The sequence below is a fragment of the Conger conger genome, chromosome 2, assembly GCF_963514075.1.
Source record: "Conger conger chromosome 2, fConCon1.1, whole genome shotgun sequence".
In the NCBI taxonomy this organism is placed as follows: Eukaryota; Metazoa; Chordata; class Actinopteri; order Anguilliformes; family Congridae; genus Conger; species Conger conger.
This window is the reverse complement of record NC_083761.1, coordinates 84443006-84515094: the sequence shown is the minus strand read 5'-3', so window position 1 is coordinate 84515094 and position 72089 is coordinate 84443006. Positions and strand designations below refer to the sequence as shown.

General features: G+C 42.6%; 1 long non-coding RNA gene and 2 gene segments (V, D, J or C); 1 reads left to right on the top strand and 2 right to left on the bottom strand.

Annotated features, from left to right (window-relative positions):
- Window positions 1–795: 795 nt before the first annotated feature.
- On the bottom strand, window positions 796–10053 carry LOC133113913 (Ig gamma chain C region-like). The segment is given in 7 exon segments: window positions 796–1342; window positions 2409–2708; window positions 3266–3583; window positions 5459–5512; window positions 6772–6825; window positions 9427–9506; window positions 10013–10053. Coding segments are annotated over 7 exon segments (1215 nt in total).
- Window positions 10054–59028: 48975 nt separating this feature from the next.
- On the top strand, window positions 59029–62500 carry LOC133113931 (uncharacterized). Its single transcript, XR_009705516.1, has 3 exons — window positions 59029–61012; window positions 61551–61640; window positions 61950–62500. It is a non-coding gene; the product is annotated as an uncharacterized LOC133113931 (long non-coding RNA).
- Window positions 62501–62653: 153 nt separating this feature from the next.
- LOC133121412 (immunoglobulin heavy constant gamma 1-like) lies at window positions 62654–70440 on the bottom strand. The segment is given in 5 exon segments: window positions 62654–63015; window positions 63538–63686; window positions 67874–68152; window positions 69186–69447; window positions 70369–70440. Coding segments are annotated over 5 exon segments (771 nt in total).
- Window positions 70441–72089: the final 1649 nt, after the last annotated feature.

Genomic DNA, 72089 nt, shown 5'->3' with positions numbered 1-72089 from the left:
ACATGAACGGGGACACAGCGGTTTGTTGAGCGAACAGCACGGTAAAAGCATGTCCCGGCTACCTTTCCAGCCCCTTTTCTCTGTGTTATAGGCGGAATGGCAGAGAACCCCAAGGACACAACTGACTGTGGATGAACTGACTCACGGAGGAGGGGAGCTGTGTGGCAGGTATAATGTTCTTTAATATATTTAATATTATATTCTTTAATATGTATTATAATTTCATATCTTTCCCATCTAAAATGTGCCTCTCACTCATAACCATTTGTCTCTAATTAGTTTAAACTCCTTTTGTTAAGCTGACCTAAATGTTATTTTTCCTAAAGCAACAATTTGTTGTTTTTCTTTCTCATTCTGTGCATCATTTTTATGATAGCTTTTCTTATATAAATAAATGGTAGCATTTCATAATGTGCAACATAGAACATGCAAGGCTTTATCTAAAGTACCAATTCACCATCCTGTGAATTGCAGTATGGTAGACAAGGCTGGGCTTACAACTGCTAATGCTGAGAACCAGCTCCTAGCCTTTTCCTCTCTGTGGGCTAAAACAGGTGGCATGAGCCTCACCTCTCACCACATCACCTCATGAATCAGACCCAAGTGTTAAACAAATCATAATAATGTTTAAGAGTGCTGCATGTCTTTCACGTTTTACCCTGCAATGTAAAAGCTAGATTCTAGCAGTATCTTCACGGAGTGAGCCCTTGTCTCGGCTCTGAGGGCTATGGCGGGATGTTTGCATTACCTTGACCGCCCACCCCAGATTAGAACATGTAAACCACACAGACTGCACAGACATGCCTCTTTTTTATTCATTTATTTTTATTGTCATTTTGTTTCTGCATTTTTAAAAACTTTAAAGATAGAGAGGCACACTCAGACAGACAGACAGACACTGCAGTCAGACTGAACCAGGCACAAAGGAAGGACAGGTACAGGAACGGGAGCGTGCGTTGTCAAGCCGGGCTGTTGCCAGAACGACACATATCAAAGCTAACGGTGGAGGCCTTCTGGGAGATGCTGTCAATGGTCCTGACTACTGCTCTGTTTTCGTTGTTGGACACAGACTCATGGTGTACCGCACAGCCGTACACGGTGCCCTTCTCCCAGTCCTCAATGCTGACAGACAGCTGGCTGTACGCAGAGTATAGACTATCCATTTCAACCGCCTTGCTGGTCTGGAACTTTGGTCTATCCATGGACACGTCGTCGGCAAACCAAGAGAATAGCACCTCCTTGGGGTAGAATCCTTTAGCGTAGCAGACCAGGGTCACTTTTCTGGTGCTAGCCCTTTCGGTTGGGATCATTATAAACACGGTGGGGCGCTGCATCTCACGTCCTGAAAATATGCGATGCTGGTTATGACTTTGGTTAAACTCAGTGCTTACAGCACTGCTGTGAAGGGCGCACAAGATCAAAGCCTGAGGCAAAGAATCAACAACACCTGTCTCCGTACAAGGGAAAGTTTCACATGTCTGATTATTGTGAGCAAGGCCCTTAACCCCACTTTGCTCCAGGGGGGAATTTGTCTCCTGCTTAGTCTAATCAACTATAAGTCGCTTTGGATAAAAGCGTCAGCTAAATAACAAATTATTATTATTATTATTATTATTATTATTATTATTGTTGTTGTTGTTGTTATTGTTAACTGCAAGTGTGTTTGCATTGCACTGAATTCAGTTACGGTGCAATTAATTACTGTGTATATTCCCCTGTGTTTTGTGAAATCATAAACCTATATTTTACTTTGGGGCATCAAAGAAACCCTTTCACCGTCACCATTTCCTACATAAATGTGTATTATTCTTTTGCGTTGTGTCGTATAAAGATATAATCCATTATCAGATTAATCTACAAGGCCCAAGTCCTTATCTTTATTAGCACTTGAAACTGATTCTTAGCAATTAAAACTGTGCTGCCCTCTAACGGTCTTTCAGTGCACTTGTCCCCGGTTATGGGTATGCACTTTGCACTTTGTTGTACGTCACTGGATAAGAGCGTCTGCCAGATGCCTTTAACGTAATGTAATGAAGAGTAGGTTTTTTGTAATGTTTCAACTCTGTTTTCTAGAACCCTAGAACTAAACGTGCCAGTAGTGAATCCTGCATCGGCATTAGAATGTTCAGTTCAGAACATCCTAATCACATATTTCTGACCTTATTCCTTACAGGCTTAAAATACTTGATGAAACTACAATACTACAATGAGCTACAATGTGGGGTACCATCACTGATTTGTGGACAGAATCAAAAGACTAGGGTATCGAAACAATGGGGGGGGGGGGTCATGTTATGAAAGCCAGAAACACAACAGACAAATAAACTAGATAAAACGTGATCATAATATATATATATATGTTTTTTTTTCTTCTTTTGATCAAGTTGGAGCCCGGAGGAGGAACTTACCGATATCTCGACTGTAGGGCGTGGAAATTGGAGGTCCGGAACAATCGTGCATCACTATGCATGTGTACTTTGTTCCATTGGCCCAGTCGTCTTTCTTGGCCAGGAGCGTTACGATTCGGGAATTTCCCACAACTTTGCTGTCGGACACGAGGACCGTGCCATCTCCATTTCGCCACTCAACATCGCTGACGACTCCCAATTCCCCGGTGATTTGGCATTTCAGCTCCACCCGGCCATGCAGGAACAGCTCCGTGGTGGATGGTTCGGGGATTGTCACCTGAACGGGAATTCCTCCACAATCTGTGGAGCAGGTATACAAAATGTGAGAAGGCAATTTGTCACCACCTGTCTTGAGTTTGGCAAAACTACTGATCTGCACACAGAGAGAGCAGTGGGAATGTGAGAATGACATGCAGTACCATAAGGAATGAAAGCAGTTGCCAAAAGGCCAAGGGCCATTGTGCAGCCATGTGAAGCCATCATAGCCGCTACACGCTTATCCAGAGTGACGTGTGTACTTTGGGGTTAATTTTATGTAAAAGGAACACTGCAAATAGAGGAAAAACCCAGTGCAATAGACAGACAGATAGATAGACAGACAGGCGGATAGTCAGGTAGACAGACAGATGGATAGATTGATAGATAGACAGAGATAGACAGACAGACAGATGGATATTCAGACATACAGATTGATAGACAAACAGAGACATAGATAGTAAGAGAGACAGACGATTAGTCAGATTGAAAGATAGACGGATTGATAGACAGAGGCACAGTCAGGTAGACAGGCAGGTAGATAGATTGATAGATAGACAGAGATAGACAGACAGATATGTAGATAGACACTTTAAACGTACCGCTAGAGGGATTTTTGTAAATGGCCGTCCTTACGAAGTCTCCGCCTGGGTGTTTAATTGCACAGGAGACGTTGTCTCCAGATTTCCACTGATTTTCAGAAAGATGCAGAAAGCTGGAGACGCTGTAGTTTCCGCTAATTTCCACCACGGGCAGGGTTGTGATGTCACCAGTCAACACCTTGCCATTCTTGCTCCATGTAAAAGTGAGTTCCTTGGGAAAAAATTCGCTGGCAAAGCAGGCAAAGGAAGCGGTCTTGTTGTGCTTTAGCTGGTCCTCAGTCGGGATCATTAGATAAAGAGCGGCGGACTTGATTACGACTGAAAAACAAACACAAGCACGTGTATAGATGTGTGCAGACACCGCCGAAACACGGACACAAGCACAAGCATATAAATGTGGAAGCAAAAAAACCGTAACGCTTGTACGGAAAGGAAACTCGATACGTCTCAGTTATGATGGCACGTGTGGTTTGGCTGCATTGCCCGACGTGGGACCCATTGGTAGATTCACACTCAAAAATGCTCAGTGCGAAATCAACACAGCGTGCATGCGCGCTTTAAAATGTTATGTCAAATTCTGTCCAAATGGGACTCAACGAAATGTGGTTTGGGCAGAACGGATCCTTAACATTTTAGTGCATAAAAACCGGACCGGTGGGGCCCTACAGTTGAGTCAGTGAAGATAATCACACCATTTCGTAAGTTACCTAAGTACTTTTGTGTCCTTTTTTTCGACCTAGATATGACACATTTTCTTTCCTTCTGAAGCACAGTAGCGCACTACTTGTGCTGAACAAGGGGTGGGGGGGAAACAGTATCCACACATCCAGGCCCGTATCTTTAACTTTCAATAACTCACTTAAAGCGGTTTAAATGCTAAATCCAAAAATACAGTAAGAATTCCTCACATCTGTTATTGAGAGTTAGAAGCAGACAGAGTACAGCTGTGAGTAATGTAACGGACTGCTGAGTGCAGCTACAGAGAAGGCAAGCAACGAACGGGCTTCGGTGTGTATATATGTGCAATGGACAGGAGCATATTTCAGTGTGCTCATCGATTTATCTTTTTTTGCATTCATTTTCTGAGCGACTTTAATAGTCCTTTTCTTTGGTGGGCACCTGCAGTAGTAGTCCGACCACAAGGTTAACATACGGGCACGATGTTGTGAAAGTTAAACCGTAATCAAATCCATGTTGCCGAAACTTCAGAATCCATTATAAGGCCATGGCCAGTACAATGACTGGGTTGGGTTCCGCTAACACTTCACATTGAGTTCACATGAGTTTCTTTTGAGCAGCACTAATATATTATTATTATTATTATTAGTAGTAGTAGTAGTAGTAGTAGTATGTTTTACCCCCAACCCAATCTGTACAATTAACATATGATACATATTTTTGTTGAATTCTTGTCTGGATTACATCACCATGGAAGCAGACAACAGCGTACATTTCTGTGGGAAGGGCACACTTTATCCCTGTATGATACTTATTTATATATAAGGCATACCCACAGAACCATACTTGCATGCGCGCGCGCACACACACACACACACACACACACACACACACACACACACACACACATTTTACGCAGCTTATTAAAGTATTGGAATCCATATGTTCTGACCTTATTGACTATCCATCCATCCATTATCTTAACCCGCTTATCCTGAACAGGGTCGCAGGAGCCTATCCCAGCATACATTAGGTGAAAGACAGGAATACACCCAGGACAGGTCGCCAGTCCATCGCAGGGCACACACACCATTCACTCATACCATTCACTCATACCATTCACTCATACCTATGGGCAATTTAGACTCTCCAATCAGCCTAACCTGCATGTCTTTGGACTGTGGGAGGAAACCGGAGTACCCGGAGGAAACCCACGCAGACACGGGGAGAACATGCAAACTCCGCACAGAGAGGCCCCGGCCGACGGGGATTCGAACCCAGGACCTCCTTGCTGTGAGGCGGCAGTGCTACCCACTGCACCATCCGTGCCGCCTGTACCACCAATTTGTCCACTAAAACGTTATTTTACCTACAAGATTTTTGCTTCGGAGAAAATACAACAATTTCAGTGAAAATAAGCAATAAACAATTTCAGTTCTCAAGCAACAGTGAAATCCAACAACACCGGAAATAAAGGAAATAAAGAAAACAAATGTCTGAGAAAAGGTCACCTACGTTTAGGCGGCTCGAGTTTTGCTGTCACAACGGCAGTTGGAGCTTCTTTAACACCTGAAGGAGAAGGAAAAGAAGAAGAAGAAGAAGAAGAAGAAGAAATTTAAGCGCATAAAAAGCAAACCGCCTATTGGGCATTTACATTACAGACCGATATTGTTTATTTTTTCATCGATTTATCTTTTTTTGCATTCATTTTCTGAGCGACTTTAATAGTCCTTTTCTTTGGTGGGCACCTGCAGTAGTAGTCCGACCACAAGGTTAACATACGGGCACGATGTTGTGAAAGTTAAACCGTAATCAAATCCATGTTGCCGAAACTTCAGAATCCATTATAAGGCCATGGCCAGTACAATGACTGGGTTGGGTTCCGCTAACACTTCACATTGAGTTCACATGAGTTTCTTTTGAGCAGCACTAATATATTATTATTATTATTATTAGTAGTAGTAGTAGTAGTAGTAGTATGTTTTACCCCCAACCCAATCTGTACAATTAACATATGATACATATTTTTGTTGAATTCTTGTCTGGATTACATCACCATGGAAGCAGACAACAGCGTACATTTCTGTGGGAAGGGCACACTTTATCCCTGTATGATACTTATTTATATATAAGGCATACCCACAGAACCATACTTGCATGCGCGCGCGCACACACACACACACACACACACACACACACACACACACACACACACACACACATTTTACGCAGCTTATTAAAGTATTGGAATCCATATGTTCTGACCTTATTGACTATCCATCCATCCATTATCTTAACCCGCTTATCCTGAACAGGGTCGCAGGAGCCTATCCCAGCATACATTAGGTGAAAGACAGGAATACACCCAGGACAGGTCGCCAGTCCATCGCAGGGCACACACACCATTCACTCATACCATTCACTCATACCATTCACTCATACCTATGGGCAATTTAGACTCTCCAATCAGCCTAACCTGCATGTCTTTGGACTGTGGGAGGAAACCGGAGTACCCGGAGGAAACCCACGCAGACACGGGGAGAACATGCAAACTCCGCACAGAGAGGCCCCGGCCGACGGGGATTCGAACCCAGGACCTCCTTGCTGTGAGGCGGCAGTGCTACCCACTGCACCATCCGTGCCGCCTGTACCACCAATTTGTCCACTAAAACGTTATTTTACCTACAAGATTTTTGCTTCGGAGAAAATACAACAATTTCAGTGAAAATAAGCAATAAACAATTTCAGTTCTCAAGCAACAGTGAAATCCAACAACACCGGAAATAAAGGAAATAAAGAAAACAAATGTCTGAGAAAAGGTCACCTACGTTTAGGCGGCTCGAGTTTTGCTGTCACAACGGCAGTTGGAGCTTCTTTAACACCTGAAGGAGAAGGAAAAGAAGAAGAAGAAGAAGAAGAAGAAGAAGAAGAAATTTAAGCGCATAAAAAGCAAACCGCCTATTGGGCATTTACATTACAGACCGATATTGTTTATTTTTTCTTTTCTTTTTTAGTTAAGGCAAAACAGGATATTCAACTGATGTTTTAGATATTTATTTAGACACATTGATATGTGTTATTAGGCTACTAAAAAAAAACGTTGAATACAGAGAATCCCCCATTTCTCTGTCATATACTGAACAGAGACACATTCTTTTTTTGTTCATGGTCTTAAGACATGTTAGCCTACTTCATTTCTGTTTAAAGTACATTCATAACAGTTTGATTTGTGTATTTCTTTTTCTTTTTCTTTTTTGGCGTACATGTAGTCCGATTGACCGTCATACATAAATTTGCAGTACTGAGACAATATAAATTCCACGCATGTGTGTTGGAACTGAGATTATAAGAGAGTAACTCTCAAGAAATCAGGTTACTAGATAACGATAGCTTCTACGCGCTTCACTGCTTCGTCCTAAAAATAACTTCACGAAGATCGGCCGTGGTGGTTCGTTTTCCCCCCGCAATCGAATGCATTGTCGTAATGATGAAATGCAATTTAAACTAAACGTGAACACCCGAACACCAGCCTTCACATATCCAAAGCCGACACAGGCCTACTGTACTGTACGCATAATTGTGTCATTCTGTCGAGGCTATATTCAAAGACTTGATCCTTAACGATTCCGCACTCTGTCCATAACATCTGTTATTAAACATGTTTTAATATGAGAACGATTTTGCCTGTCTCACGTCAGAAACAGTGACATTTTACATTCATCAGAACCCAGTCTCTTTCTATACCAAGTTGCAACATTTACAAATTTGCTTACAAACAAAGTTTCGAGTAGACAGTGATATTTTGTAAAGGGCGAAAGAAATTATAATACTTTCGCCACCACCCCTCCCTTTTCAAATTACAAAATAGCCTAACAGCTTTCATTTTAAAACTATAAGACAGATTACACATTTTAAAATTCTGAAATATTGAAGAAATCGAATGAATGTCATTTAAGTATGCAGATACTTTACTAACGTACAATAAAATAAGCCTGTAGGTAGCCCTATGTCAAAATAATACTTAGACCAAACTGACATACACCGGCAATACATTTTGAGAAATCTGCCTAGACCTTTCTTTAGTCGACGTAAACGTACAGAGCTTTCGTCTCACAACACTGTTATTACCCACAAATACGCGTTAGTAATGTGATCAGTTGTTGCACGATGCAAGGACAAAATCGCTGAAAAAAATAATAGCACCACATCTACCGAATAAAATTAAGGTAGCAGGTTACAAGTATTTATATTGAATATATAGCCTATTACACAATGCCTGATAGTTAACAAACATAAGTGCTGAACAGAAGCAATGATTCCGCCCAAATAAGTGCAGCCAGAAAAGTGTTCTCTTTATCTCAAAAATATAACGCGGACCAGTCAATCGGTGCATTATAGATACATGTATAGCTTTAATCTTACCAGATGACACGGTGACGGCGGTCCCTTTCCCCCAATAATCGAAAGCACCGTCGCAATGATACAATTCAACAGTTACTAAGTGCAAAAACATGTCTAACATCTGCTTAGTCTCAGCTGGAGGCAGCATGTGTCCGCATACTTTAAGCACTTTAATCCATAAGTAAATCTTGCTTAACGAAATAGTGTGTCTTCCACCGGAGACGGTCCACTTCTGAATGTTAATTAAAGTATATAAAGGAATTATACATTTGAAGAGCTGCCAGACGAACGTAACCTAACTCAGATCTGATTTGGATGACTTTAGTTCCCTCGAATTTACAAATCCTGCTGGCGGCATCATTTTAAGTTCAGTTAAGATTCCTTCATAATTCGCTGTAATTAGTTATTTTTTCACTGAATACCAAGACAAGTATATACCTTATTTCTGTTGCTTTCAAGGCGAATAAGCATGCCGCAAAACTTAACAAAATAGAGAGGAAGACTAGGATACACAACTCAAACAAACGAATATCCCATAGAAAAATGCCTATGCTTAAAAAAAACATTTTCTTTTCTGAAATGGGAGTCATCACAACCGCCTCCCGTCCCTTTGTTGGAGGTTGCAATGCCGCACAACTGAAAATGCATCCTTTTCGCTTAACATTTCAGAAACTGAAGTAAATTTGGAAATCGAGTGCAAATTAAAGTGGAGCGGGATTTAAACTATTTACCTGAACTCACAATCACCATCGTCCCTTTGCCACAGTAGTCGAAGTAGTAGTTCACAACTCGCTTTCTGGCAATTACATCGAACACAAACGTAGCATTGTGTTCGATGTAATGGCAACAACTAAATTATTTATATAATGAGGGTTGGTTTGCGCTTACCCGTCGATTGAATAGCCTACATCTGAAAAGTAACCCAACACAAGTAACCCAGCACGAAACAATTTTCCACACATGTGGATTTACTTACATCGGCTATACTGACAATTCACTGATTTCAGGTCTTCATTAAAAAACGACAGTTGTATTGTTACGTTATTCGATTCCTTCTGATTTGCAAAAAGAGGTTAACTTACCTGAGGTAACTGTGACTTGTGTGCCTTTCCCCCGGTAGTCGTAGGAGCCACCGGTGTCACGGTTAGCAGTCTGGCTAATGCTTCATACAAAAACCGTGGCAAACGATCGTTTAAAGTCTTTTTTAAATAATTAAGTTTTGCTTGGTTATGGAAACATCTCCTGCGCTATAGGGTAATTGCAAGAGAGTCGAAATGGCCATCGGCAGCCTAATAGTCTAGCTACCAAGTTCGGTGTTTATTAGATGGGCTATGCATATCTTAGATCTGCCTCTGTTTTGCCATGTAGCCAGGGACCCGTGTTTTGCTTTGTATAGTCACCGAATGTTGTTTTTCATCTTCTGTAATTTTGGATTTTTTCTGTAATTTATTTTTGAAGATAAAAGCATGCCGATGAATCGAATCTGAATATGCCGACAAAGTTAAAATACATAAACGAGCAGTCATGTTTTTAATGTCATGCCATTTTTTCCCCCCAATCTAAAGCAATTGTCCAGAGATGTGGATTGAGATGTAACTGTATGTGGATTTTCAAAATGGCAGTTGCACCATATTGGATCGCTTCTCATTGATAAAAAGTTTAACTTACCTGAGGTAACTGTGACTTTCGTGCATTTCCCCCAATAGTCGAAGTACTCATAGCTGTCACGGCTAATGTTTGGCTAATGTTTCATACAAAAACCGCGATAAAGCATCGCTTTTTAAAATAATTAGTTTGTGCTTGGAAGAAGAAACATCTCCTGTCTTAATTGCATGTTCACAACACTTTGGAGCAGCCTATGTATTGCAATTACAATTATCAATCTGCCAACATAATTCCCAGTTAATTTCCTCGCATTTGGAATGGCATATTTTCTATATAGGATAATTCTATTTTTTTTTAGACTAAAGCAACCAATATAATATGCCGATAAATCAAAAAAAAATGAAAGGGATGCAATGGCCTTTAATGCAATAAAATGTACATAAAAAAACTATTATCATATAGTCCAAAGCTCTAGCATATTTTGATATGTCAGCATATTCGATATCTCAGTTCTTCGTTGGAAAATTACATTAGTGAGTAATTAGGCTACTTGGCTACGCAATAAGGTTTCCATGTATTTACAGCACAGCGCACGTTCAGTGAATGAATGAAAGCGTTTGCCTTGGCTCGCAATAAACAGACGGATGGAAATCCCGACACTCTTTCAACAACATAAAACAGTGAACCATCAAATACCCCCCAGATTTCGGTGCCCATCAGTCCCAACATTTAGCAATAAAACCAAACAGTCCAAAAGTAAATTAAATCCCAAACCAAAGCGAAAATCAGACTATCGGTATGCTGCTCCAAACGAAACGCATGTCTCACAATAAAACGCACTTTAGGAAAAAAAGATCCTTAACTTGCTGTTATCTACGCTAATTTGTTAATTTGTTATTGTTCATGAAGGCGTGTCTGGCAAGTTGTTATTTTATGAAGATTCTGGACTTGCATGTGATTTATTGTGTTTTAGAATATTTGTAATAAATATTAAAACAAGTTTAAGACTGACACTATGACTTACCAAACGGTGTTCCTGATTAGCCTACACTCATTGATTTCTGAACGGTTACAGGAAGTGTTGAACAGTGTTGGCCCACATTAAGTGTAGCCTTTTACTTAATTTCTAAGAATAAAATTCTACAACAAAAGCCTAATAAGAAATACAGGCCTGCCTCGAATACAAGCCTGCCCCAAATAAAGGCCTGTGCTTTGTGCAGCCTAAGTAAATAAAAGACCCCGGACACAATTTGAGGATTCGTGCCTTTCCCCCCGTTGTCACAATTAATAGTTTGGCCAATGCTTCATGCAAAAACTTGACAAACCATAAATGTCAGTCTTTTAAAGTTATTCTTGTATGCTTGGAAAGAGAGACTCCTGTATATATAATTTACCTGGCCGATTCACTAAGCAGGTCTCTGCTTAAAACCAAGCATTTGTTCTGATCAATCGTCGCACGCAGCTGTTTTACATTTGTATCTTTTTATGAAATCACGGATTTTTTCGCCCTTATATCTTAACTTATAGCTTCATTGTATACAATTTCCTTCAAACGGTACGTAGCGGCGCTGTCTATTGCTATTGGTAGGCTATTGCATTTCACAGGCGTAATAAAACATTTACACAAGTACATAGGCTAAGATAAAATGCATTAAATAAATAAAATAAAAAACAATAATGGCACCGTGACAAAATTAAATAGAAATATACATACTAGATGATACCGTGACTTTGGTCCCCTGTCCCCAGTAGTCAAAGTAGCGGTCACAGTGATCTTTCTCAATTTTCCAGGCAAACAGAAACACCTCCTGAACCCTAAACCACATGCGAATACATTTCACGTAACATTTCGCACGTTCAATAATTCAGTCGTTCCTTTATGTTTTGAACACAATTTGCATTAAGAGTGAGCGTCTATGTTTTAGGGGGAGAAACGACCGCGAAGTTTGCCTCAAGGCAAAATGTTTATGATTGTGGTGGTGCAGTGACTTCCCTATAGTTGATTTCACGGCCAGAAATTATTTTGTATACGCTAATGGTTTGCATTGGACTCCCTGGGAAATACATTTCTATTTTACCTAATTATATAGACTAGCTACAACCTTAGTCTTCACCGGGAGCCCATCGCATAACCCCAACGGAGTAAGATAAGATTTTACTATGGCAACCACATTAACGTATGGAGTGTGGGTGCTTCCACGGCCAGGGATATCAAGAAATAAAGTAATTGTCTGTTGTCAGTGTTAAAGCCCCAGCTTGACCCTCAACATTTTATCAACTTTTGATCTTTAATCAACATTTAGCCAAAAAAAAAAAACTGTGATTTTTTTAAAAATGCAGGTTAAATAACTATGACACCATAAAGAAATGTTGAATTTTGTTTTCATTTTTTCAAATACTGCAGTACCTCCTAGAACCTTTTGGATGACATGGGTCCCATTATGTCAAGCCTAACTGATGCAACTTCAGGATGTCACAGTAAGAACATCGTACCAGCAGGCAAACATGGTGGTAGTGTGATGGTGTGGGGATGCTTTTCTGCCGAGGGACCTGGATGACTTGGCATATTGAATGTTGGTTGATCATCTGTCCATGAGCTGCATCTGAAGCATGTTCAGTTTCTGCAGCAAGACATTGGTCCAAAGCACAAGAGCATCCACATCTGAATGGCTGAAAAAAAAAAAAAGAAAAAAAAAAACACATTAAAGTTTGGGAGTGGCTTTGTCAAAGTCCTGACATGAACCAAATAGATATGCTGTGGCGGGACTTGAACCGGGCAAAAACCTACCAGTTTATCTGAATTGTAGAAGAAATGTGGGCTAAAATTCCTCCAGAGCAATTTTAAAAACTGATATCAAATAATAAGAAATGTGTGGTTGTAGTTATTGCTGCTAAAGGTGGTGCAAGTTTAAGGGGGCAATTACACATGTTCACAGGGGTGATATGGGTGTTTGATAGTTTTTACCATTAAGTAAATGAAAGAATAATTTCAAAAATGTGTTTTGAGTTTACCAATTTGTCTAATGTCTTTGTCTAATATTACATTTTTGGTAATACTTTACTTGAACCCCTTGCCATAAGGCTGACATAACATAGTCATACACATGACTTAGCAACTGTCACAAGAAGGCTTAACAAATGATTGGTTATGTCAAATTACAGAAACTTGTCATACTTATTTTTGTTTTATGACAGTAACATTTATGTCATAACATTTACTGATAAAACACAGCACGGTTAGTGGTAGTTAGTGCTAATGATTATTATTATAATAATAAAAAGAAGAAGAATTAACAGCAAGAACCAGCAAAAATCCATCCAGTGTATGAGTCTGAGAGTAAACGAAGTGTTGAATTAATTATATACATCACATTTCAAAATCCTACAAAAAGATGCATTATTTTTAGCCTAATATGCATTACCAGTGGAGTATTCTGCTAGGCACTCTTCAAAGAACTGTCCTTGGTCCTGAAGTTTCTGAAGAAGTTGAGCAAGTCTATTTGATGGTTTGGGCATCCGATTTCTTAAAGGGTGTAAAAACCCGGTTTATATTTGTTTCTCAAGGTGGACCGTGACAACTTGGAAACACTTGTGAATTGTTTTGTTGTAGATTTTGTGCCATTACTTTGAAACTGAATGTTTTCCTTGCTCCACATAGATCCATGTGGACAATATACAGGACACAGCATGTTTCAGAACAAATTATAATATACAATAATAATATGCATGCAACAGTTGGTAAGAAATGATTGATCGTAATGCTATTCCGTATGAAAATTCCATATTGAAATAGATTTTTAAAATCTTTTCTGTCAGACACCGGAACACTGAACACAAGAGACTACAGAAGTTTATGTCAAAGTCTTTAAGGAAGCAGATCAGAAAGGCAAGGGTTGAAAACCAGCAAACAGTTGTAGTGCAGATAAGGCAGTTCGTAATTGAGAGTTCAGGCAATGATTGGTTATCCAGGCGAACAGAAACAAAGATAATCCGAAGAGTGGTCGTGGTCACAGGCAAAGGGTGGAAAACAAACGGCAGTCCAAAGAGAAACAAAATCCAAAATCAAAATCTGAAAAACCAAGTCCGAAAGCTATGGATCAGAACAGAACAGACGGGAAAATCTAAAAAGCAGTAGTCGAAAACAAAATGGGTCAAACGAGAGATCAGACAGAAATAAACACTGGAGAGTAGGGCTAACGCACATGACAATCAGGCAACAAGTAAGACAGAGTTTATAAACAGAGCTAACAATACGGAATAACAATCAGGTGTGCAAAACAATCAGGAAGTGGCAAACGTGAAACGAGTGACAGAGAATGGAATGAACTGACAGACTACGGTGTGCACAGAGGGTAAGAAATCAAAACACTGACGACTTAAACAAAAAGAGACACAGAAACTGACACTGAATATGGGCCGGCTCTTTTTGGTCCATATTCAGTGTCAGTTTCTGTGTCTCTTTTTGTCAAGTGTTTCATTGCCCTCTTCCCACAGGAATTCCCCTGGAACAACGTTCAGATTCAACTATAGATATACAAATTGCACCGTAAATAAAGCCTATCTAACAGTGGTCCCCAATCAATAAACCACTAAAGGCAGTTTTTAGAATCAGAGAATTTGCATCTGTTTTAAACTAAAACCTGGGTAAATACGGAGGTGCCTGCTGCCCTTATTGAATCATGCCCTTTGACCATCCCATTAGACAGGCAATGGGCAGCGACAGCCAGGATATCCACTGATGCTCTAGATCACATGGACACTTCCTTTGATGTGCGGTCATGTTGAAATGTCAGACACCTATGCTTGCAGTAACTGTGTAACAGTGTTTGTCAACTCCTGTCCTCAGGAATCACTTGCCAAAAGGTTTTTGTTGTAACCAGGAACACCAGATGTAATGGCTGAACGAATCAAACCACAAAACAGGAGTTAATTAGTTAAATCAGGTGTGAGTTCCTGGTTACAGCAGAAACCTTCTGTCAAGCGGGCGTTGAGAAACACTGCTGTAGACCACTGAGACAATGTCTCAATTTCACAGATTTCTCTGGGAAAGTAATCACTCAAAATTACCGTCATCAGAAATATCTAACCACAAATGTAGTATTTTAATAAATTAAAATAACCAATATCAATGATTAAACATACCGATAGCCTGAAGGTTGGAAGTTCTTTTAAAGACTACTTTAACTGGGCTCTCATGTCTATGTGACGCCAAAACAGACACCGGGTTTAATAAAATATTTATTAGACAAACGTACAAACACAGAACATAGATTAACTAACTGGAAGTCAGTAGGGTATGTGTGCGCGTGTCCCTTGAACAAAGGAAAGGTAAAAGTGGGAGTGTTAGCTGGGGAAAGAGAGACTACTTGCGTAGTTTTACTCTAATTACATACGCAAAAGACGGCGAATCAGTGCAGGTATATGTGGCTAACAAAATACATTCGAACGGTAACACAGACAAATGGAAAAACACATTCACAATATCAGTCAAGACTAAGCTAATCACTGGCTATGCCTGAATGTTTGTGGTTGAGTCTTACTGAATCCATACGCATTGCTGAATCCAAAAGACCTTGTAGGAGCCGCGATGCTGCGGTGAATGATGTCCTGGAGAGGTGCGCGTTGTCGTCTGGTCCGTTCGGTTTTGGAAAAATGTGTCCGCTGGTTCTTTTTTCGTGTGTAAAAGTTCGTTGCTGAGCTTTGCAGGGGTAAACTGATGTAGCGTTCCGCGTACACCAGTTTCCACTCGCTGTAGGCCACTAAGTTACCGCGAGGTAACTAGGTGTGTCCGTAGGCCTGGGAGTGCGCCGTGTAAAATTCAGCCTCTGTCCGAGTCTCGGAGAAAATGAGCTGAAGAGAATGGCCAAAGACCGTGCGTCGAAGAAGAAAATGAATAGAAGGGTTTTCCTAACGTTATGTCTTGCTCTTATACGGGAAAGTGTATTGCTCCCGCCATTGCGGGATTGGCTGAACCGAGCTAGACGTCATGCGGGGTGGACGTCGCGGAATTGTCCTGTGGGATTGTGGGAAATGTGGATCCTACAACCTACAATGAGACTGACAAAAGCGCCATTGATTTTATGAATCTGTTGGATTTTCGGTTCACACAAAAACCCATAACCGTGCACATACCTTAGACCTGGTTGTGGTTACAGTATTACTATCACGCCCACAGGCGGGATCCAAGGTTCTCATCGGTTGCAGGGCGCGCCTTCAAGGCGAAGAAGCAGCAATTTACATTCATGTTTAGCACTGATTAGTGTCTAATTGCCTTCTTCTGGAGGTCTGCCTGTTTCTCCTTCTGCCCGTAGCGCTGAGTCTTTTCTGCTAGAGAACAGAGCAGTCGCTTCTGCCAGCACTATTTTGTGTGTTTCTGTCATAGTCTTTGCTTTAGTTTTACACTCACTGTGCACTTTATTAGGAACAGATACACAATGTAATGCATTTTCTACCTACTTCAGCGATAAGATCATGGCTGTCAGAATGAATATTAGTCACACAAGATCGTATGATATTTTAGAACATTTTAGTGCACACCGTGAATCCATTATGCACTCTTTTACTTTGGTCCAAACTATCAGAAAACTGGTTTTTGGGTTTAAATCCTCTACTTCTTCCCTTGATTCCATCCCCACTACCTTTTTCAAAGCAGTTTTTGACTGTCAGAGGAATTACTATGAGACATAATCAATCACCCCTTGTTAGCAGGTACATTTCCTGTTGCCCTTAAACCTGCAATGGTTATATCACTCAAAAAAGGCAAGATGGATTTTTCTGTTATTAGTATTAGTATTACAGACCCATATCCAACCTGCCTTTATGAGTAAATACTGCGAAATGTTGTCCTGTCCAGCGTCAGGGCCCACCACAGCACTCAGACAGCATTAGTCAGAGTAGTGAATGACCGTAGAATGCACATCGATGCCAAAAGGCTCCCTGTCCTTAAACCTCAGTTCTGCCTTTGATACAGTTGATCATAATATCCTACTGGGCAGATTAGAAAATTGGGCTGGCTTCTCTGGAATGGTTCTGAGGTGATTCAGATCATATCTGACTGTTTCAAGACTTCTTTGTGTCCATGAGCAACCATCCATTCATGTTAGACATAAAATGGCAGTGTCCCTCAAGGCTCTGTTTTAGGCCATATTGTTTTTTACATGTTACCACTTGGCAGTGTCATCAGAAAGCACAACATTTTCTGAAGTTACGCAGTTACCCAGTTGTGCATTTATGTATATTATTTTAAATGGATTTATGTATGGGGTGGCCTGTAGCGTAGTGGTTAAGGTAAATGACTGGGACACGCAAGGTCGGTGGTTCTAATCCTGGTGTAGCCACAATAAATCCACACAGCCGTTGGGCCCTTGAGCAAGGCCCTTAACCCTGCATTGCTCCAGGGGAGGATTGTCTCCTGCTTAGTCTAATCAACTGTACGTCACTCTGGATAAGAGCGTCTGCCAAATGCCAATAATGTAATGTAATGTACAGCTGTGTTAAAATTCATGGCATAAATCTATGGATGTCACAAAACGTCTTACAGCTGAATAAAGAAAAAAAAAACCCCCAGAGATCCTAATTGTTTGGGTAATGGCCCAGAGAGATAGATGCACACCTACCGTCACATGCACTAAGGACGAAGTTATAAACCTTGGTGTCATTATTGACTCATTACTGACTCATTATTGTCATTATTGACTCAACGCCCACATTGCAGTCCCATCAGTCACATTATAAAGTTTGACCAGTTCTCTCTCAGGTGGATACTGAAGAGCTAACGCATGCTTTCATCATTAGCAGGCTTGAATATTGTAAAGCTCTGCTGTCTGGTCTACAGAAAAAAGCTATCAGTCAGTTACAGCTTGTACAGAACACAGCAGCTTGTGTCCTGACAAACACCAGATGAAGAGTTTGTATCACAGCCATCTTAAAATCCCTACATTGGTTGCCCGTTAGATACAGAATCAATTTTAAGATTCTTTAAATCATGACATGGCAATGCACCTGCCTACTTATCTGATATGCTTTCTGAAACATTCTAAATATTTGAAATCATGCTTCTCTGAACAATCTTAACTGAACGTTTCTTTGTATAAGTAATGGTGAATATTTGGCTAAAGTTATACTGTATCCTAAACGTTTTCTAGAGTTTACTTCTCTGATGTCAAGTCAGAACAGATAGCAGTACGGCCTTGACAAAGGCTGGGGAAATTTGTGTCAAGTATACAATGAACTGCACCCTTAAAATAGCCCTCACACTGGAGTCAGACCAACACAGACCGGAAACACCTGTATGCCATGGTACACTGAGCTGAGTTGTCAGTTTCCTACATATTATAGCTTTGTTGCATAAATGATGCCTTGAAATATCCCATTGCCCCTGAACATTGAAATAATTAGTTATAATTATTTGTACAAGAATGCATTTCACAAAAGAACCATTGAGCAGACATTCAAACTGGAGTTTAAACATATGTTGGAATTACTGGGAATCATACAAATACAACTGGGCGGAGAGCTCGTCCAACTGGGCAGAGACCCCGAGGTAGACCCAGAACCCGCTGGAGAGATTATATATCTCTCCTGGCCTGGGAACGCCTCGGGATCCCCCAGGAGGAGCTGGAATGTGTTGCTGGGGAGAGGGACGGCTGGAATACCCAGCTTAGCCTACTGCCACCACGACCAGACTCCGGATAAGCAGGTGACAATGGATGGATGGATACAAATACATTTTGAAAGCATAATCCACACTCAAACCGTTATTAGGCTCCAGTTGCTTATTTACAAATGACCATTTTAAACCATCGTCTCCTCATTGACTGGTTTATTTATGATTCAGGGCTGGTCTTTCCCAGTTTTCCCATTGGGATAAATGGGATTAAACGCATCGCTTACCATGCTGTTAAACTTTGATCGATAAATAGAATGCCTGAATCCGAAGATGAGTACTGCTGATGAGTGTTTCTGGGATCTGTGATGAATAAAGATGATTCAAAATACAGATTAAGTTGACCAATGTAATGTAATATAAATAACTAAAAACATATTCATAACAAAGTGTTCATTTCATGGTGTTAAACAACGTACACTCACTGCAGTATACACTCAGTGAGCACTTTATTAGGCATTTATTAGACTTGTTTTTTAGAATTTTTTATTTTTCCCTTTTTCTCCCTATTTGGTAGGCAATTGTACCCCATCTAATCCAATTAGAGTTAGTATTAGATACACCGCCCACACCCCGTCCCTCAGCGGCCCGAAGGAGAGTGACACGCCTTCAAGTCGTCTCCTCTCATGCTTGTAACCGTGATTCCGAGGCGCCCAAGGCGGTCCTCGGTGTGCAACTGCAGCAAACTGCAACCGCAAGTCCGCTGCATCTTAGCCTGTTGCGTCACCGCGGCTCAGAGACACACTTCTGCTCAAAACCGTTGTAATGTGCGGTTATTTGCGTTTCTGTCACCTTCCTGTCAGCCTTGACCTGTCTGGCCCTTCTCCCCTGATGTCTCTCATTAACAAGGTTTCTGTCTGCAGAACTGCTGCTCACTGGGTTTTCTGTTTTTGCACCATTCTTTGCAAACTCTAGAGACTAGGGTGCGTGAAAATCCCAGGAGATCAGCCTTTTCTGAGATACGCAAACCACCCTGTCAGCCACCAACTATCATTCCACGGACAAAGTCACTTTAGATCACATTTTTTCCCCCATTCTGATGGTTGATGTGAACATCATCTGAAGCTCCTCACCCGTATCTACATGACTCTATGCATTACACTGTTGCCGCACAATTGGCTGAGTAGATAATCGCAAGAATAAGTCAGTTTAAAGGTTCCTAACAAAGTGCTCGATGAGTGTACACTCAGCTACTGAAAATAAAGAACGTCAAAAGTGTTGGTATTGCCATTTGGTAATAAGACAGAATGGTCTCGGGGATACATATGTAGGAACCAGAACTCCCACAATCCCACAGGACAATTCCGCGACGTCCACCCCGCATGACGTCTAGCTCGGTTCAGCCAATCCCGTAATGGCGGGAGCAATAAACTTTCCAATATAAGAGCAAGACACGTTCTCGGGATCTTTTTCTTTCTCCTCTTCTTCCCATTTATTTTCGACGCACCCTTTTTGGCCATTCGCGTCAGCTCATCTGCTCCGAGACTCGGACAGAGGCTGAATGTTGCACAGCGCACTACCAGGCCTACGGACCCACCCAGTTACCTCGCGGTAACTTCGTGGCCTATAGTGAGTGGAAACTGGTGTACGCGGAACGCTACACCAGTTTACTCCTGCAAAGCTCACCAACGAACAACCGCAACGAACTTTTCCACCCGGAAAAAGGACCAGCGAACATCCTTCTAGCAACCGGACCAGACGACAACGCGCGGCTAAGACGGGAATACGCCAGCCTGCGCATCTCTCCAGTACATTCACATTACCATCGCCGCTTCTACAAGGACAGCACGTCTTTTGGATCCAGCAATGCGTATGGACTCAGTAAGACTAACAAACATTCAGGCATAGCCAGTGTTTAGTTTAGTCTGAACTGTTTTTGTAAATCTGTGTTTCCATATTTGCCGTCTTATTATTGGAATGTATTTTGTTAGCTATATATATACATATATACACACTACCGGTCAAAAGTTTTAGAACACCCCAATTTTTCCAGTTTTTAATTGAAATTCAAGCCGTTCAAGTCCAATGAATAGCTTGAAATGGTACAAAGGTAAGTAGTGAACTGCTAGAGGTAAAAAAAAAAAGGTAAGGTTACCCAAAACTGAAAAATAATATACATTTCAGAATTATACAAAAAGGCCTTTTTCAGGGAACAAGAAATGGGTTAACAACTTAAAGCTGTTCTGCAGCAATGGAGGTTGATCAAGCCTTGAAAGTTGGTGCTACCAATTCCTACAGGTGTTCCAACTTTTCTTGATTACTTACAACCCCCTCTGTCTGCATAAAAGTAGTGTTGGAACTATGGTACCATACCCCTGTGAGCATCATTTGAACAGTATTGTACTGCAGAAAGTAGTGTGTTACTATAAAAATGGCGAGAAAAAGGCAATTAACAATGGAAGAGAGACAGACCATCATGACACTTAGAAATGTAGGGCTTTCCTACAGAGAAATTGCGAAGAAAGTCAAGGTGTCAGTGAGTACAGTTTCCTTCACTATCAAAAGGCACTCAGAAACTGAGAAACTGACAGGAAGAGGTCTGGCAGACCCAAAGCCACAACAGAATCAGAAGACAAGTTTCTGATAGTCAACAGCTTGCGTGATAGGCGGCTCACAGGACAACAGCTTCAAGCACAGCTTAATAGTGGTCGTAGTAAGCAAGTCTCAGTTTCAACTGTGAAGAGAAGACTTCGACTTGCAGGTTTGAACGGTCGAGTTGCAGCAAGAAAGCCATTGCTAAGACGTCAGAATAAGAAGAAGAGGCTTGCCTGGGCCATGAAACACCGCCAATGGACTACTGAAGACTGGAAGAAGGTGTTATGGACTGATGAATCAAAGTTTGAAATCTTCGGTTCATCACGCAGGATTTTTGTACGCCGTCGAGTAGGCGAAAGGATGGTTCCTCAGTGTGTGACATCAACTGTCAAACATGGAGGAGGAAGCGTGATGGTCTGGGGCTGTTTTTCTGGATCCAGGGTCGGTGACTTGTACAGAGTGAGAGGCACCCTGAACCAAAACGGCTACCACAGCATTCTGCAGCGCCATGCAGTACCCTCTGGTATGCGCCTAGTTGGTCAGGGGTTCATCCCACTGCTAGATAATGACCCAAAACATACGTCCAAGCTATGCCAGAACTACCTCAGGAAAAAAGAACAAGATGGTAAGCTTGAAAACATGGAGTGGCCAGCACAGTCTCCAGACTTAAACCCCATCGAGCTGGTTTGGGATGAACTGGACAGAAGAGTGAAAGCAAAGCAACCTACAAGTGCCACACATTTATGGGAACTTCTGCAACAGAGTTGGGAAGAACTTTCTGCAGAATATTTGATTTCCATTGTAGAAAGAATGCCACAAGTGTGTTCAGCTGTTATATCTGCCAAAGGTGGCTACTTTGATGAGTCAAAAGTTTAGAATACATTTTGGTTTATAAATTGATTCCATGATTTATTTTTTGACCTCAATTGTTTATTTGTTCTATGCTTTCATTTCAGAGTACAATGAGACATTAAACTGCATAATTTTCAATAAAAAACTGGAAAAATTGGGGTGTTCTAAAACTTTTGACCGGTAGTGTATATGTACGTGAATTGACTCGCCGTCTTTTGCGCATATATAGAGTAAACTACGCAAGTAGTATTCTCACAGCTAACAATAACTAACACACACACACACACACACACACACACACACACACACACACACACACACAGACACTACTAATTTACCCTACTAACTTCCCGTTAGTTTATCTGTTCTGTGTTTGTATGTTTGTTTAATAAATATATTTTATTAAACCCGGTGTCTGTTTTGGCGTCACATAGACATGAGAGCCGAGTTAAAGCAGTCTTTCGAAGAACTTCCAACCTTCAGGTTATCGGTATGTTTAATCATTAATATTGGTTATTTTAATTATTAATTAAAATACTACATTTCTGTTTAGATATTTCTGATGACAGTAATTTTATGAGACTGAATACTTTTTGCACTTATACTGCTACATAACATTAACTGGCGCCCCGGTTTCGTAGAGTAAAATCCCTACGTAATTTGGCGGGCCGTGCGAGGACCCTACACATGTGGTGTCAGATTGAGGGGATCTCTTCAGATACCAGAGTGGGTTTCTGTTTGGCCATAAACCACCGGGCCCCAGCCGCACACTGATGTGCAGCCATACAAAAACCGCTCTTTCCCTCCTACGTGGATACACTACCTGTGTTTCCATATTTGCCGTCTTATTATTGGAATGTATTTTGGTAGCTATATATATATGTACGTGAATTGATTCGCCGTCTTTTGCGCATATATAGAGTAAACAGAGTAAAAAGACTACGCAAGTAGTCTTCTCACAGCTAACAATAACTAACACACCCACTTCACTTTACTTTGTTCAAGCGTAGCCGGGTACACTACCGTCATTCCCTGCTACGTGGATACACTACCGTCATTCCCTGCTACGTGGATACACTACCGTCAGCTACATTACTCTCTCAAGTCAATACAAAAGAGAGAGAATGTGATGTTTGTATGACAAATGATTGGTTAGCTATATTGCATAAAGGCTAGGATATTTCCCACTGTTACTTTGGAATTATCTGGTCTCTTGAAGCTTCTTGCATGGAGCATAAGGATTCCCCAGATCAATCAGTTTTATTTTAAACTAAAGATTTCTAGTTTGAAGAACTTTGACTCCCAAGTGTTCCTTAAGTATCACTGCTGCCGAAACCACTTCACCCAACTTAAAGGGACGAGGAGGAACAGCGACAGAAATATTTCCTCAACATAAGGCATTCAGCTAAACGTAACCCCTTAAATATTTGCCCTTTTCTTGACCCACGCTAGAAAATGAAATACCCAAAATAAAATGGTTATTATTCTTGAATCCTTTTGACCACAGGCATAATTCCTGATACAGGTCTCTTCTGAAAGACCCCCAACTCTTTGGGCTTTGTTTTCCAATTACTCTAAATATTACTGAAATTAAGTTACAGAAGCTGAAACACAATGAAAGTGGAAGCTTTTTTTTTTTCTCTCAGTGAAAAGATTTTCTGTTTTTGACTGGATACTGATTATTGTAGCTGTTTTTGCTGAATGTTCCAAAAGTACTTACTGTTTTTGATTAAAAAGCTTTCAGCTATGCTGTTCCCTCAGCATGGAAGAAGCTACAAGAAAAAATAAAAATTTAAAATTTAAAAATAAATATATATATGTTATTACATTGGTAATATTGAGAGAGGGAGAGGAAGAAAAAACAGAATGAAGCCTTTGAGAGGGGGGTTAAACAAAACAGATAACATAGTAACTAAAGATAACAATAAATGAAAACATTTTTTTTACTTTAAAGAAGTGTGGAAAGAGTGACTTGTGTAGACATTTGGATATGCAGACCAACAGACGGATGAACAGAAAAACAGATGGATGAACAGAAAAACAAACAGATGGACAGGCGGATGGACAGAAAAACAGACGGATGGACAGGCAGATGAACAGAAAAACAGACGGATGGACAATTGGGTAGATAGGCAGGATTTTTGACAGAAGCCTTGCCTGGATAGTATGGAAAAGGGAGAGAACAAAAAAATTAAATAAAAAGATAACATGATGAATATGAATAATACATTCCTAAATAACAAAATATAAAAAAAGAACAGTAAAAGGAAAATATGCATGATTATGGCTGGGCTGGATTGGGATATGGTATTGCATGGAGAGTGTTTCTGGAGTATATCAGTATATGTTGGTGAGGGTGGGGTTGGGGGGGAAGAGTCAACAGGCAAATTAAATGATTCTATGAAAGGACCCCAAATGTTTGCAAAGTGTGAGCTTTGGCGCTGATGTGAGATTATTTCCATGGATATGTGTTCTTTGAGAAGATTTAGCCATTGTGTTATGTTTATTGTGTTATTATTTCCAGTTTAAGAGGATGGTTTTCTTGACGATAGCTAGGGCAATGAGTATAGGTTTGGTATTTTGATTTGGTGGGTTTTTGTTTAGAGGTCTCCTAGTTGACAGAGGGATGGACAGAGTGGAATGCTACAGCTCATAATGAGAGATATTTGGTCTGTGACTTGTTTCCAGAAATGGTGAGTTTGTGGGCAGAGCCAAGTCGAGTGGAAGTAATTATCTGGGGTATTCAAAGAGCAGTGAGTGCAAGTGTCTGAGTCCACAAATCCCATTTTATAAATCTTTTGGTGGGTGATATGAGTTAGTAGGTTAGTATTTGTGGTCATCGTGCTCCTACAGATTTGAGTCCAGAAGTCTGAATTGTAGCATAGTGATAAGTCTTTTTCCCAGGCTTTGATGGGGAGGGATATTGTTAGGTCTGTGGTTGATATTAGTTTGTATCATTTTGAGAGAACGTTTTTGGTTCTGATTATTTTATTAATTTCATCCATAAGCGGAAGTGGCTGTAAGTTGTTGTTCATTATTTTAATTTTACATTTTAAAACAGATATTAATTGAAAGAACTGAAGATATTGCTTCTTCCCAATATTGTTCTTATGGACCAAATCCTGGAAGGTGATGAACGTGCTATCCTGAAAGATGTGTTGAAGATGTGTGATACCTTTTTATTTCCATGTGGTGACGGGAAGTGGTGTTTTGTTTAGCAAGAAGTCAGGATTGTGCCATATTGGAGTGTATTTGCAAGGGGTCATTGTGAATTTAAAGATTTTGTTAATTTTCCACCGGGCTGTCAGACTTGTTGAAATGGCAGTGTTTTTGAAGCAGTTGTTGGAAATTTCTGACTGTTCTATCCATGGGCAATCCTGTTGGTTTGGATGAATCCAGTTTGTGATGTATTGTAGCTGGTTTGCCAAATATTAGTGATAAAAGTTTGGGGCTTCCAGTTTTGAGTTTCTGTATGGAATGTTACATCTCAGGACTCCCCCCTCACCTCCACTAGCAATATTAAATATCTGGGGATAAATATTTCCACCAAGCTGTCAGAGTTGTTCTTCCTTAATTTCATTCCGTTAATAATTGAAGATTATTTAATTCCTAGCATAGCAATGACCATACTACCTTTTCAGAACGCCCCGGATCGAACTTTCTACCTTACAGAAATCCAGCTTAATATACTGATTCCATTCAAAAATTTAAAACTGTTTATCCATGATACAATGAATACAATATGGGGCGACATGGCTCAGGCAGTAATAGCAGTCGTCTGGCAGTCGGAGGGTTGCCGGTTCGATCCCCTGCCTGGGCTGTGTCGAAGTGTCCCTGAGAAAGACACCTAAGCCCTAAATGCTCCTGACGAGCTGGTCGGCGCCTTGCATGGCAACCAATTGCCATTTGTGTGAATGTGTATATGAATGGGTGACTGAGAAGCATTAATTGTACAGCGCTTTGGATAAAGGTGCTATATAAAGCCAACCATTTACAATATGCCCTTGTTTTACCAAAATGTTTTTGCTTGTTTTGGCCTAAATTGTTTGTATATTGTCTATGTTCTTCTATGTCTTGCTGTGTGTAATGCACAATCTGTGTTATTTGTTATATTGTAAGCCATTTTGGCCAGGACTCCCATAAATAATAATACAAATTTAAAAAAATAAAAAATTGAATAAAAAGTTTGCGCATTTTTAGAATGAGAAACTATTATGCATTTGGTCTCTTGTTGTGAAAAGGACACTGACATTATTAAATGGCACATTTTTTATTTCATTATAGTTCATCAATCTGATATTTGATCAGTGTGTTTACTCCTCTTTTATTACATGTACTATTTTTACATTGTGCTCCAAAATAAATACTCTATATCTTAATTTGCCGATTTGCTGATTCCTCACACTTATTTCCAAAAAAGCTATCATAACTTGCAATGTTCAGGAAACACCTGCCATTTATAGTGTTTCTCGTCGTGTCTTGGCCTTCCTAATTTATTGCATATTGCCCATTTTATAACGGAAACAGAAATAAACTGCTTGTTTTATTAATAGCCTGCTGGGTCTGGTGGAAAGTCTAATCTACATTTCACAGACATTCCAAAAACGCACAGTCTGAAGTGGAACAGAAGGAGGCAGGTGACAAGATTTATGTTCACTGGTAAATCATGAACGTCTGTTTGACCTGCACCGCTGGCCTATGGGATGCCCTGCTGGGGCACCATTTTAATCGTTAATTCAGGTTCCGCCACAACTGCTTTTCACGCGTGTTGAGTGATGAAATGTGTGCTTCATTTCACAGGTCATTTACTCAAAGCTGATACATGTTCTGTCCTGGTTAGATCTGTTTCCCTCTGCATTCTGTCCTAGCTAGGTCTGTATCTGTCAGTACTGCACATTCTGTCCTGATGAGGACTGTATATGTCTGTACATTCTGTCCTGATTAGGTCCGTATATCTCTCTATATTCTGTCCTGGTTAGGTCTGTCTATGTCTGTACATTCTGTTCTTTTAAGGTCTATTTCTCTCTGCATTCCGGCCTTGGTAGGACTGTATATCTTTCTACATTCTGTCCTGGTTAGGTCTGTATATCTCTCCATATTCTGTCCTGGTTAGGTCTGTATCTATTCTGTCATGCTGTGGAGGGAGGGAGGTTTTTGTAATGAGATGTATCACTGTGACCCCCAGCTACTGGTATAATACACAGTGTTTAACACCTGTACAAAAACCACCCCTGGGCTGCAAATGTCTAATTGTGTTCACTCATATTTTAGATTTTCTAATACTGTTCATGAATAAATTCTAAATGTATATCTGAGCAAGAATTAGAATTTTGATATATGATTTACTATTTAACATTACTATTCAAAAGATTCAAAATTCAAAAGAAAATCCATCCATCCATCCATCCATTATCTGAACCTGCTTATCCTGATCAGGGTCGCAGGGGGGCTGGAGCCTATCCCAGCATACATTGGGCGAAAGGCAGGAATACACCCTGGACAGGTCGCCAGTCTATCTCAGGGCACACACACCATTCATTCACTCACACACACACTCATACCTACGGGCAATTTAGACTCTCCAATCAGCCTAACGTCCATGTCTTTGGACCATGGGAGGAAACCGGAGTACCCGGAGGAAACCCACGCAGACACGGGGAGAACATGCAAACTCCGCACAGAGAGGCCTCGGCCGACGGGGATTCGAACCCAGGACCTCCTTGCTGTGAGGTGGCAGTGCTACCCACTGCACCATCCGTGCCGCCTCAAAAGAAAATATGTAAGAATATTTTCAGAAAAAAGAAAAATAGCTCTTCCATTGCACACATTCCACCCAAAGTACTTGCTGAAATACTCTATACATTATGTCACCTGTTGTGCTGTGGCACAGCAGGTACTGCTGGTAAACACTGGAACAGTGATTGTTCTGTGGAATTAACGTGGGTTAATTGTGGGTTTTTTTGCCATGATGGCTATAATGTGCAATGATATAATTTGGGCATGTCTTCATACAATCTCTCTGAAGATAGATATAACTATTTAATTGGTATGCCAATTTCAAATAATAAATTTTATGGACCAAATAGTAGTTTTTCAGATTTTCAGTTAATCATTTTAATTGATTAATTGTAGCCAACAATCGATTAAAATAACTGCACAAAATATGTATCCCTAGTCTGTATGTCTCTGTACATTCTGCCCAGGTTAGGTCTGTGTATGTCTGTACATTCTGCCCAAGTTAGGTCTGTATATGTCTGTACATTCTGCCCAGGTTAGGTCTGTATATATCTATACATTCTGCCCAAGTTAGGTCTGTATATGTCTGTACTTTCTGCCCAGGTTAGGTCTGTGTATGTCTGTACATTCTGCCCAGGCTAGGTCTGTATCTATTCTGTCATGCTGTGGAGGGAGGGAGGTTTTTGTAATGAGATGTATCACTGTGACCCCGAGCTACCGTAGTACACAGTGTTTAACACCTGTACAAAAACCACCCCTGGGCTGCAAATGTCTAATTGTGCTCACACTATATTGTCTAATACTGTTCATGAATAAATTCTAAATGTATATTTCAGCAAGAATTAGTATTTTGATATGTGATTTCCCTTGTAATATTCTATCCTATTTGCTATTTAACATTACTATGTACTACGTAACAGTCTGTTGCTAACATTTTCAATCTATAAGATATGTGCACATATGTGTGATTTCCCAGAAATAGTTTTATACACACCCGCACTTTTCATTGTCATTTTATTCAGTCTCAAGGTACAAATCAAAAGAAAATATCTTTTCAATAATATTTTCAGAAAAAAGAAAAGTACCACACATCACACCAAAAGTGCCAGTTCAGCCAGCCTGCCACAAACATGTCAGCGGTTTTCTCCTTCATGAATGAAGTTAGTGGGTTATTTTGTAATTTTGGGGGTTTTGTTTTGCCGTTATGGCTATAATGTGCAGTGCTTTAATTTGGGACATATATCAATAGAATCTCTCTATTTAATTGGTATGCCAATTTCAAAAAGAAAAAATGTATGGGCCATATACAGTACTGTGCAAAAGTCTTAGGCACCTGTATAACATTCTGTACAGATAAGATTCTTTCAAAAACAATTCAATGAAAGGTCCTAAATAAACGTACTATACATTTTATATTACATTTAAGTAATTTGGCAGCATAGTTAAAAACTGAGTCAAATGAATATTTTTTGTGACCACCCTTCGGCGTTAAAACTGCATCACTTCTCTGAGATAGCCAACGCTGTCCTGTAGTTCTATAAGACAATCAGCAGGGAGGTTGTTCCAAACATGTTGGAGTACTTGCCACAGTTCTTCTGCAGACTTTGGTTGGCTCCTTGTTTCTGATCTCAGACAGCGTTGATCAAGTTTTTATGTAAACGGTAGTAAATTGCTTCCAGTAATATGTCACTTTTTAAAATTAAATACAAAAATGTCTCTGTAAAGTTAAATCTTTTGGAAAATGAATGTTTGTAAATCTCAAATGTGTTATTTTATACTAACACACACAAATAAATGAACATATATATATAATAAAGTGTAGGGTGCCTAAGACTTCTGCACAGTACTGGAGTAGTTTTTAAGATCTACAGTTCAGGTGAGGTCAGGTCTGTATATCTCTGCACATTCTGTCTTGTTAAGATCTGTTTCTCTGTGCATTCTGCCCAGCTTAGGTCTGTATCTATTCATGCTGTGGAGGGAGGGAGGTTTTTGTAATGAGATGTATCACTGTGACGTCCAGCTACCGCTATAGTACACAGTGTTTAACACCTGTACAAAAACCACCCCTGGGCTGCAAATGTCTAATTGTGTTCACTCATATTTTAGATTTTCTAATACTGTTCATGAATAAATTCTAAATGTACATCTGAGCAAGAATTAGTATTTTGATATATGATTTACTACTTAACATTACTATATACTATTTAACATTATTTAACTATTTAACATTGAGACATACGCAGGCGCAGACGAGTGGCAGCCTTTTCGGTAGCTCCGTCTGTTTCGTGTCTGTTTTAGTCTTTTTTAACTTTTTTTCTTTTGTAACTGTTTTATCTAAAATTTCCCTCGGGATGAATAAAGTATCTATCTATATATCTATCATTACTATATAAAATTTAACAGTCTCTTGCTAGAACTGTGCAAGTTTTTCATCTTCAAACTATGTGCACATTTTCAACAAGTGTATTTTACATACCCCCGCTCTTTTCATTGTCATGTCATTCAGTCTCCAGGTGCAATTCAAAAGAAAATGTGTTTCAAATTATATTTTCAGAAAAAAGAAAAATAGCTTTTCCATTGCACACATTCCACCCAAAGTACTTGCTGAAATACTCTATACATTATGTCACCTGTTGTGCTGTGGCACTGTACCTGCTGGTAAACACTGGAATAATGATTGTTCTGTGGAATTAATGCAAGGACCATCAGATCAGCCAAAATGTCATGATCATTTTGTGGGTTTTTTTTGCCATAATGGCTATAATGTGCAATGATATAATTTGGGCATGTCTTTATACTACCTCTCTGAAGATAGATATAACTATTTAATTGGTATGCCAATTTCAAATAATTATTTTTATGGGCCAAACAGTAGTTTTTCAGATTTTCAGTTAATCAATTTAATTGATGAATAGTAGACAACAATCGATTAAAATAACTGCACAAAATGTGTATCCCTAGTCTGTATGTCTCTGTACATTCTGCCCAGATTAGGTCTGTATATGTCTGTACATTCTGCCCAGGTTCGGTCTGTATATGTCTGTACATTCTGTCCTGGTTAGGTCTGTATCTATTCATGCTGTGGAGGGAGGGAGGTTTTTGTAATGAGATGTATCACTGTGACCCCGAGCTATAGTAGTACACAGTGTTTAACACCTGTACAAAAACCACCCCTGGGCTGCAAATGTCTAATGAAATTCTCAATGTGTATTTGAGCATTATTTAGTATTTTGATGTATGATTTCCATGCGCAGATGTAATATTCACTCTTTACTCTTCATAACAGTCCTTTGCTAGAACATTGCAGCCCTTTCATCTTCAAAATATGTGCACATTTTCTTCATTATTTTGCCCCTTTCACTTTTCATTCCACCTTAAGGTAGAATGCAAAATAATATATTTTGAGAAAAAAGGAAAAAGTTTACCCTAAATACTTGCTGGAATGCTGAATGCCTGATATTCCTTGTTGTGCTGTCAACCTGTGCCTGCTGGGAGACATTGGAATAGTGATCTCTCTGTAACTGGCGCAGGAATTTCCAAATAGGAATTCTTACTTGGCAGACCTTCCGGGCCTCGCCGTGGTGAAAGCTCCAGGAGCCAGGAAGGGCTGCACGGGAGGACACAGCGTTTGGCGCAGAGGCTGGTGCTCTCCGCGCGCACCGCCGCCACTAACCACCGACACCAAACCCACCGTCTGGTTACCGCGGTACCCGGAGAGAGTCACTTAAAGACTGCTCCGGTGCCTGAGCGTACGAACCGCTGTGGATTTAATGGAGGAAATATTTTGGGATTCTGGCAATTGTGAATCAGATATATTTTTTTTAAACAAATGTATTCAAAGTTGTGCAGAAGGTAAAGCATCTACATTTCAGGACATAACGTTTTGTTCGCGTTAATTTAAGTATAAAATATTTCTGCAATAATTGATAATTGAATTAAAACGACGTATATTTTTCCCATTAATTTCTTGTTTAAAGAAAGAAGGCATCCCGCACAGTTATAGCACAGCACCGGCAGGGAAGGACATTGACCTTACGTACAATATAACGGTGAGACCTGGGATAAAACCAGCACAAAACTAACGTTTGGCTTTATTGAAAATCTTTTTACTCAAACATTTATTACACAAAATGCACTCTACGTTTTAAATTATGGAGTGTTTTGCATGTACATGCTTTGCTTTCTGTTGCGCAGTACTGGGATGTTCATTGTCAATGTGCACATAGGCCAGTCGGAGGTTTTTGTTCAGTATTGTATCACTGTGGCCACCCCATCCACAGTGGCTTATGGCAGTACAAAAACTGCATACTCATCTCACTTGTATACTCTTCTTTGAAGCACATTTTATATATATTTTAGAAGGGTGAGCAGTCCTTTAAGGTGTGATCCCAATGAATGATCATCAGTGCGTCTAAGAAGAACAAATTCAATACAATTTCATGACAATAAACGGAATAAAAACAATCTCCAACATATGGCTGCGCTAGTCTTAACTTAGCATTGAGTATTTTTTTCATGAACGCTATTAAAATATCTAAGTAATGTAATGTAATATGGTCTGTCGAAGTGTCCCTGAGCAAGACACCTAACCGCTAAATGCTCCTGACGAGCTGGTCGGTGCCTTGCAAGGCAGCCAGTCGCCGTTGGTGTGTGAGTGTGTGTATGAATGGGTGAATGCGAAGTAGCAATTGTACAGCGCCTTGGATAAAGGCACTATATAAATTCCAACCATTTACCATTTACATAAATAGAACACAATTTAGTCTTAAAGAATACATTTGCGTCCTTTAAGTGTCATATAAGTGCATTTAAATCTCTGGATTTCATACTGCAAATTATGTTGTTTTTATCTTTAAAAGGATGTCTTTATAATATATTGCAAATTTTGAAAATTCTGTTAAAAAATTAGCAAATAAGTATGAATGTTAAAATGTAGGCAAATATACCATATGTATCCAAATTTTACATTTAGCAGACAGGAAGTCAACTGCACAACTTGACAATATTTCACCAACTTACACTAATTATGAATAAAACATTATAAACAAGGCCAGGATATTGGAGGCGATAAGCCTATTTCCAGCACAAAGTTTTATGAATAAGTTATGCTCATAAGCTCTGGTGACCTACAGTATTAGCTGAAACGGTGTTAGATATGGCACCGAAAAGCAGGAAGGTTTTTGTCATGGCCTGTGTCACTGTGGCCCCCGTAGTTATCACAGTGATTGACTTCCTTACAAAAACCCACAGGCGTAATATCCCATCTTATCTACCACCACTCAGCCAGCTAGAGCTCTAAAAATTCACTCAGTACACAAAGCCATCGGGTCACTTCTGTGTCTGTGAAAATTCATCTCGACAGACGAAGCACAGGTACTTTCGCTCCTTTTCATTTCTTGGCGATAATGTTTTGGCTGCTGCGATGCCTCCAGGAACAGACACGTGTTTAATGATACAGATCTTGTGTCTCACAGCAGTCAAACACACACCATACACAAACACACTGTCGTTGTTTTACCATTCGCAAAGAACAATGTTTATTATAAACATCGAACAAAGATTATTTCTCTGTTGTAACAATGCTTCTTGCTAATACATTTTATACCGTTGGAAAGCCTGTTTATTTCCCTTTTAAATGGTGCCCCATTTGTGGGATGAGCTGCACTGCTGAGTATGTGGGTAGCGCTCATGTAAAATTTGCCAAATCTTCTCTGCCAATGCCAAACAGCTTATTCTGCTGTTGCTATTGACTCTTGTTTGGTGTTCGGATGATTGAAATCTATCAGTAACAAGGAAGAAACAAGACATATTGGCAATTTTACAATTTATTCATTTAACAGTCAGGAGCCTCGGTTGCGTGTGGAAGAACCACACAGTCGCCACAGCCTGGCACCTCCTCCTCATGCTGGTCACCAGCCTGGTCACACAATGCTGTGGGATGGTATTCCGCTCCTCAACCAGGATTTGTCACAAGTCAGTGGTTGTGTTGGTCACTCTAGCACGAACAGCACGCCCCAGCTGATCCCACAAGTGTTCAGTTGGGTTGAGGTCAGGACTGTTGAGGCAGGCCATTCCATTCTCTCTACTCCCAAATTCTGGAGGTAGTCTCTGATAAACCCCGCACTGTGGGGGCGAGCGTTGTCATCTTGGAGGACGGAGTTCGGTCCCAGACTGTGGAGATATGGGATTGCCACTGGTTGCAGAATCTCATCTCGATATCTCTCTGCATTGAGATTGCCTCCAATGATGACATGCCTCGTTTTTCCAGTGATGGAGATGCCGCCCCACGCCATCACACTGCCTCCACCAAAAGGTGTTACTCTATCGGTGCAGCAATCAGCATAGCGTTCTCCCCGTCTCCTCCACACTTTGACTCTACGATCCAACGTCCGTAGGCAGAATCTGGACTCATGGCTGAACGTAACGTTCCTCCACATGTTCAGGTTCCAGTGCAGGTGTTGCCGACACCAACGCAAATGGGCCTGAGGGTGAAGGGCAGTCATGGCAGGCCTCCTGGCAGCCCTATGAGCCCGGAGATTGGCTGCGTGCAGTCTGTTCCGGATTGTCTGGGCCGAAAGCCGTGTGCCATATCGTCCTGCAAACCTTGACTGCAAAGGACAGCCTATGGTTCCTAAGTGCTGAAAGGGTGAGGAACCGGTCTTCTTGGGGTGTCGTCTGTCTCCGACATCCCCCGTTTCATGGAACTTGGCCTTCAGTTTGGAGTGTTTGGCATTGGCAGAGAAGATTTGGCAAATTTTACATGAGGGCAACCCACCTACTCATCCCACAAATGCATGTTCCTTACAACTGGGGCACCATTTAAAAGGGAAATAAACAGGCGTTCCGATGGTATAAAATGTATTGCCAAGAAGCATTGTTACAACAGAGAAATGATCTACCAAACACAAATTTCCAAACTTTTTGATCGATGTTTATGTTTATTATTATTTGTGTATGTCTATTATTTGTATTCATAATGAATTATTATTATTCATAATTTCATTCATAGATTTTCAATTGAGAAAACCTATAAAATTGGTGTAAGAAGCTGAAGTAGAAATAAATAAAAATTTCAGTGGAAAATGAACAGTGTTGATGCATTATGTTACACATACCGGGCGTGGTACGCATAGACAGTGATATTTTTAAATATCTGGAAAACAGTCACAAAAATGAAGTCAGTTAGACTTGACCTGTTTTCACGAAGTCTCTCAAAGTTATATTTATTTACAATTATCACAATTATTACAATTATCACAAGTATTAAAATTATCACAAGTATTAAAATGATCACCCCTGCCTGCACTGTCCCTTTAATAGAGTTACTTGTACTGCTGTACAGATATAACCATTGTCTCTGTCGCTAGACATTTTTCTCTTGTTCATAGAACACTCAAAATAAAATGGTCACTATCAAAAACAATATCTTCCCCATACACTTTCCATATCTCTTTTCACTAGACATTTATATCTTGTTTATAGACACTCAAAATAAATGGTCATTCCTAAACATGTGTCTATATTCTGCATCAACATCCTCAATGCACTTTACATACTTCCCAGTATCCTCGGGCATGCATCGCAGTGATGAATAATTAACTTGCATATTATTCTATAGTTTAAACAATTGAACCCTTCATTAAACTTGAAACTATTGAGCCAGCCAAAAATATATAATTAAAAGGAATGGGATACGTGGAGCCATTTACAGGACAAGATACAAAGCTGTCAGCACCGAGTGCTGAATCCTGTTGTCTCTACAACAACGACACATAACGTTAATTGGAGAACAGAATACGTAAATTTTTAGCTAGAATAGCGGCAGTGCCAATCTGGGCTAACATTACATAAGTAACTGAATTGATTTCCAAACGAATATGAGCATATGCCCTTGGTAGCTAACAGTACCTAATTTCGCGCCAAACAGGAAAACAAGCAATGTTCGCTAACTTTCCAAATTTCACAGGAAACTAACGTAGGGCTAACGTTAACTTTGCTGAGTAACGGTAAAATTAATTCAAATAAGTTAGGTAGTTAGCTAGCGTTCGGAGCATTACTGGCGAACGTTAGCTAACTTCTCACATCTTAGTTAGCCTACATTAGCTAATTTACAGTAAACTAGACAAACTGGACATTCACCAATCTGACAAACGTAAATCAAACTCTATACTGATTTTATAAAACTGAATTACACAATACATGGTGCTTGTGACACTTTACTAACCTGGAAAACAGTCACAAAAATGAAGAGTCAGTTAGACTTGACCTGTTTTCACGAAGTCTCTCAAAGTTATGGAGAGCCCTCGCCAAGTCCAATATCTAGACTAAACCATGTCACAGTGCCATCTGGTGTCGTATAATTGCTATTACAGGCAACTTAGGTAAAATCATTATCGTGAAACAAATAGACAGATTTCACCTGTAAAACAAAACTAGTATAAGCTCGCAAAAACAACATCACTAATGTGATCACATTTTAGTGGGCATCAGAATTACATTACATGACATTATTGGTATTTGGCAGATGCTCTTATCCAGAGTGATGTACAGTTGATTAGACTAAGCCGGAGACAATCCTCCCCTGGAGCAGTGCAGGGTTAAGGGCCTTGCTCAAGGGCCCAATGGCTGTGCGCATCTTATTGTGGCTACACCAGGATTGGAACCACCAACCTTGTGTGTCCTAGTCATTTACCTTAACCACTACGCTACAGGCACAACAGTTTCACTCCCGCTGCTTTCGACTGAACTGTAATCGCCAGGAATGTCCTACAACTGTCCCAATTATCTATAGTCATAGCACAGACATGTATATTCTTTCTGCACTGAAATATTTGCTCTCATTTGTGTAGCTTATACACTTTGATTAAGCAAAAACCTAAGTGTTCTGTTGTTTCCCGGTCTCCCCTAAATGGAGCCTTCAGGTCACTTCAGTGTCTGAGAAAACTTGGGTCGGTAAAATACAGGTACTTTTGCTCCTTTTTATTTCTGGATAGTCGTGTTGACTGCTCTGCCTTGGTTGTTATTTTGCCTTTTTGTTTCAGTTAAAGACCGGTCGCACATACACAACACAAGTCACGCAGTCATTCCTTTACTGCGTGTGTGATGCCCACTAAAATGTGATCACATTAGTGATGTTATTTTTGCGAGCTTATAATTTTATTTTACAGGTAAAATCTGTCTATTTGTTTCACGATAATGATTTTACCTAAATTGCCTGTAATAGCAATTAACTGTGACATGGTTGAGTCTTGGTATTGGACTTGGCGAGGGCTCTCCATAACTTTGAGAGACTTCGTGAAAACAGTTCTCGTCTAACTGACTCTTCATTTTTGTGACTGTTTTCCAGTGTCACAAGCACCATGTATTGTGTAATTCAGTTTTATAAAATCAGTATAGAGTTTGATTTACGTTTGTCAGATTGGTGAATGTCCAGTTTGTCTAGTTTGGTGTAAATTAGCTAACGTAGGCTAACTAAGATGTGAGAAGTTAGCTAACGTTAGCCAGTAATGTTATGAATGCTCCGAACGCTAGCTAACTATATAACTTATTTGAATTAATGTAGCCGTATGGAAAATTAGGCCTAGATATTAAAAGTTCATTGATTCATGAATAGGAATTAATAAATAGAATAAGTAGAATAAATAGGATTTAAAAGGTTAAAAACTATGCAGAGGTTTAATATTGCATATTGTGCAATTGTCATAGGATTTCATGGTTAAGTTCATGTATTGTGTTAATTACATGATGTATTACAAATGTATTTTGTTTTCCAAAATACTATGTTCACAATGCTGGACATATTGTAAATATGTTTTATTTTGAAAATATTCAACTGTAAAGTTTTGCTTTTTGTTTATTGTCATTAGCCAATGAAAAGTGAGTTGAAGGTCAGGGGTGAGGGGGAAGTGGAAAAAACGGGAGAGAGACGTTGGAGAGAGAGGAGGGAAGATTAAAAAAAGATCGCGAGGAATGTGTTGCTAAGCTGTTGTTTTGAAACGTTAACAGTAGAAATGCGTAGTCCACCTATTTCCAAAGCGTTTGAGTGTAATAACGTGAGTACACAACCCGTGAACTCTACGAGTTGTTATATTCGACGGAAGAACTGTTTTGAACAATTTATTCCGAAAAGGAGTTCAACGTTCGGGCGGCCCGCCATTTTGCCTAGCTTAGCCTACGGTGAGATAGCTAGCTGTTCTGGATTGCTCACGGACTGTTTGTTCCCCAACCCGGAGAGCTCGACAAGTCTGCGTAAACCAGAGGAGATAGTAACACAAGCGATTTCTGTGATTCCAACCAAATAAACATACTTTCCGGAGAGGAGCTTCGCGCGCGCTGCCTGTTCCAGGAACTGAGTTGTCGTTGTCCGCTAGCTCATTTAGAGTGAAGGAGCCGCCATTTGCTGTGCTACACCGCACACAAGCTACTCTGTTCTCCAATTAACGTTATGTGCCGTTGTTGTAGAGACAACGGGATTCAGCGCTTGGTGCTGATAGCTTTGTATCCTGTCCTGTAAATGGCTCCACGTATCCCATTCCTTTTAATTTTATATTTTTGGCTGGTTCAATAGTTTCAAGTTTAATGAAACGGTTCAATTGTTTAAACGATAGAATAATCTGCAAGTTAATTATTCATCACTGCGATGCATGTCCTAGGATATTGGGAAGTATGTAAACTGCATTGAGGATGCTGATGCAGAATATAAACACATGTTTAGGAATGACCATTTATTTTGAGTGTCTATAAACAAGATATAAATGTCTAGTGAATAGAGATAAGGAAAGTGTATGGGGAAGATATTGTTTTTGATAGTGGCCATTTTATTTTGAGTGTTCTATGAACAAGATATAAATGTCTAGAGACAGACAATGGTTATATCTGTACAGCAGTACAAGTAACTCTATTAAAGGGACAGTGCAGGCGCAGGGGTGATCATTTTAATACGTGTGATAATTGTAATAATTGTGATAATTGTAAATAAAGATAACTTTGAGGTCACGTCTAACTGACTCTTCATTTTTGTGACTGTTTTCCAGATAATTAAAAATATCATTGTCTATGCGTACCACACCCGGTACGTGTAACAGTTGCAAAGAAAGAACTCTGCCACGTGTTTATTATGCTCTATTCTTGAAAACTACTTGTGCAAAATATTTAGTTTTTTTCAGAAACGGTAAATAATATTGCATTTAAGAATATTGTATGACAAAATTGTCTGACAGGCCATGAAAAAACCTTCCTGCTTTTCGGTGCCATATCTGACACTATTTCAGCTAATACTGTAGGTCACCTGAGCTTATGAGCCTAATTTATTGTAACGGCCTGGGGTTCTGTACCTGGGCTGGATGGGACCCGGTAGTCTTTGGCTACCCGGTCGTGTTTAAAGTTTATTCGAAAATGTGTCTGACGGAGCCGCACTGTCACTGAATGCGGGCAGCACGCGCGCACACACACACGCACACATACACACTCCCCGTTCCCTCCCGGTCTCAAAAAGTATTTAATTAAACCTCAATATCATTCCCTCTTTTCTCCACCGTTTCAGTAGCGCGACCAAGGGTGCACACTTGGCAGTGCTTTGTTCAGTTACGCATACATTCACACAAGCGACTTACTGTTTGTTGAAGGGCGTGGCATATGCGTCAACCGGCTCCCTCTCCATGAGCTTGGAACTTTTCTGATCGTTTAAATAGTCTCTTTACGCGCGCTCTCATGATCACGTGATCTGTATAATTATGTTTATTGTATGTGTAACGTAAATTTGCACGGTAAATAACGTATTTTGATTTAAGGGAAATGTTTAGGAGGAGATAGGTGATCCTTGTTTAAAAATGCATTTTGGTTTGTCCCCCTGTCTCAAAGCCACCTCGCACATCCCCCTCCCCCTCTTTACACTCGCTCCCTTGGCCCTGTGATCACTGCACATGGGCTATCCTATCACTGCTACGCGGATGATACCCAACTCTTCGTCTCGTTCCCGCCGTCTGATACGCAGGTTTCAGCCCGTATCTCTGCTTGCCTGAGGGACATCCAGAGCTGGATGGACAACCACCATCTAAAGCTCAACCCAGGCAAGACTGAAATGATATTCATCCCTGCTAATACCTCTCCCCATCTGGATCTCTCCATTTCCCTCGGGGATACCACACTCGCGCCGTCACCCAGTGCAAGGAACCTCGGTGTGGTGATGGACAGCAGACTGTCCCATTCCGAGAACATTGCGGCGGTGACCCAGTCTTGCAGGTTCTTCCTATACAACATACGGAGAATCCGCCCCTTTCTCACCCCCTACTCGACCCAGCTCCTAGTCCAAGCGATGGTTCTGTCCCGCCTGGACTACTGCAATTCCCTCTTGGCTGGCCTCCCAGCATCCGCCATCAGACCCCTCCAACTTATCCAGAATGCAGCAACTCGTCTGGTCTTCAACCTTCCCAAATACTCGCACGTCACCCCCCTGCTTACTACCCTCCACTGGCTGCCTGTCATGGCTCGCATCAAATTCAAAACATTGGTGCTAGCCTTCCAAGCAGTTAAGGGGTCTTCCCCAGCTTATCTACAAAAAATCATCAGACCCTACACCCCTGCCAGACCTCTTCGTTCAGCCTCCACAGGCCGCTTGGCACCTCCCCCTCTCCGAACCTCCACCTCACGCTCACGACTGCTGTCTGTTCTGGCTCCACGGTGGTGGAACGAACTCCCCGTTGAGGTCAGAACTGTAGAATCTCTCCCCACCTTCAAACGCAAGCTGAAGACACACCTCTTCAAGCAGCGCCTCTCCCCATCCCTCCCTACCTCCCTGTGAACCTTAATTGTTGTCTCTGTGACTTGCTTTGTGTATCGGTATGTTTTAGTTGGCTAGGTAAGCAGAGTTAACTTTGGTCACTTTTGCTCTGTTTGTTTGTTTCTTGTTTAAAAAAAAACAAATTGGCCCTCGTCCTTATCTTTGTTGTACAGGTAGCAGTTCAAATTGTACTTCCCTCTAGGGTCTTTCAGCGAACTTATCCCTGGTTATGGATATGCACTTTGCTGTACGTCGGTCTGGATAAGAGCGTCTGCCAAATGCCAATGTAATGTAATGATAAATGGTAGAAGCTTTATTCTGTGTGGAAATTAGGTAATTGTTTTCTAAGGAATAATTAAGCCTCGTGGGAGGGGCTATATGTTTAAAAGGGGCTGCTGTTCCCCTATAATGGGAGTCTTGACTTAGTTACTGAGAAGGTAACATTGTTTAAATTGTTGGCTGTACGTGTGAGTTACTGAAGAACTCAAGTGGGTAAATGCCCTTTTTCCTTTGGAAACCCTTTTGTATATAGAGTGTTCTGTTTTCTGTGTTTTTCCATCTTTTTGAACTTTTTCTTTGTAAATATTCACACTGTGTTGTCTTGGAGGCCGGCATGAATAAATCTCACTAAACCGAGATTTTCCGAGTACGCCTTTTTTTTGGGGAGTTCCCAAGAGCACCCCGCCACATATGGTGTCAGAAGTGGGATGGCTACTCGGAGGAAGCTAACCCGCCATTCAGGACAGTGCACAGGACTTCGTTCTCAGGGGCAAGAGAACTATGAGGGGGGGGGCAACCGCCAAGCCGGTGTGGAGTGGGAGACTGCGGCTTCTTCATCCAAGGAGTCTGAGAAGGGGGCCAGGGCCTGGATGCACCCAGCAGCTCCGACAGCCGCAAGGTCGACAGGTGGACCAGATGGAGAGCTACTGGCATTGATGAGGGACTTCATGGCAGGACAGCAACGGAGAGAGGAGAACCTGTTGGCAGAGATCCGAGGCCTAAGGGTTGCTAAACCACGGACTGACCAGTTGCCTCGGCCTGCCACCCAGCCCCATCGAGATGGTGACCAAGTACAGCCTGCTCCGAACCTGCACATCGCAGCCACCCCAAGCACACTGATGGCAAGCAGTCCCGGACTTGACCTGCCAACACCAGCACCCCAGCGTGGGCGCCAGGAGACACCAGCAGAGGCATCCGATCACTCTCCAGACCTGGACAACAGCCCAGACCAGCCAAGGTCGGAGTGGAGGCACTATAACAAACCAAAAATGCCACAATATCAGAGGGGTGAGGACATTGAAAACTATTTATTACGTTTTGAGCGCATTGCCAAAATGTGGAAATGGCCGGAGAGCGAGTGGGCATGCAGACTCGTTCCACTGCTGGCGGGGAAGGCATTGGAGGCCTACACTGCAATGGATGAGGACAGAGCACACCACTATACTGACCTGAAGGCGGTGCTGTTGGCGAAATTTGACATCTCTCCAGAGACCTACCGGCTGCAGTTCAGATCAACGAATGTACCACCGGGCGAGAGCCCCACCGAGACCTACCACCGCCTGAAGGGCCTCTACTGACACTGGATTCGGCCGGGGCAGCACACCAAGGAGGAGGTTGGAGAGGCCATCATCTTGGAGCAGCTACTCCGGGTACTTCCTTTTGAGGTGAGGACCTGGGTGAAGGCGCATGAGCCGGCAGAGGGACTTACAGCTGCCAAGTTGGTTCTGCAGTACCTCAACGCTCGGAGAGGAGGACCAGCTACACATTTCACCAGTGCAGCACACCGACCAACACCCCAGCCCAGGCCTGCAAGGAGAGAGGAGTGTCCAGGTAACATCAGTACTGCCCCAAACCAACAAACATCTGGTAAGGACTTTGTCTGTTTTTACTGTCAGCAGCCAGGCCACAAAGCTTCTGTGTGTCCCATACGTAAAGCTATAGTCACAGGTGCTTGCTATGCACCCCGGCCAGAGGGGGGGCCCTCTGGGGATAAGGATGTACGAGTTCAGCGCTATAAAACTGTGGTGGTTAATGGACAGCAGGTTACTGCTCTGTTGGACACTGGTAGCTTCATGTCTTTGGTTAAATCTAGTCTGGTGCCAGTGAGCAGTGTTGATTATAGCAGACAAGCAGACATTTTGTGTGTTCATGGGGATAAGCATCCTTATCCAAAAGCCGACTTAACGGTTACTGTGGATGAACAACCTTACCTGTTGACTGTTGGGGTGGTAGAAAACCTGCCTGTGGATGCCATCCTGGGATGGGACTTACCGGTACTCATGCACTTACTGCAGGAAAAAGAACTGCCAGTGGAAACTGACTCTGGGGAGGATGGGGAGGAAATTGTGAATGTTTTTTGTCCTGTAATTACTCGAGCCCAGGCGAAAGCTGGTGTCCAACCACTCCCAGACCTTGACAGTAGTCTGTGTGAGGGTGGCACTAAGGGGCCAAGAAAATCCCGCCGCTAACGCCACTTTGAGAAACAGCTATGGCCAACAGAACCTGAAGGAAAGAGTTTGCTGTCCAATAAAATGTGGGAAGTACCTGAGAATATGTCTGTACTGCAGAGGGGAGACGATACTTTGAAACCTTTGTTTGCTGAGGTGGTAGAAAAGACAAATGGGAAGGGGATAGGAAAGGCAAGGTTTATTGTTGATAATGATGTATTGTATACAGTGGAGGATGACCACAGACGCCTTGTAATCCCTGCTAGCTGTAGACCACTTGTCATGCACCTGGCACACACACTTCCATGGGCCGGACATCTTGGCCGGACATCTTCGCATTAGTTCACACCTATATTGGCCCACCATGTATACAGACATTCAGAAATATTGCACCACATGCCCCACATGTCAGAAAACAAGTCTGACCGAGCTCTTCTGCATCCACTGCCTGTTATCTCTACTCCATTCCGCAGGATTGCCATGGACGTTGTAGGCCCTCTAGTGAAGAGCAGCGGTGGTCATCAGTACATTCTGGTCGTGTGTGACTATGCCACCCGTTTCCCAGAGGCCTTTCCCCTGCGCACCATCACCGCTCCCACTGTTCTGCGTGCTTTGGTTCAACTGTTCTCCAGAGTGGGGATACCAGACAAAATCCTCACGGACCAAGGGACCAACTTCACCTCCAGGTTGATGCAGCTCTTCCATAAACAACTGGGCATCTCAGCAATCAAGACCACCCCATACCACCCATAGACTGACGGTCTGGTTGAAAGATTCCATCAGACACTGAAAAAGATGCTACAAAAATTTGTGGATGACACTGGCAAGGACTGGGACCGCTGGTTGCCATTTCTACTCTTCGACTACCGAGAAGTTCCCCAGGCCTCAACAGGTTTCTCCCCATTTGAGCTGCTATATGGCTGGGATCTACAGGGGCCATTGGATCTGCTCCAAAAGGGCTGGGAGAGTCCTTCCACCACTCCAAGTGACAGAGGCGTGGTGCAGTTGGAGATGAGGGATCGGCTGGCAAGATACCAGGACGAGGCAGAGGTCAAACTGCGTGAGGCCCAGAAAAGCCAGAAGACCTGGTATGACAAACAGGCTCGGCACCGTGAGTTCCAGCCTGGCCAAAAAGTCTTGTTACTTCTCCCTTCTTCCAACAGCAAGCTCTTGGCGAAATGGCAAGGACCCTACATCATCACCCGCAAGATGGGCCCAGTCACTTACGAGGTCCATCAACCTGAAAAGAAGAAACCAGTACAGACCTACCATGTGAACCTACTAAAAGAGTGGAAGGAGCGTCCGATCCAAGCACTGATGGTGAGGGAGGTGGGCATGGAAGAGGAAGAGGAGACCGAACTGGAAACCCTATCTAAGACTGCTACTCCTGTGCTGGCACATCTTGCACCAGAGCAAGCTGCACAGCTCCTCCAGGTTTTCCAGGAGGCTTGTTCCCTCTTTGCTGCCAGCCCAGGACAAACCACCCTCGTTGAGCATGTGGTTTGTCTAAAGCAGGGGTCTCCAATCTTATCCAGAAAGGGCCGGTGTGTGTGCAGGTTGTTGTTTTAGCACAGGACTAAGACAGCTGATTCTACTCATCTAGGTCTTGATTAAAGACCACGATTAGTTCATTAGTATAATCAGGTGTGTTACTGCTGGGTTAAAACAAAAACTGAGATTGGCCGGCTGGTACAGACGGTTCGTACCCCAATTTGCAACGATAGCAGCTCCACTCACAGCACTGACCTGCAAGGACCTGAGGAACCCGGTGACCTGGTCTGACAACTGTGAAACAGCCTTCAGCACCTTGAAAGCCAACTTATGTTCTTCCCCTGTCCTCAAGAGTCCAGACTTCAAAAGAAGATTCCTGGTACAGGTGGACGCATCGGCAGTCGGCCTTGGAGCGGTCCTGGCCCAAGGAGACCCTGGAGAAGAACACCCCATCCTGTACCTGCGCCGCAAGCTGCAACCACGTGAGACCAGGTATTCCACGGTGGAAAAGGAAGGCCTGGCCATTAAGTGGGCGCTGGAGAGCCTGCGATACTATTTACTGGGAAAGGAGTTTGATCTGGAAACTGACCACCGAGCTCTCACCTGGATCAACTCCATGAAGGACCACAACAGCCGCCTGACACAATGGTACCTCTCACTCCAGCCTTTCAGGTTCACCATCCGACACCAATCAGGCAAAACCAATGTGGTAGCAGACTACCTTTCCAGGTTGCCGCACATCGTCAACCTCCAGGAGGAGGGGGATAATGTGACGGAGCCACGCTGTCACTGAATGCGGGCAGCACGCGCACACACACACACACACACACACACACCACACATTCCCCGTTCCCTCCTGGTCTCACAAAGTATTTAATTAAACCTCAATATCATTCCCTCTTTTCTCCACCGTTTCAGTAGCGCGACCAAGGGTGCACACTTGGCAGTGCTATGTTCAGTTACGCATACATTCACACAAACACAAGCCACTTACTGTTTGTTGAAGGGCGTGGCATATGCGTCAACCGGCTCCCTCTCCATGAGCTTGGTTGGCGAAACAGAGGCGTAACTTTTCTGATTGTTTAAATAGTCTCTTTACGCGTGCTCTCATGATCACGTGATCTGTATAATTGTTTATTTTTGTGTAACGTTAATTTGCACGGTAAATAACGTATTTTGATTTAAGGGAAATGTTTATGAGGAGATGGTTGATCCTTGTTTAAAAATGCATTTTGGTTTGATAAATGGTAGAAGCTTTATTCTGTGTGGAAATTAGATAATTGTTTTCTAAGGAATAATTAAGCCTAGTGGGAGGGGCTATATGTTTAAAAGGGGCTGCTGTTCCCCTATAATGGGAGTCTTGACTCAGTTACTGAGAGGGTAACATTGTTTAAATTGTTGGCTTTACGTGTGAGTTACTGAAGAACTCAAGTGGGTAAATGCCCTTTTTCCTTTGGAAACCCTTTTGTATATAGAGTGTTTTGTTTTCTGTGTTTTTCCATTTTTTTGAACTTTTTATTTGTAAATATTCACACTGTGTTGTCTTGGAGGCCAGCATAAATAAATCTCACTAAAACTAGATTTTCCGAGTACGCGTGAGTTTTTTTTTTTTTTTGGGGAGTTCCCAAGAGAACCCCGCCACAGTGTCAGTGGCAATTTTCAATGTTTTTACTGTGCACAGGGCGCAGCCATGTTAGAAACAGTGACGTTGTTCGCCTGGGCAGGGGTAAATTGGGCGAAGTTATCTTCCCGCCGTGTGTCATAATGTGGTGTTCAAACAGGTCGTCTGATCGGCTATTAAAAACAATCGTCGCCCGACCTGTTTGTCAGTCTGTGAATGTTTGCTGTGAAGAGCAGTACTACAAGAGTGTTTTAATGAAACGAAGCTGCCAAGCGATTCGAAAAACGCCACTATGTCTCTGCCTCAGTCTTTGGAGCCTTCGCTCGCCGCATTATTAATACAACTTTCTGCTGGAAATATGCTTATCGCCTCCAATATCCTGGCTTGATTACAATGTTTTATTCATGTTTAATTATCATGACAATTGAAATCTGCTTAGTGTAAGTTGGTGATATATTGTCTAGTTGTGCAGTTGACTTCCTGTCTGCTAAATGACTAAAATGTAAAATTATGTTCCACTCAAGATGATTTGCACCAATTTACACGTTTAGGCAATTCAATTAGTGTTGATAAGGTGTATGGATCACACTTGTTTGCTAAACAAAACGATTTCACTCTTTGGTTCCTTATTTCGATTAATCTTCCATTCATTCATTTTTATTGAAATCTTACTTAAGATGTTGTAGAGTACTAAATCTTTCTTCATTTCACAGGTGTTGAATGTCAGGGTTTCTGCTATAAATATCACAGAAGTGTTCTGTACTGAGTGGTCCCATGCTGTCTGTGTTGGACACTCTCATTAGAGTGACTTGTGATGTACTGAGCACTAGGGAGCTCCTGGCTCCACTCTCCCACCCTCACCTGCCAGGAAACATCCTGGATTCACAATGCATAATAATACAGGAGAAGAACAAGAACAGGAAATATCTCCAGTGTGATGAACTGAGGCCACACAGCACAGCCAGACACATGCTGCCTGTTAAATCATCTGTGGAGGGTTTCTGTACAGCAGGGCTTTCAACTCTCTCACTGTGGCTCACTTCAGCTGTCAGGCTGTACAGACGGGGAAGAGTAGATGCTACCACTGCCAGAGCTAATAAAGGCTCTCTGCTGTAGCTCTGTCTAATAAAGGTTGGGATGGGGCTTTTTTTTTTTTTTAATGTACTTCTTAAGTATTCCACATTATGGTATTATGGTGTGTGTTTTACTGCAGAACTCATCAGGGAGGGTTTTTGTACAGCCCTGCTGTAGCTTTGCTGCACTGTGACTCTCGGGCACAGTAATACACAGCTGTGTCTCCAGTCTGCAGGCTGCTCCCTTGTAATGACACTGTGCTGCTGGAGGTGTGTTTCCAACACGGTGGGCTGAATTTGTTTAAATCTCTGGGGGTTGGAAGTGGAGAAAAACCAGATAAATTCAGAGGGTCTGAATATCCATTATGAGGAGCACTGCTGCCCCCTCCTGGAAAAGAATTAAAACACCAGACTGCTCCACTCTGGAATTTAGATCAGTCACGATGCTCAAGGTTTAAATGCTCCGATAGTTGTTATTATTATAATTTGAATATGTGTGTATTGTCATACATTAAATCAAGATATCTAAATATGCACCAAAGTTTATTTGAGTGCCCTTTAACTTCTTGGATTTGGCTATGATATTATCCTCATTACGTACTGGGAAAAGCAAACTTAAATGAGAGCAGATTTTTGTGTATGTTTGTGCTTCAGTGAAAAGAAAGGCAGCTGATAAGACTTTACTGTTGGGATATGGCATTACTGTTAAGATCAGGCATTACTGTTGAGATCAGGCATTACTGTTGAGATCAGGCATTACTGTTGAGATAGATCATTACTGTTGAGCTAGAGCATAACTGTTGGGATATGGCATTACTGTTGAGATAGATCATTACTGTTGGGATAGATCATTATTGTTGGGATAGATCATTACTGTTGAGAACGCATGACTGTTGAGATAGGGCATTACTGTTGGGATAGGGCATTACTGTTGGGATAGGGCATTATTGATGTGATATTCCATTACTGATGCGATAAGGCATTACTGTTGATATAGAGCATTTCTGTTGGGATAGGGTATTATTGTTGGGATAGGGCATTACTGATGTGATAGGGCATCACTGTTGGAGTGGAGATAAAATACCCTGTAGGCTCATGTAACGTGTGGTGGGTAAGCTTGTGAAAATTGGTGTAGTTGTGCAAACAATTATTATGTGCCTACAGTACGTGGTGTTTGTGTTCAGGGTCTGAATACCCATTATGAGGAGTACTGCTGCCCCCTCCTGGAAAAGAATTAAAACACAATTAAAACATTATCAAAAAGTGCTTGTTAAAATATTTAAAGAAATGTTTAAGGAGAAAAGAAAATAATATTTTAGGAAAACTAAAAATATTCTTAAAAATATAAATACTAAAATATATTGCCAAAGAACCAAATATGTCCAATTACATGATAAAGTTCCCAGTAACACTGCTAATGCTACAATAGCTCCCATTGTCACACACAGATCTCTCTCTGTCTTTCAGGTGATGTTCCTGTGTTGGGAGGAGAATTCTCAGGGGCTTTTATATGAAATACTGTGGACTGAATTTGTTTAAATCTCTGGGGGTTGGAGGAAGGAGAAAAACAAGATGAATTCAGAGGGTCAGAATATCCATTATGAGGAGCACTGCTGCCCCCTCCTGGAGGAGAATTAAAACAGCAGACTGCTTCCACCAGCATTACTATGGAAATTAAATCATTAATAGTAATGTTTGATTCATTATATTGTTTCTGAATGAAAGCTCATGTAACTATGGCACATATTTCTACACAATTGAATACATTCCATTTTGGTCACCTGAAACTTACTAAAAAATAAAAAGAAATCTCCTTCCTTATTTGTCTTGTATTTGGAATCTGGTTAAAGTCAAACCAAATGCACAAAAAAACATATCTTGCAAGGTTTGGGTTTCCCTGAAAAAATAAATTAGGTGACCTCAATAAATCAATATATCTTTTTAGATACAGATTTTCAAATTAATATATCTTCTATTATTTTCTAATCATTGTAATCTATCATGAAATAACTCGGATTGCCATAATTTGGATCCTTCCACTGAAAATATGAAGGCTGCTCTTCTCCAAAATGTGTGCATGAACCCACAATGAATATACATAAACCCATAACAATATGTGCCACAATATATATATTATGTATAACCAGATATGTTCTTTATGAATCATAAACACTTTTCTTATTATTACCTCTTGTATTTAATTAATTGTCCTTGGAGTCTAAAGTTTGAATTGAATTGAATTGAATAAACAATACCATTGGGTGCATATCATAACTACATGCTTCATTTATTGTAGCTTTGGATGAGAGCATCTGCTAAATGACTTTAATTTAATGTTTATATCACTTCAACACACCCAGGGTGGGTTCAAACCAGCAACCATCCAACTCCCAGATGACTGCTCTTACCTCCTGAGTCGATGTCACCCGAACATTTGCATAACTATACATAATGTAAACTATACAAAAAACCCATTACAACATGGGTCACAATTTATATGATGTAGAAGCAGATATTGTCTTTATGAATCATAAACAATGCCATTGGGTGCATATCATAACCATATTTTACTTTTGAGAGAATAATTGAAAATTGATGTTCAGCTTTTGTTTCTCCAAAAAAGCATTCCAATCTGATTAATATGTCGAAATGTGTATAAAATAAACCATAAAAATCTTATACCCAAATTTTATATGAATCTTTAATTGAAAAACAGCATTGTTCTTTCATTCATTCATTAGATCCAGTTCTCTGCTGTAGCTCTGTGTGATAAAGGGGAAGAGGTTTTTGTGCGGCTCTCCCCTTACTCTCTCTCACTGTGACTCTCTGGCACAGTAATACACAGCAGTGTCTTCAGCTGTCAGGCTGTTCATCTGTAAATACAGCTAGTTCTTGCTGTTGTCTCTGGATATAGTGAATCTTCCCTGTACAGACGTGGCATAATATTTGGAGGCACTGTCATATCTGATGTTAGCAACCCACTCCAGCCCCTTCCCAGGAGCCTGTCTGATCCAGTGCATCCAGTAGCTGCTGAATGTGAACCCAGAGCCTGTACAGGTCAGTTTGTGGGATTCTCCAGGCTTTTTAACTGTTGGTTCAGACTCAGTCAGTGTCTGACATTTAACACCTGTAAAATGAAGAGAGACTTAGTACTCACAATCCACAACCTCACAAATACAATTTTACTGAAAATGAAATTAATTACAGATTAAAACATACTTGTAAAGAACACAGTAATGAGAAGTAGGCTGGTTATGACAGTCATGGTGAAAGTCTTTGACTGCAGTCTGTGACGACAGTCCTACTGTTAGTCTCCACCAACAGTCCCTCCTCCCTCAGTGCAGAGAGGTAAATGTAGAAGGAAGAGCTCAGAGTTTGCATGAACTCCTCCTCACTGGGTGGGCAGATCTCACACTGTTTAAATAGAGCAGTCAGAGCTATAGACGGGGCTCAGATCATATAGCAGTTATGAGTATTATCCATCATTACAGCCTTGTGTCTCTCACAGACAGCATAGGACCACTCAGTACAGAAATCACCCTCATATCCAGTGGTAAACACTGGACCCAGCATGTGTAACACTTACAAACAGAAACCTTCTTCCACCAATATTATTGTAGAACATGTCAATAATAGATTTTTTAAATGTACAATGATAATTTACTCTATTACAGTCCTCCTTTACCCCAAAGAGTATAGACAACTCCACATATCGCTGAAATCTACATGCCAATAAAGTATTCTAAAAACGTGTTCCCTTATTTTCAGTGCATTATACTGGAAATAAATTTAATGCTGAAAAACAAATGTAAATGATGGCAGATGTCTGTATGTTCATGTTTCCATGAATAACACAGGTAATCTTTGTATAATAATGGTTTGCAGATATGACAGAGAACAGGAAGGGTTTTATCTGGACCTTTTGTCAGTGTAAGAGTGGTAATGTGCACATTTACATGTACAGAAGTGGTCCTCGTCCACCTCAATGACAGTAATAAGAAATACTGTTATTAAGCCAAACCAGTTGAAACAAATATTACAGCAGCCTGCTTTTTTATATTTTGCAGTAAATAAAAATGTAGTGCGTTGAACATAAGAGTCAGTGGACCATTTGGGAAATATTTACAGTGCATCCGGAAAGTATTCACAGCGCTTCACTTTTCCCACATTTTGTTATGTTACAGCCCTATTCCAAAATGGAATAAATTATTTTTTTTCCTCAATATTCTACACACAACGCCCCATAATGACAACATGAAAGAAGTGTTTTTGAAATTTTGGCAAATTCATTAAAAATACAAAACTATTAAATGATATGTACATAAGTATTCACAGCCTTTGCTCAATACTTTGTTGATGCACCCTTGGCAGCAATTACAGCCTCAAGTCTTTTTGAATATGATGCCACAATCTTGGCACATCTATCTTTGGGCAGTTTCGCCCATTCCTCTTTGCAGCACCTCTCAAGCTCCATCAGGTTGGATGGGGAGCGTCGGTGCACAGCCATTTTCAGATCTCTCCAGAGATGTTCAATCGGATTCAAGTCTGGGCTCTGGCTGGGCCACTCAAGGACATTCACAGAGTTGTCCTGAAGCCACTCCTTTGATATCTTGGCTGTGTGCTTAGGGTCGTTGTCCTGCTGAAAGATGAACTGTCGCCCCAGTCTGAGGTCAAGAGCGCTCTGGAGCAGGTTTTCATCCAGGATGTCTCTGTACATTGCTGCATTCATCTTTCCCTCAATCCTGACTTGTTCCTGCCGCTGAAAAACATCCCCACAGCATGATGCTGCCACCACCATGCTTCACTGTAGGGATGGTATTGGCCAGGTGATGAGCGGTGCCTGGTTTCCTCCAAACATGACGCCTGGCATTCATGCCAAAGAGTTCAATCTTTGTCTCATCAGACCAGAGAATTTTGTTTCTCATGGTCTGAGAGTCCTTCAGGTGCCTTTTGGCAAACTCCAGGCGGGCTGCCATGTGCCTTTTACTAAGGAGTGGCTTCCGTCTGGCCACTCTACCATACAGGCCTGATTGGTGGATTGCTGCAGAGATGGTTGTCCTTCTGGAAGGTTCTCCTCTCTCCACAGAGGAACGCTGGAGCTCTGACAGAGTGACCATCGGGTTCTTGGTCACCTCCCTGACTAAGGCCCTTCTCCCCCGATTGCTCAGTTTAGACGGGCGGCCAGCTCTAGGAAGAGTCCTGGTGGTTCCGAACTTCTTCCATTTACGGATGATGGAGGCCACTGTGCTCATTGGGACCTTTCTGTACCCTTCCCCAGATTTGTGCCTCGAGACAATCCTGTCTCGGAGGTCTACAGACAATTCCTTTGATTTCATGCTTGGTTTGTGCTCCGACATGCACTGTCAACTGTGGGACCTTATATAGACAGGTGTGTGCCTTTCCAAATCATGTCCAATCAACTGAATTTACCACAGGTGGACTCCAATTAAGCTGTAGAAACATCTCAAGGTTGATCAGTGGAAACAGGATGCACCTGAGCTCAATTTTGAGCTTCATGGCAAAGACTGTGAATAATTTTGTCATGTGATTTCTTAGTTTCTTATTTTTAAGAAATTAGCAAAAATTTCACACATTTTTTTTTCACATTGTCATTATGGGGTATTGTGTGTAGAATTTGGAGGAAAAAAATGAATTTAATCAATTTTGGAATAAGGCTGTAACATAACAAAATGTGGAAAAAGTGAAGCCCTGTGAATACTTTCCGGATGCACTGTATGCAAGATTTCAATATTTTTTAAATATCCATGTCAGGTTGGTGTAAGTTTTTACATTACATTACATTATTGGCATTTGGCAGACGCTCTTATCCAGAGCGACGTACAACAAAGTGCATACCCATAACCAGGGATAAGTTCGCTGAAAGACCCTAGAGGTAAGTACAATTTCAACTGCTACCTGTACAACAAAGATAAGGACAAGGGCCATTTTTTTTTTTTTTTTTTTTTTTTTTTGAACAAACAAACAAACAGAGCAAAAAAGTTTGAAACGTTTCTGGCAATGTACATTTTCTCTACAGCCTGCAGATTAGTAGGTGACTCTAAAAGATATATAAAAGATGCCCAAGAATGAACCATAATCTATTTGCATGAATTAGACCAAAAGAACAGAACACTTCAGTGATATTTATAACAGAAACCCTGAGTTACCTCAATAAAATCATTATAAATATTATAATTATAAAAGCCAATCTAGTTCAAACAAATATGGAAGCAGCCTGCTTGTTTATATTTTACATTAAATGAACATATAGTGTGTTGAACATAAGAGATAGTGGACCATTTGGGAAATATTTATGCAATGTTTACTGTATATTGAGATTGGTGCACGTTTGAAACATGTTTCTGTGACTTGTCATCATGATCACAATCCAAACCAAATATTATAGAGACTGAACAGCATTACAGCCTGCTGGTTAGCAGGTGACTCTAAAGGGTATTTAAAAGATGTCCAAGAATTATCAGGCATCTAATAATATGAATGAGAACTAAAAAACAGAACACTTCAGTGATATTTATAACAGAAACCCTGAGTTTCACTTCATACAGCAGAGTTCATTCCAGGGCTCTCTGCTGTGGCTCTGTGTGATAAAGGGGAAGAGGTTTTTCTGCAGCTCTCCCCTCACTCTCTGTCACTGTGGGTGTCTGGCACAGTAATACACAGCAGTGTCTCCAGTCTGCAGGCTGCTCCCTTGTAAAGACACTGTGTTACTGGAGGTGTCTCTGGAGATGGTGAACTTGTTTTTTAGAGAATCTTTATAAGCAGTGCTTCCACCCGACCATATAACTCCAATCCACTCCAGAGCTTTCCCTGCTGGCTGTCGGATCCAGTGTGTACCATCACTGCTCACTGAATATGAGACTTTACAGGAGATGGTTAAAGGCTGTCCTGGTTTTATTATCATAGAGCCAGGCTGTGTGAGTTCAACACAGTGACCATCTGTGGAGACAGAAATAAGAAAGAAATCTATCTCATTAAGCAATATAATTATAGAAATAAACAGAAACCATAAAGAAAGAAAAATGGAAATATCTAATATTTACATAATATTTAAAGTATGTAAAACTGGAAAACATCGCCAAATAATTGTATTTCAAAATAGAAAATCTAAATACAGCATGGTCGCTTACAAAAGAAACTTCCCAGCAGCACTGCTAATGCTACAATAGCTCCCATTGTCACACACAGATCTCTCTCTCTGTCTTACAGGTGATGCTCCTGTGTTGGGAGGAGAATTCTCAGGGGCTTTTATAGGAAATACTGTGGGCTGAATTTGTTTAAATCTCTGGGGGTTGGAGGAAGGAGAAAAACTAGATAAATTCAGAGGGTCAGAATATCCATTATGAGGAGCACTGCTGCCCCCTCCTGGAGGAGAATTAAATCAGCAAGCTGCGAAAGATTCATTGTATTCAACTACAGTCCTCCTTTACCCCAAAGAGCATAGACAACGCCACATATCTCTGAAATTTACATACCAATAAAGTATTCCAAAAATTGTCAAAAGCCAGTTTGGCCTGGTCTCCTGGAGCGCCATAATTGGCTCGCTGCTCCAGAGGGAGGGACTTGGCAGGGTTATCTGATCGCAGCACAAGAAGCACCTCGGACGCCTCGGAATCACGGTCACGAGCATGAGACGAGACGGCTTGAAGAAGGCGTGTCGCTCTCCTTCGGGCCGCCGAGGGATGGGGTGTGGGCGGTGTAACTAACTCTAATTGGATCAGACGGGGTTCAATTGGCAACCAAATTGCAAGAAAAAGGGAAAAATAAAAAATAATAATAATAAAGTTTTCCAAAAACATTTATTTTCAGTTAATTATCCTGGAAATGCATTTTATGCTGAAACTACATTACATTACATTATTGGCATTTGGCAGACTCTCTTATCCAGAGCGACGTACAACAAAGTGCATACCCATAACCAGGGATAAGTTCGCTGAAAGACCCTAGAGGTAAGTACAATTTCAACTGCTACCTGTACAACAAAGATAAGGACAAGGGCCATTTTTTTTTTTTTTTTTTTGAGAACAAAGAAACAAACAAACAGAGCAAAAGTGACCAAAGTTAACTATCCAAACACTGCTTACCTAGCCAACTAAAAATACCGATACACAAAGCAAGTCACAGAGACAACAATTAAGGTTCACAGGGAGGTAGGGAGGGATGGGGAGAGGCGCTGCTTGAAGAGGTGTGTCTTCAGCTTGCGTTTGAAGGTGGGGAGAGATTCTACAGTTCTGACCTCAACGGGGAGTTCGTTCCACCACCGTGGAGCCAGAACAGACAGCAGTCGTGAGCGTGAGGTGGAGGTTCGGAGAGGGGGAGGTGCCAAGCGGCCTGTGGAGGCTGAACGAAGAGGTCTGGCAGGGGTGTAGGGTCTGATGATTTTTTGCAGATAAGCTGGGGAAGACCCTTTAACTGCTTGGAAGGCTAGCACCAATGTTTTGAATTTGATGCGAGCCATGACAGGCAGCCAGTGGAGGGAAGTAAGCAGGGGGGTGACGTGTGAGTATTTGGGAAGGTTGAAGACCAGACGAGCTGCTGCATTCTGGATGAGTTGGAGGGGTCTGATGGCGGACGCTGGGAGGCCAGCCAAGAGGGAATTGCAGTAGTCCAGGCGGGACAGAACCATCGCTTGGACCAGGAGCTGGGTCGAGTAGGGGGTGAGAAAGGCGCGGATTCTCCGTATGTTGTAGAGGAAGAACCTGCAAGACCGGGTCACCGCCGCAATGTTCTCGGAAAGGGACAGTCTGCTGTCCATCACCACGCCGAGGTTCCTTGCACTGGGTGACGGTGTGAGTGTGGTATCCCCGAGAGAAATGGAGAGATCCAGATGGGGAGAGGTATTAGCAGGGATGAATATCATTTCAGTTTTACCTGGGTTGAGCTTTAGATGGTGGTTGTCCATCCAGCTCTGGATGTCCCTCAGGCAAGCAGAGATACGGGCTGAAACCTGCGTATCAGACGGCGGGAACGAGACGAAGAGTTGGGTATCGTCCGCATAGCAGTGGTAGGATAGCCCATGTGCAGTGATCACAGGGCCAAGGGAGCGAGTGTAGAGAGAAAAAAGAAGTGGGCCAAGGACTGAGCCCTGGGGAACCCCTGTGGCGAGGGGCCGAGGTGTCGATACCGAACCAGCCCAGGCAACCTGGAAGGAGCGACCAGAGAGGTAGGACTCAATCCAGTCCAGGGCTGTGCCACAGATGCCCGTTGCTGACAGGGCAGACAGGAGGATGGAGTGATCCACAGTGTCGAAGGCAGCAGAGAGATCTAGAAGAATGAGGATAGAGGAGAGGGAGGCTGCTCGTGCGGCATGAAGTGACTCACTGACGGAGAGGAGCGCAGTCTCTGTCGAGTGGCCCGATCTGAAGCCAGACTGATGGGGGTCTAGCAGGTTGTTGTTAGAAAAGAAGGAAGAAAGTTGAGTAGAAGCGGCTCGTTCTATAGTTTTAGAAAGGAAAGGAAGAAGAGATACCGGGCAGTAGTTCTGGATGATGGAGGGATCCAGGGTAGGCTTTTTTAGCAGCGGAGTGATGTGGGCCCTCTTGGAGGATGCCGGAAAACAGCCGGAAGACAGGGAGGAGTTGACAAGGGAGGTGACAAATGGGAGAATGTCAGGTGTGATAGTTTGGAGAAGAGAAGAGGGGATAGGGTCAAGGGCACAGGTTGTAGGGCGGTGGCAGAGCAGGAGTTGAGAAACATCAGAGTCCGTAAGGGGGGAGAAAGTGGAAAAGGAAGGGATGGGCCTAGAGGGGGGGAGGGGCACAGTGAGGGGGGCGGTGGTTGTAAAGGATCTGCGGATGACTGTGACCTTCTCATCGAAGAAATCAGCAAAGTCATCAGCAGCGAAGGAGGACTGAGGAGGAGGAGGCGGTGCGTTGAGAAGAGAGGAGAAAATGGAGAAAAGTTTCCGGGGGTTAGAAGCAGAGTTCTGAATTTGCGTTTGATAGTATTTTGCTTTGGCGGCAGTGACATCGGAAGAGAATGCCGCCAGGAGAGACTGGTAAGTCATGAGGTCGGAAGCGTCTCTGGATTTCCCCCACTTCCTCTCCGCTGCGCGGAGGCTGGCCCTGGAGGTACGGAGGGTGTCAGATATCCAAGGACTGGGAGGGGATGTGCGAGGTGGTTTTGAGACAGGGGGACAGAGAGAGTCAAAGGCGGAGGAGAGAGATGAAAGGAGGGTGGCAGATGCAGAGTCAGCGGGGAGTTTGGAGAAGGATTCGAGAGGGGGGAGTGAGGCGGTGACGGTGCTAGCAAAGGAAGAGGGTGAGAGGGAGCGGAGGTTACGGCGGGCTGAGGAAGTGTGGGGGGGAGGAGGATGGGGAGGAAGAGGGAGGGAGAATGAGATGAAGTGGTGATCAGATGTATGCAGAGGGGTAACCGTGAAATCGGAGCATGAGCAGTTCCTTACAAAGACAAGGTCTAGGACATTGCCCGCCTTGTGGGTTGGAGGAGAGTGTTGCAGGGAGAGGCCGAAGGAGTGGATTAGCGGTAGGAAGGCAGCAGACTGGGAGGCTTCTAGGTGGATGTTGAAGTCTCCAAGGAGAATCAGTGGGGTGCCATCCTCAGGGAAGGAGCTGAGAAGGGTGTCTAGCTCATCAAGGAAGTTTCCCAGGGGCCCTGGAGGACGGTAGATAACTGAGTATACTAAATCTAAATGACAGCAGTTTTTTTCTGTACGGCCATGTTTCTGTAAATAAGGTGATTTTAGTATCAATTTTGTTGCATTCGTGGTTTGCAGATATGACAATGACAATGAACAGGAAGGATTTTATCTGGACCTTTTGTCAGTGTAAGAGTGGTAATGTGCACATTCACCTTTACAGAAGTGGTCATCATTCACCTCAATGACAGTCATAAGTAATATTGTGCCATAAAGCCAATTCAGTTGAATTCAGTTGAAACAAATATTAAAGCAGCCTGCTTATTTATATTTTGCAGTAAATAATTGAGTGTGTTGAACATAAGAGACAGTGGACCATTTGGGAAATATTTATGCAAGATTAAAATGCAGATTAGCAGGTGACTCTAAAAGGTATATAAATGATGGCCAAGAATTAACCGTTGTGTATTAGCATGAATTAGGCCAAAAGAACAGAACACTGCAGTGATATTTATAACAGAAACCCTGAGTCTCACTTCATACAGCAGGGTTCATTCCAGGGCTCTCTGCTGTAGCTCTGTGTGATAAAGGGGAAGAGGTTTTTCTGCGGCTCTCCCCTCAATCTCTCTCACTGTGTGTCTCTGGCACAGTAATACACAGCAGTGTCTTCAGCTGTCAGGCTGTTCATCTGTAAATACAACTTGCTGTTGGAGTCGTCTCTGGAGATGGTGAATCTTCCCTGAACAGACTGGGCATAATATCTAGTGCTGCTATACTGAGATCCCAACCACTCCAGTCCCTTCCCAGGAGCCTGTCTGCTCCAGCCCATCCAGTAGCTGCTGAGTGTGAACCCAGAGGCTGTACAGGTCAGTGTGTGAGTGTCTCCTGGTCTCTTTACCTGACTGAGAGAGAGAGAGAGAGAGAGAGAGAGCATAGTGAGAGCTGTGAGGAGGTTTGCACTGCACCCTCCTCTAGGGGAGGAGAAAAGGGAGAATGTCATTAGAGATAGATTGTAGAAGGGGAGAGGGGATGGGGTCAAGAGGACAGGTGGTCAGGAGGTGGGAAGCTCACACACAGAAACACACACACACACATACACAGGGACCCACACATACTCACACACAGACACATGCACACACAAACACACACACTCACACACACAGACAAAGACACACGCAGACACACACACACTCACACACACAGACAAAGACACATGCAGACACACAGACACAGACACACACAGACACAGACACACGCAGACACGCACACACCCATACACACACACACACACACGCACCCACACACACACACACACACAGACACAGACACACGCAGACACGCACACACCCATACACACACACACACACACGCACCCACACACACACACACACACAGACCCTCACACACACACATGCACACACAAACACAAACATACACACTCACATCCAAACGGAGGCTGAAGACAGACATTTTGGAGCAACTTTGTTAACATTTATTGCGTAAATCTCTGGAATGCCGTATATATGGATCGCAGGAGATGCGTTTGGTTTGTCCCGCTCTGCAAAGCGACGGCAAGGTTGCCGGGTTACGACACGTACTTCCTGTACACTCCCCTTCTGGCCAGGTCGTGACGTTCTGCAACCAGCTGCCAGACGTCCACGAGAACGAGACCTGCCGCGGCTTCCTGCTGGACGTCACCGTCGAGGAGTCGCAAGACAGTAGGCCGAACTTACGCCGTCAACCTCTTCAGTGACCAACACGTCAGGCCTCTCCAACAACAAAGTGTGATGGGAGTGGCAAACATGTTTCTCCTTGGTTGTGCCTCCCTAGCTACCATACGCAAGGCACTATATGAAGTTTGGATTAGGCGAGACACTCCTGACAGTCTTAATGTACCTATTTGGTTTTTTGATGAATTATGTTTTTCGGTTTTGGCCTATGAGTATAATTTCCAGAAAACAGATTTTTACACAAAGCATTACATTTACGTACCTGCGCATTCTTCAACACTTCAACAATCTGTGAAGATCCAGTTCAGAACTAATTATATTTCTGTGATGTGTCTGTGTGCAGGGTATATGTGGTATATCATTTTTTGGTGCGAAAATGTTGAAATTACGTTGGAAAATTTAAAATAGATCAAGATCATTTGAATGGTTCAGATATGAGCTCACGTCATGCTCGTGGTTGTGTATGACAATTGTATTGTTAGCTTTTATGGACGGGGCTCCCAAGTCTGAGACAATGCGACGTGAGGTAGGACAGGGAACAGCTGCATTCTGTGCGGGTTCTGAGCTGCCTACAGGAACTTTCCCCCAGCGAGCGAGGCCAGGGGGCTAACGGTCACATCACAGGGTGGAGAGGTCAAAGGGCTGGTGGCTTTCAACATGAGGAAATCATCTGGAGCCATTCGCATCGCCACCTTTATTACATTGCATTACATGCCATTTGTCTGACGCTTGTATCCAATGCGACTTCCAATTGATTAGACTAAGCAGGAGACAATCCTCCCCTGGAGCAATGCAGAGTTAAGGGCCTTGCTCAAGGGCCCAACGGCTGTGCGGATCTTATTGTGGCTACACCTGGGATCGAACCACCGACCTTGTGGGTCCCAGTCACGTACCTTAACCACGACGCTACAGGCCGCCTCCTTTATGGGTTGAGGACATTGTGATCAGTAATGTGTTACTAGACCAATGTGTTACCAGAAAAGAAAATTGTGATTTGAAAATTTCTACAATGGTTGTCTTTCTCTCATATGCTCTCTCTCTTTCTTTCTCTCTCTCTCTCTCTCTCTCTCTCTCTCTCTCTCTCTCTCTCTGTAACTCTCTCTCTCTCTCGCTCTTCCTGTATCTCAGTTGAAATGCTTATTATAATGTTTCGGACAAAAACCCAAATAACACACAGTGTGAAGTACAGGAGTGAACCAGCACAGAGTTTCTGAGCAGTTTTCTCATTGGTTGGAACAAAAACCAGCAGACGGAGCAGCCCCCCAGGACTGGAGGCCTGTATGTGACCCCCCCTCCCCCTCTCCCTGTATGCCCAACAGGTCCCTGCAACAGTCTGACGTCAGAATGGTGGTCCTGGACATCACCATTCCCACAGGCTTTGTCCCTGACAATAAAGACCTTGAGATGGTAGGAAGTGCATTGTGGGAACTATCTGGTAGACAGGCAGACTTCTCCTTGTGTCGGTCCATCAACGGTGTATTTTGAAACCTGAATTCAAGGACTATAAGCACAGGCACAGGGTGAGTCAACATGTCAGTGAGCCCTTTTCAATGATAGGAAGGGATTAACAATGGTCTTGTAACAATGTTTTCACACAAAAATCGTACCTATTGTACTTTAAACCATGCCTTGAGCTGGTCAATCCATTTTGAGTATGGAGCAGGTCTGAACTGGTCAACCAGCTACCAGCTGTTTCAAAACCTGCCGCAGCTTCTGTTGTTTTCTTTTGAGCTGGGTGGCCTGACTGAAGAACCTCTTCCGGAGAATGTGGCCTGGATTCAGTCACCCTGAATCCTTGATATTGCCTTGCTAATAAACTCAAGGATTATTTTCATGGCACTGTGTAAACATTTTATGAACTATTTGTTGAATGCTGAACATGTCAAATTGCATTTGTTTAAAAAAACTAAAACAAATTTGAATTAAATTAAATGAATAAATTAAAAGAATTCAACCTAAAGTTAAGGACAAATGATGGAGTCCAGCCCGTGTGTGTGGTGAGTGGCCTGTTTGTGGTATCCATGGTAACGTCAGTGATGTCACGGTCTCTCCACTCAGACCGCCGCTGCACCAAGTTCTACAACCCGCTCACAGAGGGGGCGGAGCTACAGAAGATCTGCAGCAATGACACCTGTCATTGTGCTGAGGGTGGGTGGGGCTGTGAGTGTGTGTGTGTGTGTGTATGTGTGTGTGTTATTGTGTCTGTGTGTGAGATGTGTGCATGTGTTTGTGTGTGTGTATATGTGTGTGTGATACTGTGTGTGTGTGTGTGGGGGGGCTGTGTGTGTGTGTGTGTGTGCTTGTGTTTGTGTGTGTGCATGTGTGTGTCTACACCTTTGTGCGTGTGTGTACATGTGTGTGTGTTATTGTGTCTGGGTGTGTGTGTTGTGTGTGTTTTACCATTTACAATTAGAGTACACTGCTTTGTCTGAGAGATTGGCCGATTACCTCTCTCAGGTACACCTACACCCTGGGGAAGAGGAGCTGGGTGGAGCGGTGGCCCTCCGAGGCTGAATGCGGGGGTGACGTGGGACTCGCCAAGAGGTGCGCCCAGCTGGCTGCGGTTATCTCTGTCCTTATGGAGAAGGGCTGCCTGTCCTGAGTGACTAAAACTATGCGGCTTTGCCAAAATTATAGAGCCCCGTCCCTGGATTCATGGGACCCCGGCATACCTCAGACCATTGTACCATTCCGCAGTGTAAATACACACATTGCCATGCACTGAAAACTATACCATAGTATACTGAATAGTGAATGTGATTGTGTGGCTCTCCAAATATGTTTTCCATTACATGCCAATATATTACATGCCAGGTTTTATTCAGAAGACATTCTCTGTCAGTTATATTGATATGCATCCCACTGAGAGAAAGGTGGCTACAATTGTATTTATGCATTTCCTAATGTGACAATAAAACATAGTTCAATGCAATTTAAGTTTTATCTCTTTCAGCTGTATACAGTGACACAAACGCACGGATTGTGTGGGCTTACAGACCCTCCAGCATGAGTATGGTCTTGAAGGCACCTATCAGAGCTAGGATATTCAGCGGTTAAACATCTTGGTGGTCGTTCGATGAACGAGAAGCTCGTATTCAATCTTTTCATACTCTTCACGTTCTGTGCATGATTTGTGGAAAGGACAGGCATACATATTGATGAAGGTTTTCTCATAAAAGCCGTTTTAATTGAAGTAAAGCTACCTGTTTAAAATAAAGCTAACACTCACAAAAGAACTTAGCGTATGATCGTTGAATTTGATTGGCATGATTCCTCTGACAGACGCACACGTAACCTGATTAGTTTTCACAAAACAAGATTAAAGACGATTAAGGTTGCAGTTTAAAGCAGAACTAGACAAATAAAGAGAAGAGCTGTGAACTAAAGGGCAAATAACAATGAAAAAGAGATTCAACTAAATATCACTTTAGTGACAGTTGGTTCGAAAAACACAAAGCATTTCACCATAGAAAATGTTGGTGCCATAGGATGCATAGGGTATGTGATCCTCTTGTTATTTCATCTGTAAAAAGAAGAATATTAAAGTCAGAAAGAGCACAGACACCACTGTAATAATAATATTAATAATAATAATACAAAAGTACAGAAATTGTTAAATTAAAATAGAAACACACTTGCTGGCTGAATTAGGTTCTTTAATGCATTTGGGCCGGGGTGAGTGGGTTCTTTAATGCAATTGGGCCGGGGTGAGTGGGTTCTTTCATGCATTTGGGCCGGGGTGAATGGGTTCTTTAATGCATTTGGGCCGGGGTGAGTGGGTTCTTTAATGCATTTGGGCCAGGGTGAATGGGTTCTTTAGTCCTTAATATAAAAAATGAAGAGGAAAGCCACTGTATACTGAAAAAAAAAAAAATTAATACCTAAACAATACACAGAAGGTTACAGAACACACACCGGCTTAATAAATGCAGACCACTATCATTGCAAAGTATACAGTGGCTTCCCTCTTCAATTTCTTTTGCATTTTGGACTTTTACCTTTTGGGAACCCTATTTTCCACTTTTTTGTGTTCTTTAGCCCTTACCATCACTAATGTCACAGAGATGCTGTAGAGGAGGGTGATGAGGAAGATGACGAGGAAGGCACAGGCCGTGTTCCAGATGTCCTCGGGGCTGTCTACGGACAAGGGCTCGTGCGTGTTCTCATTGAAGTACTCGTTGTCTGAGCTGATCTCTTCAGGAGAGGGAACAGCAAGAAATGATGACAGTGCTGAGCGATCAGTCAGCAAGGGCAGCTAATATCACCCCTCTAAGATACTGATAATATTACATAAGGCTAACCATACTGTGTACTGGTGGTCCTCACTCACTATGGGGCGACATGGCTCAGGCAGTAAGAGCAGTCGTCTGGCAGTTGGAGGGTTGCCGGTTCGATTCCCCGCCCGGGCTGTATGCCCGGGCATTCCCTGAGGATGGCACCCCACTTATCCTCCTGGGAGATTTCAACATCCACCTGGAAGCCTCCCAGCCTTCTTACCACTACTTCACTCCTTTGACCTCTCTCTGCAGCACTCTCCCCCAACTCACAAGGCTGGAAACCTTCTCGACCTGATCTTTCTGAGGAACTGCTCCTCTTCTAACCCCACTGTTACCCCTGTACACAAGTCGGATCACCACTTCATTTCCTTCTCCATCCCCCTAGCCCCTCTGCCTCCCTCCCCTTCTCTCACCCCCACTGTTTCTGTCTGATGTAACCTCCGCTCTCTATCACCCTCCTCCCTTGCCCCCAGAGTCACCGCTTCCCTCCCTCCTCTTGAATCCTTCTCCAAACTACCCACTGATTCCGCATCTTCCACCCTGCTTTCCTCTCTCTCCTCAGGCCTTGACTCTCTGTCCTCTTGTCTCCCGGCCTGCTCGATCCTCCCCTCCCAGCCCATGGGTTTCTGACCTTCCTCCAGGCCCAGCCTACGTGCAGCTGAGAGGAAGTGGAGGAAATCAAAAGACCCATCGGACCTGTCTTCCTACCAGTCTCTCCTGGCGGAATTCTCCTCCCCTATTACCACTGCCAAAAGAAATTACTTCCAAACAAAAATCCAGAACTCCACTTCTAACCCTCATCATTTTCTCCTCTCTCCTCAGCACACCTCCCCCACCTCCTCGCTCACTGCTAATGAATTTGCGGTATTTTTTGATGAGAAGGTTGCAGATATCTGCAGCACCTTCGCGACCACCACCACTTCTATGCCTGCCTCCATTTCTGTGTCTGCCCGTTGTTTCTCCTCTTCCTGTCCCCTTACAGATGCTGATGTGTCTCACCTCCTGCTCTCCCACCACCCTACTACTTGTGCCCTGGACCCCATCCCCTCAAACCTCTTTCAGGCAATCACGCCTGAAATCCTCCCGTTTGTCACCTCCCTTGTTAACTCCTCTCTGTCCTCTGGCTGCTTTCCCTCATCATTCAAGAGGGCCTACATCACCCCGCTCCTAAAGAAACCCACTGTAGACCCCTCCTGCATTCAAAACTACCGTTCCGTATCTCTCCTTCCTTTTCTATCCAAATCCATTGAACGAGCCGCCTCCAACCAACTCTCCTCCTTCCTCTCTCAGAATAACCTACTGGACCCCCACCAGTCCGGCTTCAGACCTGGCCACTCGACGGAGACTGCACTCCTCTCTGTCAACGAGTCCCTTCAGGCTGCACAAGCAACCTCTCTCTCCTCTGTTCTGATCCTTCTTGACCTCTCTGTGGCGTTCGACACGGTCAACCACTCCATCCTCTTAGCCTCCCTGGCATCTACAGGGATCTGTGGCACAGCCTTAGAGTGGATCCAATCTTATCTCTCTGGCCGGTCCTCCCAGGTGTCCTGGGCTGGAGGAGTGTCAACCCCTCGCCCCCTTGTTACAGGAGTCCCCCAGGGCTCAGTCCTCGGGCCCCTCCTCTTCTCCATCTACACAAGATCCCTTGGCCCCGTTATCTCTGCTCATGGCATCTCCTATCATTGTTATGCCGATCACACCCAACTCTTTCTCTCCTTCCCTCCATCAGACACACAGGTCTCTACCCGTATCTCCACCTGCCTGAGAGACATCCAGAGCTGGATGGGCAACCACCATCTAAAGCTCAACCCAGGTAAGACGGAGGTGATCTTCATCCCTGCTTTAACCTCTCCCTTCTCTGATTTCTCCATCTCACTAGGGGATACCACAGTGACCTCATCCCCTCGTGCAAGAAACCTTGGAGTGGTGATGGACAACAGGCTGTCCTTGTCCAAGAACATCGCTACGGTGACCCAGGCGTGCAAGTTCTTCCTGTACAACATCCGGAGAATCCGACCCTTTCTCACCACCTACTCTACTCAGCTCCTTGGTCAAGCAATGGTCCTGTCCCGCCTGGACTATTGCAATTCTCTGCTGGCTGGCCTTCCAGCATCTGCCATCAGACCCCTACAACTCATCCAGAATGCTGCAGCCCGTCTGGTATTCAATGTTCCCAGACATTCACATGTCACCCCCCTGCTCAGCAACCTCCACTGGCTGCCTGTTATGGCTCGCATCAAATTTAAAACTTTGGTGCTCACATACCAGGCAGTTAAAGGATCAGCCCCTGTATATATTCAATCCCTTATAAAGACCTATACACCAACAAGACCCCTCCGTTCTGCCACTTCGTGCCGTCTGGCGCCTCCCCCTCACCACGCCTGCACTTCACGCTCACGACTGGTGTCTGTCCTGGTCCCACGGTGGTGGAATGACCTCCCGGTGGATGTCAGAATGGCAGAGTCTCTGACCTCCTTCAAGCGCAGACTGAAGACCCATCTCTTCAGGCTACACCTTTCCCTCTCCAACTCACAATCACCGTGATTAGCCTTAGACCGTAATGGCACTTATGTATAGATATCGTTACTTCAATAGGTATTGTTGTTTTTATTGGCTGTTGTATTGTTGTCTTCTAGCTGCCAACTGTGGTATGCTAGTTTGAAAGTTGATTGTACTCTTCAAGGGTTCTGATTTTCTGTATGTTTACACTAGTACTCGGAACAGTACTGTCCTCTCAGGTCCACTTTTGCACTTGCTCTTGTGTTTGATTTGCACTTTGTTGTACGTCGCTCTGGATAAGAGCGTCTGCTAAATGCCACGTAATGTAATGTGTCGAAGTGTCCCTGAGCAAGCCTAACCCCCAAATGCTCCTGACGAGCTGGTCGGTGCCTTGCATGGCAGCCAATCGCCGTCGGTGTGTGTGTGAGTGTGTGTATGAATGGGTGAATGAGAAGCATCAATTGTACAGCACTTTGGATAAAGGTGCTATATAAATGCCAACCATTTACCATTTGGTCCTGGAGAGCCGCAGGGTGCGCTGGCTTTTGTTGTTACTCAGCACTTCATTGATCAATGAAATCAGTCGATTACGCAGTTAACGCACCTCACCTGGTTTCTCGCGTCTAAAGTGGTTGTTGTATTTCAAGGTGAAACCAAAAACCAGCAACACCCTGCGACTGTCCAGGACCAGGGTTGGCCACCGCTGCCTCAGAGTTAGGAACCTAAGACCCACTCTACCCTCTATGCCACTCTGCTGCGGTATGCTCTGGGTCTCAGAAAGGGGTGGGGTGCATGTGGCTGTGTAATAGATATTGGGAAAGGGGTGTGATCAAGTACCCCCCAACACACTGCTACTACGTTGGGCATGGTTCTGAAAATCTAGCAAAAAGAAAAAAAGACTGACTGAAAATGTGTTATGGCAGGGGGGTGTCCAATGCTAGCTGCTGTGGGTGCTCGGTTCTACTTATCATGGTCTCGATTGAAGATGCTGCTGAAAACAGTTCAAGCTATGTTTTGAAACAGCTGCAAACTGGTTGACTAGTTCAGGCCAGCTCCCAGCTGAACATGGTTTAATTGGTTGACCAGTTCAGACCAACTACCAGCTCGACATGGTTTAGCTGGTTGACCAGTTCAGACCAGCTCAACATGGTTTGACCAGCTGAAGCTATGTTTTGAAACAGCTGGTAGCTGGTTGACCAGCTCATACCCAGCTTGACCAGCTTAATTGGCTAAATTTTCAACCTGGTCAAGCTGGCATAGCTGGATGTTACAACAGGGGAACATCATTTGTTTATTAGTTGAATCGGGTTAATTAGTCGAAATAGTGTTGGGCAAAAAAAAAGAAAAACTGTGCCCGGCCCTTTTCATTGCATTACATGTCATTTGGATGATGCTTTCTATCCAAAGCGACTTACAGTTGTTTTAGACTAAGCAGGAGACAATCCTCCCCGGGAGCAATGCAGGGTTATGGGCCTTGCTCAAGGGCTGTGGGGATCTTATTGTGGCTACCCCGGGGCTCGAACCACAAACCTTGCGAGTCGTGTACCTTAACCACGACGCTACAGACCGCCCTTTGGCGGGGTCAAGGGGACGCGGCCAATGTACCTGGCTGGCTCTTGCTGAGGGAGAGGCTCTTGGTGGTGTGGGCCACCCTGCAGGTATACGTGGCGCCCGGCTCCCAGGAGGCCTGCAGGTGGCTCCAGAGCGTGAAGGTCCCGTCGGCCGCGCGGTACAAGTCGCTGCCGTTGGCCCCCGGCAGCTCCGTCTCGCCGTTCAGGACCCAGGTGACGTTGATGGCGGCCGGACTGAACCCGTGCACCAGGCAAACGAGTCCCCCGGAGAACTGCAGCAGGGCGGCTTGGGGTGGGGAGGGGGGCGCCGGGGCTGGAGGGGGAATGTATAGGGAGCGCTAATTTAATACCTCCACCAGAGGTGGAAAGTCTCCAAGGGCCGGAAAGTGAAAGGTCCTGCCATTTGATTCTTCCAGCCATGAACTTAGCCGTGAACCCAGCCATGAACTCAGCCATTCTTCTCACTGAAGAACTGTGCTAATAACAAATCCAGGTGACTGGGAAAAAAATAATTATAATACTGGGGAAGGCTTTTACTTTTACTGAACCTGGATTTTACACCCGTGACCCAAACTGCCACCGACTGGACCTACAGGCCCATGGAGGATGGACGTGCCCCTATGGAGGCTTAGGGCTGGTGTTTCTTCCCTTCTATTTCTCTGTAAAGTGTATGTGTGACAGTCTGTGAAAAGTGCTGGACAAATAACATTGAATTTAATTGAATTCATTCACACTTGCAGAAATATTGCAAAAGTACCTAAAAGGGTACAAATGCTTGTTGCTGGGCCGGTTCCCTATCGGTAAATAAAATTAATAGCCATAAATATATAATTAATTCGTACATCTTCTTTGCTTGGAAAAAAATGTGTACATTACTGTACTTTCATTTGGGAAACGTGATCGTTGAAAATCTCCACTGTCACTTAATTTCTCAATTTTCACACACTTACATAGGTGAAAATATGATTGCAGACAAAGATACATCCAAGCAGAATTATCAAAGAAACACTGTCAAAGAGACAGAAAACTCCTCATGAATTCATACGGATCAATTATTTTCGATGTATTTCAATGTTAGATTACCTGTCCAGAGGTGTTTAGTTTAACCAAATAGCCCCACCTTGTGGCCACATAAGATTCTGAACATAGTGTTACCACATCTATCCCCAAGGTGGCACTGTTGTCTAAATCTAATTTAATTTGGAGTATTACTGTTGGAACATTCTGTCAGTTTTGGTAGTCTGTTTGAATACTCCATTTGTATGCATGATTATGGGATTTTTCAAAAACATGTTGGCAAGGTCAATGAAATGAGTGGTCCTTTGTCATTTTAGTTGCTTAATTACCTGTTATCGGAAAGGTCTTCCTTACAGGGCTGAAACATTTGTTTCGGACTTCACATGCAATTGACTTCATGGATTTCCATTCATCCTTGGTGAAAGTCCTGCTGTGCACAGATCCCTGAATTCTGTTCTTGGAGTCCTTAAGTTCACGATAGTCTGCTGATTCAGACTCACTCTTGTCCAAGACCCAGAAAACTTTGCTTTTGTAGGAGGCAAACACTTCACAGGTCGCTGTGAAAGCCCCACTACTTTCATCAATATTCAACTTCAGAGACGGCGAAGAAATGGGATGAGCTGAGAATACAAAATGGGGTTGAAAGCAAAATGTGCATCACATTGACATGTACACTGGCTGTTTTCTGATGTAGTTATTTATCACTGGCAGATAGGTGCCATTCCCTAAAGAGAGAGGAAGAGAATTTCACTCAGTGAGCACTTTATTCGGTATTCATTAGACTTCTTTTTTAGACTTATTAAGTCTTCTGTTGCTGCAGCCTATCCACTTAGAGGTTTGATGTGTTGTGTGTTCAGAGATGCTCTTCTGCATACCACTGTTGTAATGCGTGGTTATTTGCGTTATTGTCACCATTCTGTCAGCTTTGACCAGTCTGGCCCTTCCACTCTGGCCTCTCTTGTTAACAATGCGTTTCTGCTCACAGATCAGCCACTCACTGGATGTTTTTTTGAAAATTCTCTCCAAACTCTAGAGGCTGTTGTACGTGAAAAATCCCAGGAGATCAGCAGTTATAAAAATACTCAAACCAGCCCGTCTGGCACCAACAATCATGCCACGGTCTTACAGGTGTTCCTAATAAAGTGCTCAGTGAATGTATATATCATTTATTATCAAATAGACAGGACAAATCTCACAATCTGATTGGTTAATAGCAGTGACAATATAACCATATACCAGGGCTATGACTCGCAGTCTGATTGGCTAGGACAGGGACAGGGAACAGAGACCTTCTTGCTGTGAGGCATCAGTGTGACCCACTGCCCTGCTGTACTGCCCCAGGACAGACCCGGGGCAAGAACATTTCTGACAATTGAACTCCATGTAAACCAGTCAGGCCGACTGCTACTTACTTCTGCAAAAGCTGGTGTTGAGCTCTTGTGATTTTGTATTTTGCGTAACTTTGCAGGTATACAATGAGCCAGAAAGCCATTTCTCAAGGTTGACGTCCACCTGGCTGGTCTGGTTGAACTTCTTATCTTCCCCCTGCATATCCCACACAGCTGGTGAACCTTCAAAACGCATGTTGTCCTCTTTCCATTCTACTGTGATCTCTTTTGGGTAAAACCCGGTCAGTGAGCAGACCAAAGTGACTCTTTGGGCTTGTGCTGGGTCACTGCTGAGCTGGTAGTATAGAGTCATACTGGGAAAGAGGGGTTCTTGAGCTGCAATGAAAATGAAAGAAATAAGTGTGAAACATTAACCCCAGTAAATGAATGAAGTACATCCATTAAATTTACTGAAATTACAAATACACAAAATACACAGGGGATTGGAGAACTCAACTTGTGTGTGTGTGTGTGTGTGTGTGTGTGTGTGTGTGTGTGAGAGAGAGAGAGAGAAAGAGTTTTTGTCTTTGTGTGTGTGTCCCATATTTTGTCATTAAACCATTTCTGAAATACTCAGGTGAAAATATGATTGCAGACAAAGATACATCCAAGGAGAATTATCAAGGAAATACTGTCAAAGAGACAGAAAACTCCTTATGAATTCATACAGATCAATTATTTTCTATGTATTTCAATGTTAGCTTACCTGTCCAGGTGATTGGTGTTTACTTTAACCAAATAGCCCCACCTTGTGGCCACATAAGATTTTGAACATAGTGTTACCACATCTATCCCCCAGGTGGCACTATTGTCTAAATTTCATTTAATATGGAGTATTACTGTCAGGACATTCTGTCAGTTCTGGTAGTCTGTTTGAATACTCCATTTGTATGAATGATTATGGGATTTTTCAAAAACATGTTGGCAAGGTCAATGAAATGAGTGGTCCTTTGTCATTTTAGTTGCTTAATTACCTGTTATCGGAAAGGTCTTCCTTACAGGGCTGAAACATTTGTTTCGGACTTCACATGCAATTGACTTCATGGATTTCCATTCATCCTTGGTGAAAGTCCTGCTGTGCACAGATCCCTGAATTCTCTTCTCAGAGTCCTTAAGTTCACGATAGTCTGCTGATTCAGACTCACTCTTGTCCAAGACCCAGAAAACTTTGCTTTTGTAGGAGGCAAACACTTCACAGGTCGCTGTGAAAGCCCCACTGCTTTCATCAATATTCAACTTCAGAGACGGCGAAGAAATGGGATGAGCTGAGAATACAAAATGGGGTTGAAAGCAAAATGTGCATCACATTGACATGTACACTGGCTGTTTTCTGATGTAGTTATTTATCACTGGCAGATAGGTGCCATTCCCTAAAGAGAGAGGAAGAGAATTTCACTCAGTGAGCACTTTATTCTGTATTTGTTAGACTTCTTTTTTAGACTTATTAAGTCTTCTGTTGCTGCAGCCTATCCACTTCGAGGTTTAAGGTGTTGTGTGTTCAGAGATGCTATTCTGCATACCACTGTTGTAATGCGTGGTTATTTGCGTTATTGTCACCATTCTGTCAGCTTTGACCAGTCTGGCCCTTCCACTCTGGCCTCTCTTGTTAACAATGCGTTTCTGCTCACAGATCAGCCACTCACTGGATGTTTTTTTGAAAATTCTCTGCAAACTCTAGAGGCTGTTGTACGTGAAAAATCCCAGGAGATCAGCAGTTATAAAAATACTCAAACCAGCCCGTCTGGCACCAACAATCATGCCACGGTCTTACGGGTGTTCCTAATGAAGTGCTCAGTGAATGTATATATCATTTATTATCAAACAGACAGGACAAATCTCACAATC